Source organism: Onychomys torridus, chromosome 17, assembly GCF_903995425.1.
Source record: "Onychomys torridus chromosome 17, mOncTor1.1, whole genome shotgun sequence".
NCBI classification, from domain to species: domain Eukaryota; kingdom Metazoa; phylum Chordata; class Mammalia; order Rodentia; family Cricetidae; genus Onychomys; species Onychomys torridus.
The window spans coordinates 84,931-157,019 of record NC_050459.1 but is presented as its reverse complement, the minus strand read 5'-3'; the positions used below and the strand labels follow the sequence as shown (position 1 = coordinate 157,019).

The 72,089-nt window shown below is 38.9% G+C and overlaps 1 protein-coding gene across 1 annotated transcript; it reads left to right on the top strand.

Moving 5' to 3' along the window:
* The first annotated feature begins 26,091 nt into the window (after positions 1 to 26,091).
* On the top strand, positions 26,092 to 67,073 carry LOC118569131 (vomeronasal type-2 receptor 116-like). Its single transcript, XM_036166859.1, has 10 exons — positions 26,092 to 26,244; positions 30,446 to 30,461; positions 30,929 to 30,932; positions 32,787 to 32,808; positions 33,698 to 33,729; positions 39,286 to 39,571; positions 47,514 to 48,326; positions 50,495 to 50,722; positions 58,156 to 58,279; positions 66,160 to 67,073. The coding sequence occupies exons 1-10, from the start codon at positions 26,092 to 26,094 to the stop codon at positions 67,071 to 67,073; spliced, it is 2,592 nt and encodes an 863-aa protein (XP_036022752.1).
* Positions 67,074 to 72,089: the final 5,016 nt, after the last annotated feature.

Sequence of the window (72,089 nt, the reverse complement as noted above, 5' to 3'; positions counted from 1 at the left end):
GAGACTTCATAGGCATAGGGACAATCCACACCAGTTGGAAGAACAGACCCCACAGGCACAAGTGAAATCCACACCAGCCAGAAGAGAAGGACAATATGCTGGATCTAGACACCAAAACCCTCACAAACCTCAGCTAAGACAACCCTACTCGACCTGACAACCATCCAATCACCAGAACCCTTAGCTATTCAGGCCAAAAGACAATAAAGGAACAAAAGACCCACCTGACAAAGACCTCACAAGAAGCAATGCATGTATGTGTAACTATCCCAAACCCAGATGGGTAAACAGCAATGTAAGAATACATTCAACAGTCTCTGCTCCAGTTCCTGGCCAGCAGGGAAGACTCCTTCAGGCAGGATCCCCCACCAAACCCCTCCATCAGACCCTGCAATATACAAGACCCATGCCCTACTCCAAACATACCCCCCACTCTGTAGCCCCAGTGGCTTGCTGAGACATGGAATCCACCAGCTCTCAATGGATCAAGAGGCGAGTGACTCTTTTCCTACCCAGAGAGTCCTGCCTCTAGTACCTAGGCCCTGGCACACAACCAGTCCCTGGGAACCCGCACCCATCTCTGCTCCAGTTGGCTGGCCAGCAGGACAGACTCCTGCAGGCAGGCTCCCCAAACAAAACCCCTGATTGGAACCTGCAATCTACAAGACCCATGCCCTACTCCCAAACTGCCCACACCCCCTGTGACACCAGGGGTTTCCTGAGACAAAGAATCTGCCAGCTCTCATTGGACTAAAGCTCTCAGATGACCAAGAAGGCTTCCTGAGACAGAATCTGCCAGCTCTGATTGGACCAAGAGCCCTGGTAAGACCAAGAGCAGATCCTTGAGATACAGAATCAGCCAACTTGGATTGGACCAAGAGCAGCTCCCTGAGACAGATTCCACCAGCTCCAATTAGACCAAGAGCTAAGATTGGACCCAGAGAGACCCCCTGAGACACAGACACAGCAAGCACAGATTAGACCAAGAGCAGCTCACTCAGACACAGGTACCTCTTGCACCGATTGGAGGAAGAGATGGGTAGACACCAATGCAAAAATACATATACCAACATAAAAAGCAATCTGGCATCACTAGAACCTAGTGGTTCTACAACAGCAAGACCTGAACATCACAATGTAGAAGAAACTGAAGAAAGTAACCTTAAAAATAACTTTATAAAGATGACAGAGGCCTTTAAGGAGGAAATAAAAAAATTCCCTTAACAAATCAAGGAAAAGACAAACAAAAATTGGAAGAAATTGGCTGGAGAGATGACTCAGAGGTTAAGAGTACTGACTGCTCTTCCAGAGGTCCTGAGTTCAATTCCCAGCAACCACATGGTGACTCACAACCATCTGTAATGAGATCTGGTGCCCTCTTCTGGCCTGCAGTCAAACATGCTGTATACATAATAAAAATTGGAAGAAATCAACAAATCCAAAAGAAAGCCAAGAAAACCATGAAAAAGCAATTAAACATGTGAAAGAAACAGTTCAAGACCTGAAAATTTAAATAGAAACAATGAAGAAGACACAAAGAGAGGGAATGCTGGAAATAGAAAATCTGAGTAAATGAGCAGAAACTACAGATGCAAGCATAACCAACAGAATAGAAGAGATGGAAGGAGAGAATCTCTGGCACAGAGGATACTATAGAGAAAATAGATTAATCAGTCAAAGAAAACAGCAAAGCCAAAAAGTCCTAACACAAAATGTCCAGGAAATCTGGGACACCATGAAAAGGCCAAACCTAAGAATCGTAGGATAGAAGAAAGAGAAGAATACCAACTCAAAGTCACAGAAAATATATTCAAAAAAGTCATGAAAGAAAACTTTCCCAACTTAAAGAAGGAAATATCTATGAAGATACGAGAAGCTTATAAAACACCAAATAGACTAGAACCTACCCCCAAAAAACAAGTCCCCTTGCCATATAATAATTAAATCACCAAACATACAGAATAAAGAAAGAATATTAAGAGCAGCAAAGGAAAAGAGCAAGTAACTTTTAAAGGCAGACCCATCAGAATAACACCTGACATCTCAATGGACACTGGAAGCCAGGTCCTGGACAGATGTAATGCAGACACTAAGAGACAATGGATGCCAGCCTAGATTAATATACTCAGCAAAACTTTCAAGCAACATAGATAGACTGAACAAGACATTCCAAGTAAAAATCAGATTTAAATGATACATATCCACAAATCCAACCCTACAGAAAGCACTAGAAGGAAACTCCAACCTAAGGAAGTCAGATACACCCATGAAACCACAGGCAACAGATAACCCCACAGTAGTAAATCCAAAAGAAGGGAAATACACACACACTACAACCAAAAGATAACAGGAATTAACAATCACTGGTTATTAACATTCCTTAATCAATGGACTCAATTCAACAATAAAATACTCAGGCTAACAAAATGGATACAACATCAGGAACCATCCTTCTGCTGCATACAAGAAACATACCTAAACTTCAAAGACAGACACTATCTCAGAGTAAAAGACTGAGAAAAGACTTGCCAATCAAATGGACTTAAGAAGCAAGTTGGTATAGCTATCCTAATATCTAACAAAATAGACTTCAAACTAAAATCAGTCCAAAGAGATCTAGAAGAACACTACATATTCATCACAGGAAAGATACACCAAGATGAAATACTTATGCCCCAAATACAAAGGCACCCACATATGTAAAAGAAATATTATTAAAGCTTAAATCACACATCAAACTCCTCACACTAGTTGTGGGAGACTTCAACACCCCACTCCCACCAATGGACAGGTCTGTCAGACAGAAATATAACAGAGAAATAGGGGAACTAAAAATATTATGACTGAAATAGACTTAATAGATATCTACAGAACATTCCACCCTAACACAAAAGAATATATCTTCTTCTAAGCACCCCATGAAACCTTCTCTAAAACTGACCACATACACTGTCACAAAGCAAATCTCAATGAACACAAAAAATTGAAATAACTTCCTGTATTTTATCAAACCACCAGGGCTTAAAGTTAGATTTCAACAACAACAAAATTTACAGAAAGCCTACAATCTCATGGAAACTGAATAATGCTCAACTGAATCACCAATGGGTCAAAGAAGAAATAAAAAAAAAGAAATTAAAAACTTCCCTAGTATTCGATGAAAATTAATGTACTACATACCCAAACTTATGGAACACTATGAAAGCAGTGCTAAGAGGAAAATTTATAGCACTAAATGTCCACATAAAGAAGTTGGAGAAATCTCATACTAGCTACTTAACAGCATACCGGAAAGCTCTAGAACAAAAAGGAGCAAAGTCACCCAAGAGGAATAAATGCCAGGAAATAATAAAAATGAGAGCTGAAATCAATAAAATAGAAACAAAAAAAAGCAATACAAGGAATCAATGAAACAAAGAGTTGGTTCTTTGAGAAAATCAACAAGACAGACAAGCCCTTATCCAAGCTAACCAAAACACACACACACACACACACACACACACACACACACACACACACACACAGAGAGAGAGAGAGAGAGAGAGAGAGAGAGAGAGAGAGAGAGAGAGAGAATCCAAATTAACACAACAAAAAATGAAAAGGGAGACATAACAACAGACAATGAGGAAATCCAGAGAACCATCAGTTCATACTTCAAAAACATTTATTCCACAAAATTGGAAAATCTAAAAGAAATGGACAATTTTCTGGATAGGTACCACATTCCAAAGTTAAACCAAGACTAAATAGACCAATAACAACTAGGGAAATAAAACACTTTTATTTTTTATAGTCATTAAAAGTCTCTGAACCAAAAAAAGCACAGGACCAGATGGTTTGAGCACAGAATTGTACCAGATTTTTAAAGCTAATACCAATACTCTTCAAATTGTTCCACACAATAGGAACAGAAGAAACATTACCAAATTTCTTTTATGAGTCTACAGTTACTCTGGCACCCAAACCACACAAAGATGCAACAAAGAAAGAGAATTACAGACCAATCTACCTCATGAATATTGATGCAAAGATATTCAATAAAATATTGACAAACTGATTCTAAGAACATATCGAAGAAATTATCCACCATGACCAATTAAGCTTCAACCCAGGGCTTGTCTTTCTTGTTGAGTTTCTCAAAGAACCAACTCTTAGTTTCATTGATTCTTTGTATTGTTCTCCTTGTTTCTATTTTATTGATTATAACCCTTAATTTGATTATTTCCTGGCATCATCCCAGAGATGCAAGGATGGTTCAACACACAAAATTCTATTAATGGAATACACCATATAAACACACTGAAAGAAGAAAACCATATGATCATCTCATTAGATGCTGAAAAAGCCTTTGGCAAAATCTAACACCTCTTCATGATAAAGGTCTTGGAGAGATCAGTAATAGAAGGAACATACCTAAACATAATAAAGACAATTTATAGCAATCCAACAGCCAACATCAAATTAAATGGAGAGAAACTCAAAGCGATTCCACTAAAATCAGGAACAAGAAAAGACTGCCCACTCTCTCCATAACTATTCAATATAGTACTTGAAGATCTAGCCAGAGTAATAAGACAAAAAAAAAGGGAGATCAAGAGGATACAAATTGGAAATGAAGAAGTCAAACTTTCATTATTTGCAGATGATATGATACTGTATATAAGTGACTCCAAAAATTCTACAATGGAACTCATTCAGTAATGTGGCAGGATACAAGAGTAACTCAAAAAAGTCAGTAGCCCTCCTATATACAAATGATAAATGGGCTGAGAAAGAAATCAGAAAAACATCACCATTTCTAATAGCCACAAATAATATAAAATACCTTGGGGTAACTCTAACCAATCAAGTGAAGGACCTGTACAATTAGTACTTTAAGTCTCTGAAGAAGGAAATTGAAGAAGATATCAGAAATTGGGAAGATCTCCCACACTCAGGGATAGATAGGATTAATATAGTACAAATAGCAATCTTACCAAAAGCAATCTACAGATTCAATGCAATACCCATCAAAATCTTAACACAATTCTTCACAGAACTGGAAAGAACAATAATCAACTTCATTTGAAAAACAAAAAAAACCAGGATATCTAAAAGAATCCTGTACAATAAAACAACCTCTGGAGGCATCGCCATCCCTGACCTCTTGCTTTACTATAGAGCTATAGTAATAAAAATAGATTGGTACTGGCATAACAACCGACATTTGGACCAATGAAATTAATTGAAGACCATGACATTAATCCTCATGCCTATGAATGCCTCATTTTTGACAAAGAAGCCAAATCTGTACAATGGAAAAAAGAAAGCATCTTCAATAAATGGTGCTGGCATAACTGGATATCAATATGTAGAAGACTGCAAATAGATCCATATCTATCACCATGCACAAAACTCAAGTCCAAGTGGATCAAAGACCTCAATATAAAACCAGTTACACTGAACCTGATAGAAGAGAAAGTGGGAAGTATTCTTGAATGCATTAGCACAGGAGACCACTTCCTAAATATAATACCAGTAGCACAGACACTGAGAGCAACAATGAATAATAAATGGAACCTCCTGAAACTGAGAAGCTTCTGTAAGGCAAAGAACACAGTAATTAAGACAAAACAACAGTTTATATAGTGGGAAAAAATTTTCACCAACCCCACATTTGGCAGAGGGCTGATCTCCAAAATATATAAAGAACTCAAGAAGCTAGATGTCAAAATAATGAACATTCCAATTAAAAATGGGCTACAGAGCTAAAAAGAATTCTCAACAGAAGAATTTCAAATGCCTGAAAGATATTTAAGGAATTGCTCAACATCCTTAGTCATCAGGGAAATGGAAATCAAAATGACTCTGAAATACCATCTTACACCTGTCAGAATGGCTAAGATAAAAACACTGATGACAGCTTATGTTTGAGAGAATGTGGAGCAAGGGGAGCACTCCTCCACTGCTGGTGGGAGTGCAAACTTATACAGCCACTTTGGAATTCATTACCATGGTTTTTCAGAAAATTGGGACTCTATCTACCTCAAGACTCAGCTATACCACTCTTGGGCATATACCCAAGGAATGCTCAATCATACCACAGGGACACATACTCATCTATGTTCATAGCAGCATTATTCATAATAGCCAGAACCTGGAAACAACCTAGATGCCCCTCAAATGAAGAATGGATTAAGAAAATGTGGCACATATACACAATGAGTACTACTCAGCAGCAAAAAACAATGACATCATGAAGTTTGCAGGTAAATGAATGGAACTAGAGAATATCATCCTGAGTGAGGTAACCCAGACTCAGAAGTACAAACATGGTATGTACTCACTCATAGGTGGATATTATATGTAAAGCAAAGGATAACCAGATTGCAACCTACATCTCCAGAGAATCTAGCTAACAAAGAAGGCCCAAAGAGGGACACATGGATTGCCCTGGTAAGGGGCAATAGATGAGATCTCCATGAGTAAACTAGGGATGGGGCAGGGTGGGCAGTGGAGGATAGGGGATGGAGGATGAGATATGAGGGAATGGGATACTATGATAGAGGGAGACATCATGGAGATAGGTAGAAACCTGGTTCTAGGGAAGTTCCCAGGAATCCACAAGGATGACCCCAGCTAAGACTAATAGCAATAGTGGAGAGAGTGCCTGAACTAGCTTACCCCAGTAATCATATTGGTGAATATCCTAACTCTCATCATAGAACCTTCATCCAATAACTGATGGAAACAGATACAGAGATCCACAGCTAAGCACCAGGCTGAGCTCTGGGAGTCCAGTCGAAGAGAGGGAAGATGGATTATATGAGCCAGGGTGGGTCAAGATCATGATGGGGAAATCTATAGAGACATCTGAATCAAGTTTGTGGGAACTCACAAACTTAGACTGACAGCTATGGAGCCTGCAGAGGACTGGACTAGATCCTCTGCATGTGGCAGACTGTTGGGTATCTTGGTCTGTTTTAAGTGCTTATGGAAGTGGGATCAGGATCCATCCCTGGTGCATGAGATGACTTTTTGGAGCTTTTCCCTATGTTAGGATGCCTTGCGTACCCTTGATGTAGTAGAGAAGCACTTGGTTCTACATCATCTGAATGTACCAGGCTTTGCTGACTCCCCATGGGATGCATTTCCCTTTTGGAGAATGGCATGATGGGATCATGGGGGAAGTGGGAGGAGGGATGAGAGGGGGATCTGTGCTTGATATGTAAAATGAATAAAAAACTTATTAAATAAAAATAAAACAAAAACAATGATATCATGATATTTTTAGACAAATGGTTAGAATTAGAAAAAAATAATTCTGAGTGAGGTAACTCAGACCCAGAAAGACAAATAGGATATTTATTCACTTATAAGTGGATAGTAGATGTAAAGCAAAGTATAACCAGGCTACAATGCACAGCCTTAGAGAAACTAGGTAATGAGGAGGACACTAAGGAGAATATATGGATTGCCTTGAGAAGGGGAAATATATGAGATTTCTTGGGTAAAATGGGGGCAGGGGGAGAGTGGAGGGGATGAGTAAGGGTAACACGGGTGATTCAGATGGTCAAGTTGAGTGAGGGACAGAGAGGGAGAGTAAAATGAAAGAGATATCTTGATGGAGGGAGTCATTATGAGATTAGGGAGAAACCTGTTGCCAGGGACAATTTCAGGAATCGACAAGGATGACCCCAGCTAAGACTCCTAGCAATAGAGGAGAGAGTGCCTGAACTGGACTTCTTCTTTAATTATATTGGTGACTATCCTAATTTTCACCATAGAAACTTCATTCAGTAACTGATGGGAGCAGATGCAGGGGTCCACATCAAAGCATTGGGCCAAGCTCTGGGAGTCCTGGTGAAGAGAGGGAGGAGGCATTGTATAAGCAAGGCGGGGTCAAGATCATGAGGGAGAACCCCACACAGACAGCTGGCTAGAGTTCATGGGAGCTCATGGACTCTAGACTGAAAGCTAGGGAGCCTGCATGGGATTGAACCTAAGTCCTCTGCATGTGGGCAATAGTTCTGAAGCTTGGTCAGTTTGTGGCTCCTAGCAGTGGAACAAAGATCTGTCCCTGGTGCTTGAGCTGGCTGTTTGGAACCTATTCCCTATGGTGGGGTGTTTTGTTCAGCCTTGACACATGGGAGAGCTAGGTCCTGCCTCAACCTGGTATGTCATGCTTTGTTGACTCCCATGGGAGGCCTTGCCATTTTTGAGGAGTGGATTAGGGAATGTAGAAAGGAGGTGGGTGGACGGAGTGGAATGAGAGGAGGGAGGCTAATGTGTGGTAAATAAAAAAAATTAGAAAAGAAATTGTGATAAATTTATATAATGAAATATCAGCCATTTAAAGAAATGAAATCATAAATTTTGCAGATCAATGAATATTTGCAGGTAAACTAGGAAAAATCATTCTGAGTGTAAAACAGAATCTATGATGACAGGTGAGTGCCTGGGTCATAGTCAGAGAGGCAACTGCGCCTGGGTCCCACTGCTGGACACAGGCCACCCCGGGATGACCTGACCAACTTGGCTGGTGTTTCCTGCCAATTGGCGGGCCCTGCAGGAAGACTCCCCTTTTCCAGGACTGCAGGCAGACACTGCAGTCGCCACACTCTGCCCCCACACCCATTTGCCCAAGACCTGAGCCACTTCATGAGACTCAAGAGACCAGCCCCCAGCTTCCATCCTGCCCTGGAACTCCCATCTGGACCAGAGACCAGAGGAACTCCCATCTGGACAAGAGGAGCTCCCATCTGGACAAAATAAGGAGACCTCAGGGACTTCCTGAGACTCAGAGTCCAGCCCCCCAGCTCCTATTTGGACAGCACTCTCATCTAGACTAGCACTCCCATCTGGCCCAGAGCTCCCATCTGGCCCAGAGCTTCCATTTGGACCAGAGAGAGGCTCCCAAAATCTGTCAGCTCTCTCTGGACCAAGTACACTGATAAGACCAAGAACGAACACAAGAGGAGATGGGCAGACATCAAGGCAGAAGTACATACAACAGAATAAAGAGCAATACAGCATCACCAGAACCTAGCCCTTCTCCAACAGCTAGACCTGAACATCACAGAATGGAAGAAGAAGAAGAAAACAACCTTATAAGTAACATCATGAAGAGGCTAGAGCCTTATATAGAAGAAACCAAAAATAAAGTAGAGGAACAGACAAACAAAAAATGGGAAGAACGCTATAAAAAACTAGAGGAAAAGGACAATTAAAGCAGAAGAAAACAATAAATCCTTGAATGAAAATCATGAAAAAGCAAGGGAGACAATCCAAGACCTGAAGAGGGAAATAGAAAAAATGAAGAAGACACTAGCAGAAGGAATGTTGGAAATAGAAAATCTGAGTAAACAAGCAGGAACTTCAGATACAAGTATAACCAACAGAATGCAAGAGATGGAAGAGAGAACCTCTGGTGTGGAAGATATAGTAGAAGAAATAGATTCATCAGTCAAAGAAAACACTAAAACCAACAAAGTCATGACTCAAAATGTCCAAGAAATTTGGGACACCATGAAAAGACCAAACCTACAAATAATAGGGATAGAGGAAGGAGAAGAATACCAACTCAAAGGCACAGAAAATATATTTAACAAGATCATAGAAGAAAACGTTCCCAACTTAAAGAAGGAAATGCCTATGAAGATACAAGAAGCCTATAGAACACCAAACAGACTAGACCCCCCAAAAAAGTCCCCCTGCCACATAATAATTAAACAACTAAATGTACAGAATAAAGAAAGAATATTAAGGGCAGCAAAGGAAAAAGACCAAGTGACTTATAAAGGCAAACCCATCAGAATAACACCCGATTTCTCGATGGAGATTTTGAAAGCCAGAAGGACCTGGACAGATATAATGCAGACACTAAGAGACCATGGATGCCAGCCTAGATTAATATACCCAGCAAAACTTTCAATCATAATAGATGGAGTGAACAAGACCTTCCAAGACAAAACCAGATTTAAACAATACTTATCCACAAACCCAGCCCTACAGAAAGCACTAGAAGGAAAATTCCAACCTAAGGAAGGCAGATACACCCATGAAAACACAGGCAATAGATAACACCACAGCAGTAAACCCCAAAGAAGAGAAGTACACACACACTACCACCAAAAAATAAAAATAACAGCAGGAATGAACAATCACTGGTCACTAATATCCCTTAATATCAATGGACTTAATTCACCTATAAAAAGACACAGACTAACAGAATGGATATGAAAACAGAACCCATCTTTCTGCTGCATACAAGAAACACACCTAAAATTCAAAGATAGACACCTCCTAAGAATAAAAGGCTTGGAAAAGACTTTCCAATCAAATGGTCTTAAGAAGCAAGCTGGTTTAGCCATCCTAATAAACAGCAAAATAGACTTCAAACTAAAATCAATCAAAACAGATGATGAAGGACATTACATACTCATCGCAGGAAAGATCCACCAAGATGAAGTCTCAATTCTGAACATTTATGCCCCAAACACAAGGGCACCCACATATGTAAAAGAAACATTACTAAAGCTTAAATCGCATATAAAACCCAACACATTAATAGTGGGAGACTTCAAGACCCCACTTTCACCTCTGGACAGATCGGCCAAATTGAAACTTAACAGAGACATAATGGACTTAACTGATGTTATGGCTCAAATGGACTTAATCGATATCTACAGAACATTCCACCCAAACAAAAAAGAATATACCTTCTTCTCAGCACCCCATGGAACCTTCTCTAAAATCGACCACATACTTGGCCACAAAGTAAATCTCAACAGATACAAAACAATTGGAATAGCCTCCTGTGTTCTGTCAGACAACCAGGGTTTAAAGTTAGATTTCAACAACAGAAAAAAACTACAGAAATCCTACAATCTCATGGAAACTGAATAATGCTCACCTGAATCACCAATGGGTTAAGGAAGAAATAAAGAAAGAAATTAAAGATTTCCTAAAGATCAATGAAAATGAATACACCACATACCCAAACTTATGGGACACTATGAAAGCAGTGCTAAGAGGGAAATTCATAGCACTGAATGCTCACATAAAGAAGCTGGAGAAACCTCACACTAGTGACTTGACAGCACACCTGAAAGCCCTTGAACAGGAAGAAGCAAAGTCTCCCAGGAGGAACAGATGCCAGGAAATTATCAAATTGAGAGCTGAAATCAATAAAATAGAAAGAGAGAGAACAATACAAAGGATTAATGAAACAAAGAGTTGGTTCTTTGAGAACATCAACAAGATAGACAAGCCCTTATCCAAACTAACCAAAAGACAGAGAGAGAGCATCCAAATTAACAAAATCAGAAATGAAAAGGGGGACATAACAACAGACAATGAGGAAATCTAGAGAATCATCAGGTCATACTTCAAAAAGCTCTACTCCACAAAACTGGAAAATCTAAAAGAAATAGATAATTTTCTGGATAGGTACCACATACCAAAGTTAAATCAAGACCAGATAAACCAGTTAAATAGTCCAATAACCCCTAAGGAAATAGAATCAGTCATTAAAAGTCTCCCAACCAAAAGAAGCCGTGGACCTGGTGGTTTCACTGCAGAATTCTACCAGATCTTCAAAGAAGACTTAATACCAATACTCTTTAAATTGTTCCACACAATAGAAGCAGAAGGTATGTTACCAAACTCTTTCTATGAGGCTACAATTACCCTGATTCCTAAACCAAACAAAGATGCAACAAAGAAAGAGAACTACAGACCAATCTCCCTCATGAACATTGATGCAAAAATACTCAATAAAATTGTGGCGAACAGACTCCAAGAACACATCAAAACAATTATCCATCATGATCAAGTAGGCTTCATCCCAGGGATGCAAGGGTGGTTCAACATACCAAAATCCGTCAATGTAATATACCATATAAACAAACTCAAAGAAAAAAACCACATGATCATCTCACTAGATGCAGAAAAGACATTTGACAAAATCCAACACCCCTTCATGATAAAGGTCTTGGAGCGATCAGGAATACAGGGAACATACCTAAACATAATAAAGGCAATTTACAGAAAGCCAACAGCCAACATCAAATTAAATGGAGAGAAACTCAAAGCAATACCACTAAACTCAGGAACAAGGCAAGGCTGTCCCCTCTCCCCATACTTATTCAATATAGTACTTGAAGTTCTAGCCAGAGATATAAGACAACATAAAGACATTAAGGGGATACAAATTGGAAAGGAAGAAGTCAAGCTCTCCCTATAAGCAGATGGCATGATAGTATACATGAGTGACCCCAAAAATTCAACCAAGGAACTGATACAGCTAATAAAAACCTTCAGCAACATAGCAGGATACAAGATCAACTCAAAAATATCAGTAGCCCTCCTATAAACAATAGACAAACAGGCTGAGAAGGAAATCAGAGATACATCACCCTTTACAATAGCCACAAATGATATAAAATACCTTGGGGTAACTCTAACTAAGCAAGTGAATTGTCTATATGACAAGAACTTTAAGTCCCTGAGAAAAGAAATTGAAGAAGATGTCAGAAAATGGAAATATCTCCCATGCTCATGGACAGGCAGGATTAACATAGTAAAGGCGATTTTACCAAAAGCAATCTACAGATTCAATGCAATTCCCATCAAATTACCAACACAATTCTTCACAGATCTGGAAAGAATAATACTCAACTTCATATGGAAAAACAAAAACCCAGGATAGCCAAAAGAATCCTGTAATATAAAACAACCTCTGGAGTCATCACAATCCCAGACCTCAAGCTCTACTATAGAGCTACAGTAATAAAAACAGCTTGGTACTGGCATAAAAACCAACATGTGGATCAATGGAATCGAATTGAAGACCCTGACATTAACCCACACACCTATGAACATATCATTTTTGACAAAGAAGCCAAAAATGTACAATGGAAAAAGAAAGCATCTTCAACAAATGGTGCTGGCATAACTGGATGTCCATGTGTAGAAGGCTGCAAATAGATCCATATCTGTCACGGTGCACAAAACTTAAGTCCAAGTGGATCAAAGACCTCAACATAATTCCAGCTACTCTGAACCTGATAGTAGAGAAAGTAGGAAGTACTCTTGAACGCATTGGCACCAGAGATCACTTTTTAAATATAACACCAGTAGCACAGACACTGAGAGAAACAATTAATCAATGGGACCTGTTGAAACTGAGAATCTTTTGTAGATCAAAGGACAAGTCAACAAGACAAAGTGAGAGCCTACAGAATGGGAAAAAGTCTTCACCAACCCCACATCTGACAGAGGGCTGATATCAAGAGTATATAAAGAACTCAAGAAATTAAACATCAAAATGCCCAACAGTCCAATTAAGAAATGGGCTATAGAACTAAACAGAGAATTCTCCACAGAGGAAGTTCAAATGGCTGAAAGACATTTAAGGAATTGCTCAACATCCCTAATTATCCAGGAAATGCAAATCAAAACAACTCTGAGATACCACTTTATACCTGTCAGAATGGCTAAGATCAAAAGCACAGAAGACAGCTTATGCTGGAGAGGATGTGGAGCAAGGGGAACTCTCCTCCACTGCTGGTGGGAATGCAAGCTTGTACAGCCACTTTGGAAATCAATATGGTGCTTCCTTAGAAAATTGGGAATCCATCTCCCCCAAGACCCAGCTATAGCACTCTTGGGCATATACCCAAGGAATGCTCAATCATACCACAAGGGCATTTGCTCAGCTATGTTTGTATCAGCTTTGTTTGTAATAGCCAGAACCTGGAAACAACCTAGATGCCCTTCAACTGAAGAATGGATAAAGAAAATATGGTACATATACAGAATGGAGTACTACTCAGCAGAGAAAAACAATGACATCATGAGGTTTGCAGGCAAATGGATGGATCTAGAAAAAAATCATCCTGAGTGAGGTAACACAGACTCAGAAGGACAAACATGGTATGTAATCACTCATATGTACTCATACTAGATGTAAAACAAAGATGACTAGACTGCTACACAACTCCAGGGAGGCTACCTAGAAAATGGGACCCTAGGAAAGACCCAAGGATCACCCAATGACAGAGAAATGTATGAGATCTACATGAACAACCTGGAGGAGAGTGGGAGAAATGAAGGACAAGGTTTGAGGGAAAGAAAGCTTAGGGGAGCAGGAGATCCCAGCTGGATCAAGAACAGAAAGGGAGAACGAGGAATAACAGACCATGATAAATGAAGACCACATGAGAACAGGAATAGGCAGAGTGCTCGAGAGGTTCCCAGATATCCACAATGATACATCCTCTGTAGTCTGCTGGCAATGGTTGAGAGAAAGCCTGATTTGACCTAGTCTGGTGATCAGATGACTAAACACCCTAGCAGTTGTCTTGGAACTCTCATCCAATAACTGATGGAAGTGGATGCAGAGATCCTCAGCCAGGCCCCAGGTGGAGCTCCAGGTGTCCAACTATCGAGAAGGAGGAGGGTCTGCAAGAGCATGAATTGTTGAATCCAAGATTGCAAAAAGCACAGGGACAAATAGCCAAACAAATTGAAGCACATGAATTATGAACCAAAGGCTGTGGAGTCCCCAGCTTGATCAGGCCCTCTGGATAACTGAGACAATTGAATAGCTTGATCTGTTTGGGAGGCACCCATTCTGTGGGACCAGTATCTGTCCTTAGTGCATGAGCTGGCTGTTTGAAACCTTGGGCTTACACAGGGACACTTTGCTCAGTCCGGAAAGAGGGGACAGCACCTGCCTGTACTGAATCCACCAGGTTTAAATGAATCCCCAGGGGTGCCTTGATCCTGGAGGACATGGGAATGGAAGGGAGGGGCTGGGCAGAGGGTGGGGGTGGGTGCAGGAGTGGGGAGGACAGGGGAACCCATGGCTGATGTATAAAATTTAAAACACATAATAATAAAGAAAAAAATTAAAAAAAAGAATCTATGAATAATAGAAACAGAGGAAGAAGACAAGAGCCAGGTCAATGTCCCAGAAAATGTTTTCAACAAAATAATAGAAGAAACTGTCATCATCCTAAAAGAAGGAGGGCCTTTTAAAGTACAAATGGCATACAGAAAACCAAATATACTGAAGCAGAAAAGCAAATGCCTTCAACACTAATAATCAGACAATAAATGTGCAGAACAAGGGAGGAATATTAAAAGATATAAGGCAAAAGACCAGTAATATATAAAATTAGGCTCATTAGAATAACACCTGACCTCTCAAGGGGACTCTAAAGTCCAGAAGGACCTAGACAGATGTAATACAAACATTACAAGACACAGAATCCTATATCCAGGAGAACTTTCAATCAGAAAAGAAGTAGAAAGAAAAGTATTCCATAATCAAAACAAATTTAAACAGTATCTATCCAGCTCTACAGAGGGCAATAGAAGGAAAACTTCAAATTGAAGAGGTTAACCACACCTAGAGGAGAAAAAAGAGAATAAATATTACCAGAGAGGCAAATCAAAAGTGGTAGAAAAACCCACAGCACAGCAATGAAATAACAGGAATCATTAACTGTTGTTCATTGAAAACTCTCAGCTACAATGGTCTCACTTCCTTAATAAAAGGACACAGATTAACAGATTAGAAAACAAGATCCATCCTTTTTCTTTATCTACTAAACACACTTTACCATGAATAATAGACATCACTACTATATGAAAGTATGTAAGGTGACATTACAAGAAAGTGGAACATGAAAAAATTTAGAGGTTGTGGTGGATTGAAAGAAAATGGCCCCCAAAGGGATTGGCACTATTAGGGGCCATGGCTTTGTTGTAGTAGATGTGGCCTTATTGGAGGAAGTGTGTCACTGTAGAGACAGGCTTTGAGGTATTATATTCTCAAGATACTACCCAGTGTCTCAGAGCACTTCCTGTTGTCTGTGAGTCAAGATGTAGGGACACTCAGCTCTTGCTCTAGCACCATGTCTGCCTCCAAGCTCCCTACTTTTCACCATTATGATAATGGACTAAACCTCAGAATTGTAAGTGAGGCACCACAATTAAATGTTTTCCTTTACAATACTTGCTGTGGTCATGGTGTCTCTTTGCTGAAGCTAGAGTTTTCTCCAGTCCTGCCTGGCCCATGGTCTGAACAAATCTCTCTCGCCCGCCAGTCCCGAAGCCACTCAGACCCAACCAAGTAAACACACAGAGACTTATATTGCTTACAAACTGTATGGCCATGGCAGGCTTCTTATCTAGTTTTTCTATCTTAAATTAACCCATTTCTATTAATCAATATGTTGCCTCGTGGTTTGTGGCTTACCGGTATCTTAACATCTTCTCATGGCAGCATCTGGCTGCCTCAGCCTTCCACTACTCAGACATCTCCTCTCTCTTTCTCCCACCTATACTTCCTATGTGGCTACTGGCCAATCAGCATTTTATTTGTCAATAAATCATCCACAGCACTTCACAGAAATAGAAACTATAACTAAGACAGAAGTTGGTACCAGGGACTGAGGTAATGCTGTGATAGACCTGACCATGATTTTGTTTGATGGAATATGGACTTTGGAAGTGGATTAGAAAAGCAGTTGAGCCAGGTTGTGGTGGTGCATGCCTTTAATCCCAGCACTCAGGAGGCAGAGGCAGGTGGATCTCTGTGAGTTTGAGGCCAGACTAGTCTACAAAGTGAGATCCAGGAAAGGCACAAAGCTACACAGAAAAATCCTGTCTTGAAAAACCAAAAAAAAAAAAAAAAAAAAAAAAAAAGGAAAGAAAAAGAAAAAGAAAAAAAGGAAAGAAAAAGAAAAGAAAAGCAGTTGAAAACTTTAAGTTCTTCTTAATGGGCTATACTAATAGGAGTGTGGAACACAGTGGTGCTTAGTATGATTTAATGAACCTCTGGGGCCTTGTCAAAGAGGTTACAGAGTAAAAGAATATTAATATGTGGTCTAGAGATTATTCTTTTGATAGTTTGGCAAAGAATGTGCTTCATTTTTGCCCTTGTCAGAAGAGTCTTCCTGAGGCTAAAGTGAAGAGTTTTGAAATAATTTGGATTAATTCCACTGGCTGAGAAAATCTAAAAACAGCCTAGTATAGACTCTGTCCTGTGGTTATTAGTGGTAACTCTAATGAAGATTTATAATAAAAAGGAGCAAGCTGAGCGAAGAGATAAACAGATTTAGAAATGATATAAATGGTGTGGTGTCCTCAGGGCAAGATCACAACCAGCTAATTTTCCAACTTGTGAAAAGGAATTCAAGAAAAGTTTAGATCCAGGTGTGATGGTACATGCCTTTAACCCTAGCACCTGGAAGGAAGAGGCTAGCAAAACTCTCAGTTTGAGGCCAGCCTGGTCTAAAGAGCAAGTTTCAGTACACCCAATTTTAGGTGTGAAGGTACTCATTGAAAACAGAAAGTTGGTGTAGATGTATTTAAATGATGGGGTGCATGTTCCAGTCTCAGGAAGCAGCAGAAGTTGGCAGCTCCATCCATATGGTTCTGTAGTTAAGGATAGAAGAAAGGAGCAATAGAAATTGTCCATGTGACTAAGGAAAGCCACTGAGTCCAGACATGTGTCAGTGTTGTCCCTGACTGGAGGCCTAGAGAGGTCATTGTGTGAAGCTTTGAAGTTGAAGCCTGAATTGCCTTGGTGACTCCAAAATGTTGAGGATGCCAGAGCCCTGCAATATCTGCCTAGGGGAGCTGATAACACGGAGTGCAAATGGCCCAAGAGAAAGAAGTGTGTAGCAATCAACAAAGTTGAACACAGTTGGTGATCTGAAGAGCTTTTTGACATCAGATATGGAGATGCAGAGTTTGGAGTTTACTCAGCTGGTTTTTTGGTCTTGCTATGGTCCAATATTTCTTCACTGTGCTCCCTTCTCTACATTTTGGAATGTTAAAATATATCCTGTGCCATCATTACATGATGGAACTATATTATCTGATTTTGTATTTTGATTTTTACAGGTAATTAGAGTTAAGATATTAAATGAATCTCAGAAGAGACTGACTTCAGACTTTTAAATGGGTTTGGTAGTGTTATAGAATATGAAGACTTTTGAAATTGGACTGAAAGAACTTTTGCATTATATTGTTACAAGTTTTGGAGTCCAGGGAGCAGAATGTGATGGTTTAAAGGAAAACATCTCCCAAAGAAGGGGGGGGGGCGGTTTGTTGGAGCTCATTTTTAGGTTTCCTAGTGGCTTTACCCAGCAGGTCTGCATTGAGAGGATGACTGGACCACGGGCCTGAGTGCAGGTGTCTGAGATGGTCTGCACTGGGCTGTGCTGGTGCGAGGTCTTGTGCTCCACCCCTTGGCATTCCTTTAAATACTCTAGGTCAGAGACAGTCCAGGCCCAATGGATTAAGATCCAGGCCCTCGTGAAGCTATCCTGTATATCTCTCTGTTTTTCTCCCCTCTACCCTTCTAACTAATATTTCCTGCTACTCCTACTCAAGCGTACTCTGGGAGAAATGTGGGGGTGAGAGATGGACCCCCATAGATGGCACATTGAATAGGGATTAAGACAAATAGAAGAAATAATATCCAGAGTGCTTGGTGAAAGAAAGAGTTAGGCTCTGTGAGTTAAAGAAGGTCTGATCTGGTTTTGTAGTGAAAAAAGTTAAATGGGGCATGCTGTTTTTTCCTCAAGAGAAAAAAAAAATGGACTGCAAGCATGTCTAAGGCTGAAGCATAGAATCTTCTCTATCAAGATTTCTCTCTCTGTGTCTCTCTCTTAACTTCTATTTATACAAAATAAGGAAGGTAGAGTGTAGCAATATAGTGCAGGAAGAAACTCAGTGTAGAAAAAATTTAGAAAACTAGCATAAGGAAAACAGCATATATTAAGCTATAAGACAGAGAAACTAAGTTTTTAATTTTTCTAATTATAGGGCTATGAACACAAACTGGGAAGAAAAAAGCTCTTTTTTGAGCTTAAAAGGCAGAAAAAATTTATTTCTTGAGTTTGTAGGGCAGAAAAAGATTCCTGTAGGTAGGTGTTAGTCTCAAGTGGCAAAAGAAAGCAATTCTCCCTGAGGTAAAAATGTGGTTGAAGCCGGGTGGTGGTGGCACACGCCTTTAGTCCCAGCTCTTGGGAGGCAGAGGCAGGTGGATCTCTGTGAGTTTGAGGCCAGCCTGGGCAACAGAGTGAGTTCCAGGAAAGGCACAAAGCTACACAGAGAAACCCTGTCTCAAAAAAAAAAATGTGGTTGAAATAAACCAAAGTTTAGAAATCTTGGGAAAATTGGTCTCTCTCAAACAAAACTTTCTGGTAAAAAAGTTGGTGGTCTTTCTCTCAAGCTAAAAGCTTTCTTAAAAAACTTAATCTCTCTCCAAAAAGTAAAAAGCTTTCAGAATTTTCTGTTTCTATTTCTGTAAGAACAAAAAAATAAGAATCACTTGGAGATATTAGTGCAGGAATTCACCTGTGGTTCATTCTAAGAAAAAACAACAAACCCCTTAGAATAGAGCAAATCCTCTCTGCTAATGTTCTGTCTCAACTAGCCAGTAAAGCAGTCAAAAATCCCTACCCAATTAGAAACTAACAAAAGATTCTTGAGAAAGTACAGGGCAGCTTGAGGAAGCTCCTGGCTTGGAGACAGCAATAAAGCTGAGCCCTGTCATCATCATCATCATCATCATCATCATCATCATCATCAGAAACTCCATCTGGGGGGAAGAGGTAAGCCAGGACAGAATGAAGAACTATCCAGGAGTAAATCTCTTTTCTGTCAGAGAAAGGACCTTTCTGAGAAAAACTTTGTTTCAGGCACTTTTGGTTTCCCCCACTAACTCCTGGTAAGATGAGGGAGTGAAACCCCGAGGGGTTGTTGCCTCCAGGAATAAGCCACTGTCTGAGAGTGCACAGATGAACGTGGACCACTGGGGGACTAATCCAGATGAAAGGTCTGATTAGGGAAGTACACCTGTCCTAATGTGAGTTTAGGGATTACAAAAACCTCCCTTGATAAAAAAGCAGAAGCTTGATTTATGAATACAATCCACACAGACCCCGAAAACAGAAACAGAGAAAAGCTCCAGAGGCAGCTACCAGAGGAACAGAGCCACAGCCCGAGGCATCTGAAGCTCTGCTTCTGGGAGGAAGGAACAAGCAGGACTAGATAAAGATCCTCTCTGAAGGAGCTGAAGGGAAGCTCTGCTTTAAGTGCTTTTGTTCCTTTTCACTAACTGGCTGAGGCAAGTGAACAAGCCCTGAGAGAACTTTGGTGTTAGAGATCCTCCCCTCTGTGCATGCTAACAGGCAGGCGTGAATGTGATCTGGGGCCAGTATAAGCTGCTAGGGCAGCTCAGGGAGAACAGAAATCTCTTCATCTTCCGTGGTGAAAGAGCGGAAGAAGCAAAACAAAACAAAACAAGAAACTTGACTCAAACCTCCTAGGCTAAAAGCATGAAAACAAGCCTGGTAAATCTGGACCCAAAAAGATGTATGGGAAATGGAGTCTGAAACAGCTCATAACAGCAGGCTGATATAAGAGAAATGCATTGTGAGAAAGGTACTTTTTCCATTAAAGATGGCGACGCTGCCCAGAAACACTTTTTTTTCCCAACTCAAAATGAAGGTTCTTTTCTTAGCATTGCTAGAAAGCTTGGGGTTACTTCCCAAAAAGTTGAAAGCAAACAAATAGCTTGCCTCACAAGAGATAATAATAAAAAAAACAAAACAAAAAAACTTATGAGTTTGAGTTTTGTTTAAGATTACAGAGAAGCATTGATAACATTAAAAGATGCTCATAGTAAACCTAAAATACAACTTTTAAAAAATTAAGAGGGAGGAAAATGGTCTAGAAGTTTGTTGAATGTCAGCTCCTATGAAAAGCTCGAAGCTGTTCTGCCTTTGACCAGTAGCAGATCTGTCTGACATACAGGCTCCTCTGAGAAAATGCCTTATATTGCCTAATGGCTGCACAGGACATTTTTCATTAAGAGCTTTTCAGCAGTTCAATATGGCAATTTCACCTTCATCCCGAAGCCAAGCTTTTGGTAAAGCAAACCAAAAGTTCTGCTATAACAGAAACATTTGTCTGAATTATGGCACAGGGAGCTGTTATGAATTTGTGTAAAGGGACAGCCTCTAGTTAGAAACTGTTTACTGCTGAGCATATTCTCTGCCAGTTCAGGAAGAGCTGAGAGAGCCTGGTGAGAAAGATGACTAGGAAAAATAACTTTACACCAAGGATTACAGCCTTAACAATGTCATTATGTTGTTCAAAGAGCTAAGTCACTTAGATACATGATATGCCCCTTAGAAGGTATTTCCTCTCATTGTTTTTCTGAGTTTGAAAAATTACTCTCTGTCTTGTTGGAAGATAATGTAAATGTTAAGAAATCTTTTAGGTGTTTGCTAAGTTAGATATTTGCTAATGGTAGCCCTATAGAGAGTTTGCTTACTAGTTCTTATGAATATAAGTTTGTAAAATATATCTACAGAATTCCTTTAAGACATATAGTGAGAATATAAACTTGTATGGTAATCCTATAGAATTTATTTAAGAACATAAGCTTTACTAAGGTAGTCCTGTAGAGTTTCCTTAAGAACATAAGCTTGCAAGAACATAAATAACTATATGTTGATTGTGAGTTTGTTTAAAAAGTGTTAATGTTGAATGTGAGCCTATGCTTAATGTGTATGGTGAAGGAACCCGGGACACAGAAAACAGCATCCATAACAGACTGTTAGTTGTCAATCTGAATGGTTTAAGAAACTTCAGAAGCTGCTAAGAATGGCAGATGCCAGAGCCAGCACAATGGCCATGGCCAGGTATCCACAACTGAGACCTGCAGAACATCAACAAAGTATGGAAAAACCTGAACTAGCAGCAAAAACGTTGCAGTTTCTACTTGACAGCTAAAAGAAAGTCTCTTTTGAGAGGACTTTGCACCAACCAGCTCTTATGGAACTCATAGCTTTCACTCTGAAGGATAAACTGCCATAAAATGGTATTGTAACTAAAAATGTCTCTGGCCTGAGAGCAAGTGTTGCAGAGATGCTTGTTTGAACTAATTTTTTTTTTTTCTTTTCAAGACAGGGTTTCTCTATGTAGCTTTGCGCCTTTTCTGGAACTCGCTTTGGAGACCAGGTTGGCCTCAAACTCACAAAGATCCGTCTGGCTCTGCCTCCCGAGTGCTGGGATTAAAGGCGTGCGCCACCACCGCCCCACAAACGAAAATTGTTAACTGTAATATGTTTTTGACTGTAAAATGTTTTTTCATATTTGGAAGTGGAATTCTAGCACCAGAATTTATTTGAACTTTTTGAACTTACAAAAAAATGAGATAAAACTACAAAAGGTTTTGGTTATGGTTTCTTCATATTTGGAAGGCTGGTATCATAATTTATTATTTGAATTTTTTGACTTAAGAAATGAGTCGGACAGTAATGATTTCATTACAATGGGCAGTTTGAATTTATTTATGCATAAAGACTGTATCCATGGTGGTGACTTAAGAACAGTTTTATGGAATTATTTGTGTAAAAAATGGAACTGTGAAAATGGAGAAATTTTTTTAACTTAAGCTTAAGATGCAGTTTTGTGTATGCATAGATGCTTTACTAACTGGTGATTCATGAATTGTTTTGTGTTAAAAATGGAACTGTTTTATGGAACTGTTTATGTAAAAATGGAACTGCTTAAAAATGTAGCTATTTAAATAGAGAAGTTTGGATTTTTTTCTTTTTTCTAAAAAATTATAAAGAAAAGAGGGAGTGTTAACAGTCCTCAGACTATTTAATTAAAATATTTTATTGTTAGTTGAGTGAATTAATGTTATGTTTTGTATAGTTGTATTAAGAAATTGTTTTTGGCCAGGTGGTGGTGGCCCACGCCTTTAATCCCAGCAGAGGCAGGTGGATCTTTGTGAGTTCAAGGCCAGCCTGGTCTACAGAGTGAGTTCCAGGAAAGGTGCAAAGCTACACAGAGAAACCCTGTCTTGAAAAACTTAAAAAAAAAAAAGTTTTTGTATGTAGGTTTAAAAAAGTATTAATGGTTATATTGAGACTATTGCCTTTGAATGTATGTTTGTAGGAATTATAATGGTGTATAGTAATGTTTATGTTAACCTATTGATATTAATATACAATGTTTTTGTGAAGTTCAGGAAGTATTTAAGTTTGATGTGAATACACCAGAAGTTTATCCTATGTTTTGTTAGCAAGAAATTCAAATGGTTCTTTTAAGAGTTTGCTTTAAGATGTAAGATTGAGACTATTGTAACTATGTATAGCAATATTTATGTTAGAATAATGTTAATCTGTTAATGTCAATGATGAAGCTAAGGGAAGTTTTTAAGTCTGATGCAGTTGCATCAGTTTTTTTTTTTTTAAATTTTTATTTAAAGGTCTTGATGCAGCTTAGACTGCTTTAGTTACCTTAGACCCATTTCAAAAAAGAAATGCCATCTTTATCATCCTCTACTCCAATACTGGGAAGTGTAACAGCTATGGAGATTGCTGTGAACTCTTAACTGGGGGTTGTTTTTTGATATATTAAGAAAGGGGGACCTGTTGGCGCCCATTTTTAGGTTTCCTAGTGGCTTTATCCAGCACGTCTGCATTGAGAGGATGATTGAACCATGGGCCTGAGTGCAGGTGTCTGAGATGGTCTGCATTTGTCTGTGCTGGGGGAAGGCCTTTTGCTCCACCCCTTGGCATTCCTTTAAATACTGTAGGGCAGAGATAATTGAGGCCTGATGGATTAGGATCCAAGCCCTCTTGAGACTATCCTGCATTTTTCTCTTCTTCTCTCCCCTCTATCTTTCTAACTAATATTTCCTGCTGCTCCTACTCTGGGAGAAATGTGGGGGTGAGGGATGCCCCCCCCCCCACAGAGGGACACTATTAGGTGCTATGGTTTTGTTAGTATTGGTGTGGCCTTATTGGAGGAAGTGTGTCACTGTGGAGGCAGGCTTTGAGTTCTCATATATGCTCAAGTTCCCACTCAGTGAATCAGACTGCTTCATGTTGCTTCCAAGTCAAGATGTAGGGACTCTCTACTCTTGCTCTAGCACCATATCTGCCTGCATGTTGCCTTGCTTCCCATCATGATGATAATGAAGTAAACCTGTGAACTGTAAGAGAGCCACAAAAAATTAATGTTTTCCTTTATAAGAGTAATAGAAACCCTAACTAAGACAGAATTTAATATTATAGCCATCAGGGAAAATAACACAAAAATTCCTCAGTCAGTTAAAAATAGAGTATTCACTGTATACACTAAGTGAGTGATTCCACCATCATACATATGAAAACAACACATGACATGTGCTGGTCAAGGACACATCTCCACTCATGTTTACTGAAGCATAATTTAGAGTGCACACAATTAGAAATGACTTGACTGTCCTTCAACACATGAATGCAAGATACTGTATTATTCGATTTTTTTAATGCAGAGAAAACATTTTTCTTTTGGTTTTGAGACTGTAATGTAATCATGTCTGCTCTCATATCCCTTTCCTCCCTCCAAAATTTCCCATACAGCCCTCTATGAGCTCTCTGATTACAGGAATTTTATCATCAGTAACTGTTATTACATGCATCATGTCTATATGTATATGTATATACATATCTATTCCTTCATACACATAAGTACTATTCAACCTTCAAGAAAGGAAATCCTATTATTTTGAACATATAGACAAATGCAGAGATTATATTCAGGGACATGAGCTAGATACAAAAAAATCAAACAATGTCTGACTTCAGTCAAAACTGGATCCTAAACAGTCAATTTCCTGACATAAGTTTGAATGGTGACTATGAGAGGCTGAATATCAGGGTGTTGTGGAATTACTTGTCAAAGAACACATTTCAGTGACAAAAGAGGAATAATTTAAAGAAATACTTCAAGCTGTGTGCAGAACAGCTAATAAAAAAAAATAATAATAAATATGCATTGTTGAATTGAAAAGTACTTCATGTATATTTTAAGGATTCCAATAATCAAAATTTTGTAAGGTTATATATAAGAGACTTCCATCCATTTATTTATTTATTTATTGAATATAATTATATTATTTCTCCTTCAATTTATGTGCTCCAAAGTCTCCAGTTTACTCCCCATTGCTCCTTTGAAAATCCATGGCCTCTTTTTTTCATAAATTGTTGCTACCTATGTAACAAATACACATATATAAAAATTTGATTTGTCTTATACTCTATAATAATTATTCATAATATATAACAGTATATCAACTGTATTTCTGATGAATAGTATTACAGGAGAGAGGAAGAAGTTTAGAAATCAAGTATGATTCTATTTCATTGTGAATTTTTACAAAATGTAGAGTGGAAAGGAGGTACTATAGTGCACTAATAGTAGAACACAGATTACTGTTTGGGAATTTTAATATTTTGAATGGTTGAGGTGGGAAATGATTTTCTGTACTTCTCTAGAATGTCCTTACTCCTTTCTCCACCTTCATAATTATTTCTACAAGGAGGAAAGAGCAGACCAGGAAGTTAGGATAGATACAAGTTCACTGCACTTCTAAATGGCAGACACTAGAAACCAACATCACCACTTCACCTTCTCGTGAAATCACTGTATGGAATATTACAAATGCATGCTTTGTGGAGGCCAACTATGGCTTTTTCTCAGTGTTTATAATTTTTATCTGTGTCTTCCAAAACAGCAATCTAAATCAAACAATCTGGATTGATGACCCACAATTCTGTCTCAGACTATGGCGCTCTTCAAAGTCACTGTGGACCATTATGAAATCATAGAGGTGGGAGAAGAAGGAAAGAAACAAACATGTTTTCCACCAGCATAGAGGATGCAGGTGCAGAGCCCCAGGACTGTGAGATCCCCAGAGCACATGTATGAGAGGGGAATAGAAGCAAGAAAAGCCAGCACATTCAGGGCCACTCTAGTTACAGTTAGAGGAGAAGCTCAGAACTCTGACTTACCCTCAGTTGTCTGGACTTTGCTTCTGTCTGTGCCCTTGTCTGGCATGAGATCCATAGACTATGTGCAGCCTGAAAGCCTGATACAACATCAGGAACCAGCTGTAGCATACAGAGTCTTCCCTGACATTTTTGAGGTCTTGAGCCTGTTCCAGGACCTAAGCCAATCATCTCCTCCACAACTCAGCCTAGTTACAGGGCATTGTCTCTGTGTGGTGCAGACCCTGACATGTCCCTTCCTTTGCTTTGTCTCTTCCTACTCCTGCAATCTTTGTTTACATTAGGGGAAATGACTCACCCAAGATGCTTTGAGTACCTGAAGCCCAGCACCTACATGAAGGCTGACATAATCCTAGGTGCATTTATCCCAATTTACATCGCAGTAAGATTCGACAAAAGCCATATATTTTTTGAGATGAAACCAGATATATTTGAAATCTTTCTGTAAGTACTTGTGTGACTGTGCTAAGGGTTTTCTGGCTACATGACAGTGTGTGCTCTTCTGTGCATGTTATTACTTTGAGTATAATGAACTGTATAAACAGAAAAGTGAAACTTGGTTTCAAACTTTCCTCCTTCATTATGCATCTTACAGACCTTTTCTTTCCTCTTGTTTATTTTTGAGTCAGATAGAGATCAAAGAGGGAAAACAACTTTTATGTCTGTCCATTCTGTGAGTCCACAGACAGGCTTATATTGTTTTCATACATTGACTCTAATATGACAAGGAGAGGCTCCACCCTGTTCACATGTATTTGAGAATCTAAATGACTCCTGTTGGAATGTCTGTTTCTTTCTACAGACCTGGAGAGTTTCTGCTAAATCCCCATGTCTTTAGTACATATCTTAGCATCTTTTATCCCACAGGTTCTTGTATTGGTCTCTTTAAAGTATTTCAGAGTTTAGACACTGTGGTCATGTTTATTATTTATTAATTTCTTATTGATATTTTAAAACATTATTCTCAAATCACATCCTTCATGCCTGATATTCTGTCTTTTGCTTAGTCAGTTATGCTGGGGTCACTTTCCCCTGTGTTTTTATTGGAGATTTTGTGTTTTCCATTTCCAACATTTCTATCTGTTCTCCATCCCCTGGAAGAATCTCAATTTCCCTTTAGGATTTGTTTTTCTTAGTACTGAGTCTTTGATATATATAAATTGCTGTTTTACTTATCCCTAAACCTTTATCTCCTCTACAGTGTTGTATCTTGTCTCAATGCCCAGTTGGTTTCACTTGCTTATTTCTATCTTCTAGGTCATTCATCCTTTTCCTTCTTGAACTACCCATCTGGCACTTGATTTCTCTCAGTATCTTTGAGTTCACTTGTTTGTTTGTTATGATATTGTGAGGAGTTATTTGGCCTTGCTTTTTTATATTTCCTGTTGTTTTGTTTTCTATTGTTGCTATTGTCTGTACCTTTGTTCATTTGAACATCCATTCTAGATTAAGATTGTCTTCTACTGAGAAGTATCTTCTTGAATGTGCAATCCACGCACTGCTCTGTGAGCAAGAGACAGTCTTCCAAGCCTATAGTTCTGTTAGTTGTGGTATTATGGAGTATGTGAAACGAAAAATGCCAATATACATGTCTAATTTATTTAGCACTTAAAGTTCTCTTAGGAATGCTTTCACAGGATGGAATGACTGTAGTTCAGTATCCCACTACAGCAGGAAGTGGAGGGAGTCCAAAGACCAGGAGAAGGAGAGAGTCCATTCTCAGGGATAGGCAGTAGAGGGGAGAGCTGGAACTGATAACTGACAGGAGCTTTTTTTTTTGTGAGTCTGTTTGATTTGTCATAGGTGGACCCAAGTCACGACTGCCTGAATCTTACATTAATTTTTTTAAGTTTACTCATTGAGATAAAAGTTTTAGATATATTAGCATGAACACTGTAATCTGTGCTCAAATCCTCATTGTATAAAAGAACAAAACCAGTGTTTGTATACAGCTGGGGTAGACTTGTACTCTATAGCTTTAGTAAAGACTTTGGGACCCAAAGGATGGATCTCAGTTACAAATGTAAATACTTTTTCTTCTGGCCAAATTTTACACACACACACACACACACACACACACACACACACACACACACACACATGACATGGATGTTTTCAGCACAGTCATCAGCACTTTTAAGTCTATGTTTAGTAAACAATGAAAGGAAATTAAAATTTTGGCCTGTGACTGTGATAATAGTAGCCAGTGCTTTACCAAGGCTAGATTAATAGCTTATCAGAACTCCATATACTACTATCATAAAACTCTGAAACTTAGAAATCTTTAAGTCTTATTTTCACATACCTTGAGTCACTTCCTCAGACCTTTGCAACTTGTGTGTACATAATATATTCCTCCCTAAGATTCTCAAACTTACATCAATTTTAATCCTTTTTTTATCCAATCATTTACCAGAAGACATATATGGCTGATTAATGGGAAGAATGATTGAAAAACAAGTTCCTTTAATAAATTAATAGTAAAAAGTATTTTTTTTTTGCCGAGTAAAAAGAGCTTCAGTTTGGTTTTCATTTAAACCTAGTTTGTAAGGGTATCTTTTTCAGTGTGAAGTCTGTCAGCAAGATGACTCTGTTTGTGAGTCTGCCTTCTTTAGCAGATGATCTATTATCTTAAAAATAAACAGGATATAATAATTTTCACATATTATATGGACTGACCATGCTTCTGTGCCTTGTTGGGAGGAGCTGGGTAGGTCTGCTTGCTTCTGCTAAACTTATAAAACAACAACTTGTTAGCAACACCATCAGAAATCAGAGAGACAAATTTGAGCAGGAAGTATATATAATCAAAAGTGCCCCTGTATCAGTTAAAATAATATAGACTTATGTGATACCTAAGCTTCCATCTGGAATCCTCCATGGTGATCTCTATGACTCTTGGCTGGGAGCAGGGTTGTCACATTTTGGATGTCATACAAGACACTATTAAGACTTTGGATGCCACACAGGGATGCATCTGCCTTCAAACACCAGACTCATGAGGTCTGAGAGATGTTTCTGTGAAGGAGGAACGTGGGAAAACTGACCTACCTTGGCTAGGCAAATTAGAGCATTCAACTCAACAGTGTCCACATTTTGGTGGGGACCTGGTGGTGGGTGAATTGTGTGCCAGGTATAAGCCCGGTTGTCCACATTAGCACAACTGAGGAAAGATCAAGGTGGAGTATGTTCTCCCACCATATTTGTGAATAGTCTCAGAAGCTGATTCTAGAAGCTGGTATTTTTGTGTATCAGGGGAAGCTTTTTTTTTTGTTAAATAGTCTACATTCCATATTCAGCAGATTACTCTGAGTAGTATGAGAAACATCATCTAATTTATTAACTATACCTGATTTTAAACAAACTTTACTTATTTTCAGTTACTTGCTTCATGCTTGTCCTTGATAGCATGTACAGAAGGCTATGGCTTGCTCCTCTTTAAATGAATTACATTTATTTATACTCAGCATTACCAAAACCATAGTTTGGAGCACAGTAAAAAATTTGATCATTTGTAAAGTAACTGACTGCTGTTTAGATTCTAATGGCTCCCTTGGGGGAGGGGGTGAGAAAGTATGACATCAACAGCACAGACACCAAGAGTCTGTTGAAGGCAAATAACAAATACCCTCATTCAATAACAGGGACGGCCTTATATACCCTCCTTTCAGTACCCAGTCTGTATGGCCATTCCTAATTGGCTGGACACGATCAGGAACTCTGATATCGATCAGGAACTTAGACAGGGACTGCCGCTATGTCCTCAGGCAGACTCTACATGATCAGGAGCTCTGGCAGCAACCAAGACCTCTGACAGTGACCAGGAACTCTGATAGCTCCTGTTGCTCCCTCAGGCAGACTCCAGGTTGACTCTTAAGGAAGTACATTATGTGCATGCCTTGGCTACTGGTCTGAGTCAATTTTCTCAACCCTATGTCCTACTACAACTGACCATTAACTTGCATGTCTTAATTATCTTTTACAATTTATACCAAGTTCATAGTTTGTATAAGATTAGAATTTTACAGCTTTATCCCTGTCAATCAGAGCCTTAAAATTTTGAATTGAAGATTTAATTGAAGATCCTTTAGCATCAAAGTAAAACCTTAAACCACAAATTCAGTCCACATTGTACAGTTTTGGCTTCTTTATAAAAAATCAGATGTTCATAGGCATGTGGACTAATGTCTAGTCTTCAGTTTTATTCTGTTGGTCCACATATCTATTTTTATGCCAATACAAAGCTGTTTTTATTACTATAGCTCTATAGTAGAACTTGAGGTCAGGGATCATGATGCCTCCAGAGGTTGCTTTATTGTACAGGTTTGTTTTAGCTATTTTGGGTTTTTTGTTTTACCATGTGAAGTTGGGTATTGTTCTTTCTAGGTCTGTGAAGAATTGTGTTGGGATTTTGATGGAGACTGCACTGAATCTGTAGATTGCTTTTGGTAAGACTGTCATTTTTACTATATTAACCATACCTATTCATGGGAGTGAGAGATCTTTCCATTTTCTGATATCTCCTTGAGTTTCTTTCTTCAAAGACTTAAAGTTCTTATGATACAGGTCTTTCACTTGCTTAGTTAGAGTTACCTCAAGGTATTTTATATTATTTGTGACTATTATAGGGGATAATTCTCTGATTTCTTTCTCAGCCTATTTATCATTTGTATATAGGAGAGCTAAATTTTTTGAGTTAATCTTGTATCTTGCTACATTAATTAGAGTGTTTATCAGCTGCAGAAGTTCCCTAGTAGAATTTTTGGGGTCACTTATGTATACTATCATATCATCCAAAAATAGTGAAAATTGGACTTCTTACTTTCCAATTTGTATTCCCTTGATCTCCTTTTTTTTTGTTTTATTGCTCTGGCTAGAACTTCAAGTACTATATTTAATAGATATAGGGAGAGTGGATAGCCTTGTCTTGTTCCTGATTTTAGTGGAATCACTTTGAGTTTCTCTCCATTTAATTTGATGTTGGCTGTTGACTTGCTGTATCTTGCCTTAATTATGTGTAGGTATGCCCCTTGTATTGCTGATCTCTCCAAGACCTTATCATGAAGAGGTGTTAGATTTTGTCAAAGGCTTTTTCAGCATCTAATGAGATGTTTATGCAGTTTTTTCTTTCAGTTTTTTTATATGGTGTATCACATTTTGGAGCCCACTACATATGGTGGGACAGCTTGCACAGCCTTCATGAAGGGGGAGGGGCTTGGACCTGCCTCAACTGACTGTACCAGGCTCTGCTGACTCCCTGTGGGAGGACTTACCTCAGAGGAGGGAGTGTGAGATGGGTCGGAGAGGGGAAGAAGGGGGAACTGTGGTTGGTGTGTAAAAATGAATAAAAATTTTCCTAATAAAAAATGCAGCCCAAAGTAAGACCAGAAACATTTCTTCTGTGATCATTCATAGTGTATTTTTCCAAATGTCATTTTCTTATTTAACTTAGTTTATTTAAATAGCTAAAGATTAACAAAGTTAGAGAAGACAAAGAGGTATATGTTCACCTTCAAATCAGTTTCTGCTAGTCTGGATACTTTAGGAATTTATAAACTTTATTTATCAAACATATATTATCCATTAAAAGTGTTGTTCTTTGTCTAGATTTTCTAGATGCCTAGTGTTGAAAAGAGTTAGCAAAGACATAACTGATTAGAAAAACATCTCTAAGTCAGTTTCTGTTAACTGAATAGACTATTATAACATTAGGAATTTATTTATTATGACTTTTGGTTTTTTTATTAAGAAAAACTTTTCATTCATTTTACACACCTATCAAAGATCCCCCTCTTCCAGCTTCCTCCTCCCAAAGCACCCCTCTTTTTCCCCCCACAAGAAGGCAAGGCCTTCTATGGGGAGGCGCATCCATTAGAGGTAAGTCCAAGCCCTTCCCCCTGCCTCAAGGCTGCATGAGGTGTCCCATCAGAGGTAGTGGGCTCCAAAAACCCTGCTCCTGCACCAAGGATGGATTCTGATCTTACCGCCAGGGGCCCCCCAAGCAGATCAAGCTGCACAACTGTCTCACCACACAGAGGGCCTAGTCCAGTCTCATGTAGGCTCCACAGCCATTGGTCCAACTTTCATGAGTTCCTACTAGTTTGGTTTGCTTGTTTCTGCAGATTTCTCCATCATGATCCTAATGCACTTGCTCATAGAATCCCTCTTCTCTCTCTTTGACTGGATTCCTGGAGATCTACCTGGTGTTTGGCTGTGGATCTCTGCATCTGCTTCCATCAGTCATTGGAGAAAAGCTCTGTGATGACAGTTAGGGTATTCACCAGTCTGAACACTGGGGTAAGCCAGTTCAGTTTAGGCACTCTCTCCACTATTTCTAGTAGTCCAAATTGGGGTCATTGTTGGGGATTCCTGGCAATTTTCTTAGCACCGGGCTTCTCTCTATCCCCATGATCTCTCTCTCTATCATGGTATCTCTTTCATTACTCTCCCACTCCATCCCCTGTTTCCAGCTCAACTATCCCATTCCCCTATGTTTTCATTCCCTTATGTTTCATTTCCTTCTTTATGTTTGGAAAGTTTTCTTTCATGATTTTGTTGAATATATTTTCTGTGCCTTTGAGTTTGTATTCTTCTCCTTCTTCTATCCCTATTGTTCATAGGTTTGGCCTTTTCATGGTCTCCAAGATTTCCTGGACATTTTGTGTTATGACTTTGTTAGCTTTAATGTTTTCTTTGACTGAGGAATCTATTTCCTCTATTGTATCTTCTACACCAGAGATTCTCTCTTCCATCTCTTGTATTCTGTTAGTTATGCTTGCATCTTTTATTTCCTGTGGTGATATTGTGTTCCCCCAAATATTGTGCACCCTAATAAAGTTATCTGGGTTCAGAGAACAGAACAGCCACTAGATATAGAGGCCAGAAAATGGTGGCACACATGCCTTTAATCCTAGCATTCCAGAGGCAGAGATACATCTGGATCTCTGTGAGTTCAAAGCCACACTGGAAACAGCCAGGCGACTCACGCCTTTAATCATCCCAGGAGGTGATGGCAAAAAATAGAAAGGTATATAAGGCACGAAAACCAGGAACTAGATTTGGTTAAGTTTTTTAGGCTTTTCAGCTGAGATCCATCTGGATAAGAACTCAGAGGCTTCCAGTCTGAGGAACCAAGATCAGCTGAGGAATTGGCAAGGTGAGGTGGCTGTGGCTTGTTCTGCTTCTCTGATCTCTCAGCGTTCACCCCAATAACTGGCTCCAGGTTTGTTTTTATTAATAAGAACTTTTAAGAATCATGCTACAGTTTCCTGTTTCTTTACTCAGATTTTCTATTTCTAGCATTCTCTCTGTATCCTTTTCATTGTTTCTATTTCAATTTTCAAATCTTGAACTGTTTCATTCACATGTTTAATTGCTTTTTCATGGTTTCCTTGGCTTTCTTTAAGGAATTATTGATTTCTTCCATTTTTTGTTTGTCTTTCCCTCAATTTCTTTAAGGGAAACTTTTATTTCCTCTTTAAAGGCCTTTAGCATCTTTATGAAGTTATTTTAAAGCTCACCCTTTTCTGCTTATTCTACATTGTGATGTTCAGGTCTTGCTGTTGTAGAACTGCTAGGTTCTGGTGGTGCCATATTGCTCTTTATGTTTTTGTATGTATTTTGCATTGATTTCTGCCCATCTCTTCCTCCAATAGGAGCAAGAGGTGCCTGTGTCGAGTGAGTTGCCATTCGTTCACTCTGCTTGCTATGCCTTTGTCTCAGGGGGTACTCTGGGTCCAATCTTAGTTCTTGGTATAATTGGAGCTGGCAGATCCTGTATGTCAGGGAGCTGCTCTTGGTCCAGTCCAAGCTAGTTGATTCTGTGACTGAGGGAGCCTCTCTTGGTCTTATCAGCGCTTTTGTGCCAGTCAGAGCAGGCAGATTCTGTGTCTCAGGAAGCCACTGGTGTCCCTCTAGAGTGATGGATATTGGGGTAGGGTATGGGTCTTTTAGATTTCTGGGTCCTATGAGGGGTTTTGGAGCGGGGAGACTGCCCACAGGAATCTTACCTCCTGGCCAGCAACTCTTGGTCCAATGATAGCTGGTGATTTTGTCTATCAGGAAGTTACTGGGGTAGCAGGTAGATGGGTATTTTGGTAAGGCGTGGGTCCTGTAGAATATAGGGTCCCATGGGGGGGTTGCTGGAGGCACCTGCCCTCAGGGTTTTTCCTACTAGCTGGCAACTTGGGCAGAGTTGGGTGAGGGTTCTCATGAACAGGCTGTGTCCCAGGGCCTAGATCCTTGAGGTAGGACTCTTTGGGTGGGAGAAGAGTCACTCACCTCTTGGTCTAATGAAAGCTGGTGGATTCCTTGTTCTGGAAGTTACTGGAGTCACAGGAAGATGGGTATTGGGGTAGGGCATTGGTCTTGTAGATTGCAAGGTCCAATGGGGGATTTTGGTGGGGGAGCCTACCCACAGAAGATTTCCTTGCTGGTCAGCAACTGGGACAGAGTTGGGTTGGGGTTCTTGGGGAATGGCTGTGTCCCAGGGCCTGGGTCCTAGAGGCAGGACTCTCTGGGTGGGAGAAGAGTCACTCACCTCTTGGTCCAATGAGAGCTGGCGGACTCATCAAACATTTGCTGTAAATTCTGTTTTCCACAAACAGTAGTTGAATTAAAGTCACATATACAGTGTGCTGTGTCAGGCTGATCTTCCAGAACAAGAGTTAAATTAAAGTTACACAGAAGCATGACATAGATTTTTTTTTTTATCTCTCAATACTTATATTAAAGTAAATTTTTACTGGAATTTTTTGTTACAGATTTTACAGATTTTTAAGCCACATTGAACAAATTTACAAACCCTGAGATAGAGAAAGTTTACAGACTTGTCTTACAAACATAAAGATAAACTTTATACTTTAGTAAAAGTTTTAGGGATGTAAGAGAGGGGAGAAGATTAGCAGCCTTGACCTGTATCAGGAATAATTTACTTTTTAGCTGTTTTTAAACATGCAGCATTTTTTCCTGCGCTATTCTGTTTTCTCTCCTTCTCTTGTCACAGGTTGAGGTGACTCACCTGACACAGGACAGATTTGAATGAAACCCTTAAACAGAATGCTCAGGTCTGGAGGGGGAGAACTAAAACCCAATCCCACACTTTATTTATAGAATACAAGAGCTTGAAACAATTTTAATATTATCCATAACCAAAGATATGTGAATGTTTGTAAAACTGTATCCAGTGATGAGAGAAGGGACTGGGGCAAGCAGAGGGGAAAGAAATCTCTGAGATAACACAAGAGCAGGGAGCTAAGACCCAGAGACAAGAGATTTTTGAGAGGAGAGGAGAGGAGAGGAGGGAGAGGGGGGAATTTAGTTTGGGATCATATGCTTGTGATGACAGAAATTGTTACAGTCTGTGGGCATTTGGAAATCCAGTGTGCCATCTATGGCCACTGAGCTGTCCTGAGGCCAAGCCATTTGTAACAAGACAACAAGGATTAAAGGAATCTTTAAGTCTGAGAAGGAAAAGAGACTGGAGAAGGCACATGAGGAGTATGCAGACCAAGCTCCAGGAGCAAGGAGAGAACACACTGGGAGGGAGAGTAAGGGTGTGAGAGAGACAGATAAGTATCCCAGTGACAAGAATTTCAACAATGGGTGTCTCCAGGTGACCTAGAGATTGTCAGAAGGACAAATGTCTGAAACAACAAAGGAGCAGCATCCCCTTCTATGTGATGGCTGTAGTGGGTAGCCATTCCAGCCTTGGCCTGGTAGTTCCAACCCACATTGAGGCTTCGGTAATGGTCACGCCCACAAGGCGTGGCTGAGGGAGGACGCTGAAGACCCAGGATCAAGAGGAGAGGCTTCTCTTTGTTCCGGGACCCTGGACGCTGGAGGTAGACCAAGCAGAGTTCTCCAGAGAACACCGCTGGACTGCTTCATACCTTTGCCAGACCCTGCAACCTATCCCTTCATTTGTAAGTTACCCCACAAAATAAGCCTCCCTTTTAACTACGTGGAGTGGCCTTAATAATTACACCAGTATCAGCTCAGTCGGTAGAGCATGAGACTCTTAATCTCAGGGTCGTGAGTTCGAGCCCCACGTTAGGCACCAGATATTGGTGTAATTAAACCTACTGCACTGGACCTGCAGGAAAAGAAGCGAAACACATTAATGGGATAGAGGATCATGAATACCATTCTGCCTAAGGAGCCTTTGGCATTTGATAGCTTCCAGGAATGAAAAATACAGTTTTTCTTCAGGATGTGAACACAGAGAGGATTCCCATACTGCAGCAGAAGGCCTTACTACAATGTATATGTTGGCAAATGCAGAGTGGACTCTGTGGGGGAATTATAGACAATGCACTTGAATTTGGGTGGAGAAAGTGTCAGGAAGGATAAGGGAGGAAGACGTGGTAATGGGGGTGGTGCAGATTTGAACACATATTCTATGCATATAAGATATTCTCAAGTAATTGAGGCATATGTACTCTGCTAAATGAAGTGGAGAAAAATTGAATCAAGTATAAAAATAAAGAAAAGAAGATGAGGACAGGCGGGAACCAGCTGAACCAATTGTTTCATGTTGAGTATTGCTTTTGTGTCATAGGAAAAACCTCAGTCCTCAGATCAAACGGAAGAAGAGACAATTTATTCTAGAACCAAATTTGAGTGACTATGGCTGGTGAACCCAGATGTGGCTGACCCCAGATTCCATGTTCCAATGTGGGGGCAGTTTCATGAAGTTTTTGTAGGAAAATATAAGAGATTTGTAAATCAAATGATTAGTGGAAACAACATAGAGGAAGTCACAGACAAGATGGGAAAACGTATCCCACAGGCCCAAGATGCTACGCGATGTCATTTTTAGCTTTTAGGTTGTTGGAAGTCAGTTGTCTGATAAGTTAGTAGGTTTCAAAAGTATTTAATTAATTAGTTATAGGAGGTTAGCTCACCTGCAGACATGTCCAAGAAATGGCTGTTCAGAGTGCTACAGTTAGCTTGAAATAAGTTAATGTGCCTCTAGACCTACAACACTGTAACCTCTCCATATCACTGAAGTTCTATTCAGCCAGTCTGCTGACATGGCTCTTTCCAGGAATTCTCATGTATGCATTTATACACATGTATGTATTTATACACAGGTATGCAATTATATTAACATGTATGCATTTATAAACCTATATGTGTTTATACACATGCTTATACTTGTACACATGTGTATTTAAACACATGTATGTATTTGTACACATTTATATTTTTGTACACATGCATGCATTTGTAGAAATTCATACATTTATACCCAAGTATTTATTTATACACATACATGCATTTATACACATGTATTCTTTTATAAGCATTCATATACTATAGCATGCATATACATGTATATATTTATACATATGTATGCATTTATTACACCCATGCATACATTTATATACATATGCATTTTTACACATGAATACATTTATACACATCTATGCATTTTTACAATATATGCATTTATACACATACATACATTGATATACATATATTCATTGATACACATGCATACATTGATACACATGCATACATTGATACACATGCATACATTGATACACATGCATACATTGATACACATGAATACATTTATACACATCTATGCATTTTTACAATATATGTATTATACACATGCATACATTGATACACATGCATACACTGATACACATGCATACATTGATACACATGTACACACTTTTACTGCTGACTGTTTGGTATTGGATAATCCCTGGGGAAGAATAATTTCTCCCTCTCTCGATAGCTGCCAATTGCCAGGTTTTGAACAACAGATTCTCTCTTCACAGAGGATCTAGTTGTAGACCTCAAATTAGCACATTTTAAACAAACGACATTTCTTCCTGCTGCCTACAGGCCTCTAGGTAGATTCTGCTCTACAGAACCCAGGGGACTCGAGCCTCATGAATTCTCTTACTTGTCTCCAGTGGGACTAGCCAGGCTCCCATCTAACCCAGGTTTTGAAAGCAGCTCCTGGGGACTGCTCCCCAACCACTGGGAGGACATGTGTGAGACAGTTCAGCCCAACTTCCTGCTTCCAAAGTTTCCTTTCCTCTCATTTTGAGCACTCTTCACTGCCATCATGGATGTGGGAGCTTTTCCTCTTTCACATTCCATTTTCACGTACTTTGATTCTTTCCCTGGCTTACACAGGAGACTCACTCATTTAATCTGCAAGCTTAGAGAAGCTCTTTTCTTTCTTTACTAGTTTTTTTGATTTTCAATTTTTTAAATTTTATGTCTATGAGTGTTTTCCCTACATGTCTGTGTACCATGTGTACCTTCTGACTGAAGAGGCCAGAGAGGAACACATAACTTCCTAAAACTGGTGTTGCACACTATTGTAACCCAAAGAGTAGCTGCTTTGACCTGTTAGAGCGCTCCCCAAGAGCAGCAAGTAGTCTTAACCTCTCAGTCACTTCTCAAGCCCCAGAATCACTTCCAAAAAGGTTTATTTATTTTTATGTCAGGTTGTTGGGGCCTGACCCCCATTTTTTGGGTAGCTGTTGCCTTGCTTGCTGACCTTGATCAGATGTCCTCCCTATGCTAATTCCCTGCTGGTTTCCTTCTTCCTCAACAGCTAACCAGAGATTCTTTGTTTGTGTATCCTGCATATTGGTGTAAACAGCTAGGATGCAAGAATGTAAAACATCTCTAGCAAACTTCTCTCCAGGGTTCTCCCACTGTGCTGTAAAGGCCTCTTCCCTCTTCAATAAACAACATTCTACTGAGACTAATGACCTCTGTTTTAAACCTTAGTCCCTCACCATGGTGAACAGGTAGTAACATGGGCACTTCATTAGGTGCTTGAGTGCTTTCTTTATTATATATATGTGTATGCCACATGTGGGCCTGAGGCCCAATTATGCTACAAGAAGAGCTCCTGACTGGTTCTACAGTTGGTTTTGAGCCACTATGTAGGTTCTGAGAATTGTTGCAGGGTTTTCTACAAGAGGAGGCAGAATACCTAATGCCTAGCTATCTGTCTATCTCCATAAGAAACACTTTAACACTAGGCATGCATGCAAACAAAATTCTTACACTTTTCAAGAATGAGTATGGAATCAAATCATTATAAAATAAAAAGATATGAAGCTCACAACCCTAGAGAAAACATTAGTGACTCTTCCCTTACCCAATGCTTCCATGAATAGAAACATCATAAGCACCATGTACTCAGCAACCATAGGACACAGACAAGTGACACTAAATTCACATTAGACTCTTCAAGAAACCTAGTACTGAGACTTCATGAGTCATTCCATGATGTTTCTGAGCGGTCAGGGCCTCATTCCCACAAGCTTTATGTGTCAGTAAAGAAGTCAGGACTTAATAACCTCTAATTTCCTGAATTTGCTAAGGGGTTACTGAGAATAGTGGCCTGACTGCCCATCGTTCTGCCCCTCCTGTTTAGAGGGAGATGGAAAAACTATCAATATTTGCTGACCTTCTACTTTGCCATTGAGGAGATCAACAAGGATGCCCACCTGCTTCCCAATGTGACCCTGGGTTTCCATTTCTACAATGCCTTAAACTCTCACCGGAGAACCTTGGAGGGCCTTCTGATGTGGCTTTCTGGAAGGAGTGAGTTTATTCCTAACTATAAATGCAAAACTCAACACAATGCTCTTGGAATTATTGCAGGAACCAGGCCTGAATTTTCAGCTGCAATGGGAACACTTTTGGAGCTCTACAAAGTTCCACAGGTAAGTTGGTAAAGTTTTGGTGTCAATAATCACATAGGAAATCTGATCAAAAGAAAACGGAGAAGTTGTCTATGTTTCCTGTTGTTAATTTCAAATGTAAGTGAAAGAATTATGAAGATCCTGCTATGATCAACAGTGGAGCATAGTGAAAAACATGAGCAGTAAATACTATGGATTTATTTTTCTTTTTTCCCATGGGTTCCCCTGTCTAACACCTTCCTGCCCCAATTCCTGCCTTTCCCCCAACCCACCCCCATTCCCATCTTCTACAGGGCAAAGACTCCCCTGGGGATTCAGCTCAACCTGGTAGAATCAGTCCAGGCAGGTCCAGTCCCCTCCTCTCAGGCTGAGCAAAGTGTCCCTGCATAAGTCCCAGGATCCAAACAGCCAGCTCATGCACTAAGGACAGGTCCAGGTTCCACTGCCTAGGTGCCTCCCAAACAGTTCAAGCTATTCAACTGCCTCACTTATCCCAAGGGCCTGCTCCAGTTGGGGTCTTCTCAGCTTTTGGTTCATAGTTCATGGGTTTCCATTAGTTTGGCTATTTGTCCCTGTGTTTTGTCCAATCTTGGTCTCAACAATTCTCACACATACAATCCCTCCTTTCTCACCAGTTGGACTCCTGGAGCTCCACCTGGGGCCGGGCCGTGGAGCTCTGCATCCACTTCCATCAGTCATTGGATGAGAGTTCTAGCACGACAGGGTGTTTGGCCGTCCGATCACAGAGTAGGTCAGTTCGGGCTTTCTTTTGACCATTGCCAGTAGTCTACAGTGGAGGTATCTTTGTGGATTTCTGGGGACCTCTCTAGCACTTTGCTTCTTCCTATTCTCATGTGGTCTTCATTTATCATGGTCTGTTATTCCTTGTTCTCCCTCTCTGTTCTTGATGCAGTTGGGATCTCCCCTCCCCTAAGCTCTCTTTCCCTTGAACCTTACATTTCATTACCCCCACTCACGTCCAGGTTGTTCATGTAGATCTCATCCATTTCTCTGTCACTGGGCAATCCTTGTGTCTTTCTTAGGGTCCTGTTTTCAAGGTAGCCTCCCTGGAGTTGTGAGTAGCAGTCTAGTCATCTTTGTTTTACATCTAGTATCCTACTATGAGTGAGTACATACTATGTTTGTCTTTCTGAGTCTAGGATGATTTTTTTCTAGATCCATCCATTTGCCTTCAAACCTCATGATGTCATTGTTTTTCTCTGCTGAGTAGTACTCCATTCTGTATATGTACCACATCTTCTTTATTCATTCTTCAGTTGAAGGGCATCTAGGTTGTTTCCAGGTTCTGGCTATTACAAACAATGCTGATATGAACATAGCTGAGCAAATGCCCTTGTGGTATGATTGAGCATTCCTTGGGTATATGCCCAAGAGTGCTATAGCTGGGTCTTGGGGGAGATGGATTCCCAATTTTCTAAGAAAGCGCCTTATTGATTTCCAAAGTGGCTTTACAAGCTTACATGCCTACCAGCTATGGAGGAGAGTTCCCCTTTCTCCACATCATCTCCAGCATAAGCTGTCTTCAGTGTTTTTGATCTTAGCCATTCTGATGGGTATAAGGTAGTATCTCAGAGTCATTTTGATTTGCATTTCCCAGATAATTATGGATGTTGAGCAATTCCTTAAATGTCCTTCAGTCATTTCCGCTTCCTCTGTTGAGAATTCTGTTTAGTTCTATAGCCCGTTTCTTAATTGGACTGTTGGGCATTTTGATGTCTCATTTCTTGAGTACTTTATATATTTTGGATATCAGACCTCTGTCAGATGTGGGGTTGGTGAAGAAGTTTTCCCATTCTGTAGGCTGTTGCTTTGTCCTGTTGACTGTGTCCTTTGCTCTACAAAAGCTTTTCAGTTTCAACAGGGCCTATTGATTGATTGTTTCTCTCAGTGTCTGTGCTACTGGTGTTATATTTAGGAAGTGATCTCCTTTGCCTATGCATTCAAGACTACTTCCTACTTTTTCTTCTATCAGGTTCAGAGTAACTGGATTTATGTTAAGGTCTCTGATCCACTTGAACTTAAGTTTTGTGCATGGTGACAGATATGGATCTATTTGAAGCCTTCTACATGTTGACATCCAGTTATGCCAGCACCACTTGTTGAAGATCCTTTCTTTTTTCCATTGTACATTTTTGGCTTCTTTGTCAAAAATTATATGTTCATAGGTGTGCAGATTAATGTCAGGGTCTTCAATTCGATTCCATTGATCCACATGTCGGTTTTTATGCCAGTACTAAGCTGTTTTTTATTACTGTAGCTCTATAGTAGAGCTTGAGGTAGGGTATCATGATGCCTCCATAGGTTGTTTTATATTACAGGATTCTTTTGGCTATCCTGGGTTTTTTGTTTTTCCATATGAAGTTGAGTATTATTCTCTACAGGTCTATGAAGAATTGTGTTGGTATTTTGATGGGGATTGCATTGAATCTGTAGATTGCTTTTGGTAAGATCGCCATTTTTACTGTGTTAATCCTGCCTATCCAGGAGCATGGGAGGTATTTCCATTTTCTGACATCTTCAATTTCTTTTTTCAGGGACTTAAAGTTCTTGTCATATAGGCAATTCACTTGCTTAGTTACAGTTACCCCAAGGTATTTTATATCATTTGTGGCTATTGTAAAGGGTGATGTATCTCTGATTTCCTTCTCAGCCTGTTTGTCTATTGTATATAGGAGGGCTACTGATTTTTATGAGTTGAAATTATATCCATAGGAGGGCTACTGATTTTTATGAGTTGAAATTGTATCCTCCTATGTTGCTGAAGGTGTTTATAAGCTGTATCAGTTCCTTGGTTGAGTTTTTGGGGCCACTCATGCATACTGTCATGTCATCTGCAAGTAGGGCAAGCTTGACTTCTTCCTTTCCAATTTGTATCCCCTTAATCTCCTTATGTTGTCTTATTTTCTGGCTAGAACTTCAAGTACTATATTGAATAAGTATGGGGAGAGCAGCCAGCCTTGCCTTGTTCCTGATTTTAGTGGAATCACTTTGAGTTTCTCTCCATTTAATTTGATGTTGGCTGTTGGCTTGCTGTAGATTGCCTTTATTTTGTTTAGGTATGTTCCCTGTATTCTTGATCACTCCAAGACCTTTATCATGAAGGGGTGTTGGATTTTGTCAAATTCCTTTTCTGCATCTAGTGAGATGATCATGTGGTTTTTTTCTTTGAATTTGTTTGTATGGTGTATTACATTGACGGACTTTCATATGTTGAACCACCCTTGCATCCCTGGGTTGAAGCCTACTTGATCATGATGGATAATTGTTTTGATATGTTCTTGGAGTCTGTTCGCCAGTATTTTATTGGTCTTTAGTTCTCTTTCTTTGGTTTAGGATTCAGGGTAATTGTAGCCTCATAGAAGGAATTTGGTAAGAGTATTGGTATTAACTCTTCATTGAAGATCTGGTAGAATTTTGTGCTGAAACCATCTGGTTCTGGGCTTTTTTTTGGTTTGGAGACTTTCAATGACTAATTCTACTTCCTTAGAGGTTATTGGACTATTTAAATGGTTTATCTGGTCTTGATCTAACTTAGCTATGTGGTTCCTATCCAGAAAATTATCCATTTCTTTTAGATTTTCCAGTTTTGTGGAGTAGAGGTTTTTGAATGATTTTCTGGATTTCCTCATTGTCTGTTGTTATGTACCCCTTTTCATTTCTGATTTTGTTAATTTGGATGCTCTCTCTCTGTCTTTTGGTTAGTTTGGATAAGGGCTTGTCTATCTTGTTGATCTTCTCAAAGAACCAACTCTTTGTTTCATTAATCCTTTGTATTGTTCTCTCTCTTTCTATTTTATTGATTTCAGCTCTCAATTTGATAATTTCCTGGCATCTGTTCCTCCTGGGAGACTTTGCTTCTTCTTGTTCAAGGGCTTTCAGGTGTGCTGTCAAGTCACTAGCGTGAGATTTCTCCAGCTTCTTTATGTGAGCATTCAGTGCTATGAATTTCCCTCTTAGCACTGCTTTCATAGTATCCCATAAGTTTTGGTATGTGGTGTATTCATTTTCATTGATCTTTAGGAAGTCTTTAATTTCTTTCTTTATTTCTTCCTTAACTCATTGGTGATTCAGTTGAGCATTATTCAGTTTCCATGAGATTTTAGGATTTCTGCAGTTTTTTTCTGTTGTTGAAATCTAACTTTAAACCATGGTGGTCTGATAGAACACAGGAGGTTATTCCAATTGTTTTGTATCTGTTGAGATTTGCTTTGTGGCCGAGTATGTGGTCGATTTTAGAGAAGGTTCCATGGGGTGCTGAGAAGAAGGTATATTCTTTTTTGTTCAGATGGAATGTTCTGTAGATATTGATTAATTCCATTTGAGTCATAACATCAGTTAAGTTCTTTATTTCTCTGTTAAGTTTCAATTTGACCAATCTGTCCATTGGTGAAAGTGGGGTATTGAAGTCTCCCACTATTAATGTGTGGGGTTTTATATGTGATTTAAGCTTTAGTAATGTTTCTTTTACATATGTGGGTGCCCTTGTGTTTGGGGCATAAATGTTCAGAATTGAAACTTCATCTTGGTGGATCTTTCCTGTGATGAGTATGTAATATCCTTCTTGATCTCTTTTGAATGATTTTTTTTGAAGTCTATTTTGCTGGATATTAAGATAGCTACACCAGCTTGCTTCTTAAGACCATTTGATTGGATATTCCTTTCCCAACCTTTTATTCTTTTTTTCTTTTTTTGGTTTTTTCAAGACAGGGTTTCTCTGTGTAGCTTTGGGCCTTTCCTGGATCTTGCTCTGTAGAGAAGGCTGGCCTCAAACTCACAAAGATCTGCCTGGCTCTGCCTCCAAGTGCTGGGAATTAAAGGTGTGCGCCACTACTGCCTGGCTCCAGCTTTTTATTCTTAGGTAGTGTCTATCTTTGAATTTGAGGTGTGTTTCTTGTATGCAGCAGAAAGATTGGTCCTGATTTTGTATCCATTCTCTTAGCCTGTTTGCTTTTATAAGTGAATTAATTCCATTGATATTAAAGGATATTAATTACCAGTGATTGTTAGTTCCAGTTATCTTTTGGTGGTAGTGTGTATGTACTTTTCTTTGGGGTTTACTGCTGTGATGTTATCTATTTCCTCTGTTTTAGAGGGTGTATCTGACTTCCTTCTAGTGCTTTCTGTAGGGCTGGGTTTGTGGATAACTATTGTTTAAATCTGGCTTTGTCTTGGAATGTTTTGTTCACTCCATCTATGATGAAAGTTGAAAGTTTTGCTGGGTATATTAGTCTAGGCTGGCATCCATTGTCTCTTAGTGTCTGCATTACATCTGTCCTGGTCCTTCTGGCTTTCAAAGTCTCCATTGAGAAACTGGGTGTTATTCTTATGGGTTTGTCTTTATAAGTCACTTGGCCTTTTTCCTTTGCTGCCCTTAATATTCTTTCTTTATTCTGTACATTTTGTTGTTTAATTATTATGTGGTGAGGGGAATTTTTTGGGGGGGTCTAGTCTGTTTGGTGTTCTATAGACTTCTTGTATCTTCATAGGCATTTACTTCCTTAAGTTGGGAAAGTTTTCTTCTATGATCTTGTTAAATATATTTTCTGTGCCTTTGAGTTGGTATTCTTCTCCTTCCTCTATCCCTATTATTTGTAGGTTTGGTCTTTTCATGGTGTCCCAAATTTCTTGGACATTTGGGTCATGACTTTGTTGACTTTAGTGTTTTCTCTGACTGATGAATCTGTTTCTTCTACTGTATCTTCAACACCAGAGATCCTCTCTTCCATCTCTTGCATTCTGTTGGTTATACTTGCACCTGAATTTCCTGTTCATTTATTCAGATTTTCTATTTCCAGCATTCCTTCTGCTTGTGTCTTCTTCATTTTTTCCATTTCCCTTTTCCAGTCTTGGACTGTTTCCCTCGTCTGTTTCATTGCTTTCTCATGATTTTCTTTCAGGCATTTATTGTTTTCTTCTGCTTTATTTGTCCTTTCCTCTAGTTTTTCATAGTGTTCTTCCCATTTTTTGTGTGTCTGTTCCTCCACTTTATTTTTGATTTTTTCTGTATAAGCTTCTAGCATCTTCATGATGTTATTCATAAGGTTGTTTTCTTCTGCTCCTTCCATTTTGTGATGTTCAGGTCTAGCTGTTGGAGGAGGGCTAGGTTCTGGTGATGCTGTATTACTCTTTATTTTGTTGTATGTACTTCTGCCTTGACGTCTAACCATCTCCTTGTGATTTGTTCTGGTCTTACCAGTGCTCTTGGTCCATTCAGAGCTGACAGATTCAGGAAGCCTCTCTCTGGTCCAGATGGGAATACTGGCTGGATAGGAGCTGGGGGCTGGTCTCTGAGTCTCTGGAAGTGGCTGGGGTGTCTGGCAGATGGGTGTGGGGGCAGGGTGTGGAGATTGCAGGGTCTTCCAGGGGTCTTGGAGAAGAGGAATCCTCCTGGTGGGGGATAGGGGGTCCTGCCCGATGGCCAGAACCTGGGGCCAAGTTGAGCAGGTCTTTCTGGAATGGCTGGTGCCCAGGGATGGGACCTTGGGGTAGGCCTCTCAGGGTATGACCCCAGGCACTCACCTCTTGTCCAGATTGGAGCTCCTGTGCAGAATGGGAGCTGGGGGCTGCTTTTTAAGTCTTAGGAAGTGGCTGGGGTCTCAAGCAGATGGGTGTGGGGGCAAGGTGTGGACATTGCAGGATCTGCCTGGGGTCTTGGAAAAGGGGAACCTTCCTGTGGGGCCTGCCAGATGGCCAGAAACTGGGGCCAAGTTGGGCAGGTCTTCCCTGGTATGTCTGGTGCCCAGGGATGGGACCTAGGGGCAGGCCTCTCTGGGTGTGACCCCAGGCACTCACCTCTGGTCCAGATGGAAGTTCTGGGCTGGATGGGAGCTGGGGGCTGGTCTAATACTATGGATTTCTAAGAAGATCACTTAGTACTATTCATGATTCTATCTCCAGTAATTGGCAAGATGTACTGTGGCAGCTCATAGCTGAGTGTTGTTCATAAGTCAAACATACCATACAGATAATTAACTGCCCAAGCTGGGGTATAAACATCTTATAGTTAATCCTGTGGTCAATGACTGACAGAGGAATAGTAAGTTTAGGACATGTAAACAAATCTGGGACAATCCTTGCACCATCACAAATGATAATGTTCCAGGGAGTTTGTTTTCATATTCTGGAAAGTAGATCTCAGAGTACCACTCAATGAGAACATCCACTTAGATACATCCCAACAAGTGGCTCTTGCCAGGCACTACTGAAGCAAAACAACCATCAGTAGCATCACAGCAAATAGATAAAATATTTGGTGAGTGCCTTACTCATGGATAATCAAAATTAGAAAACCAGACAGTGTAAAACTGATTATTATCACTCAGTGAAATAATTCATACATTTATTGTATCCTAAAGCAAGAAAAAATTATATACACAGAAATTTCCATCTATCTCAGAGATTTGCATTTTACATTAGCTTCTGGGTAATGACTTTGTCAAATCTCTCATTTGGGAAGTATGCAACAATGCTTGGTGAAGTTCCCCCAGATACTTATGATTTGCTCTTTTCTAAGGCAGGAGCAAAATCTGTGAAAAAATGTGTTATTTAATCCCTGAAGGTAGAGGTTTTAGGGAAAGTGATGTCATGTGGTCAGAGTAAAACACTCGGTAATGCTTCTGCAGTCTATCTCTACACCTGATACTCTGTTCCATTGTTATTGGAATAAGGGTAATCTATGGTGCCTTTAAAATATAACATGAACAGAATATTGTTCACTTACTTGCTTCAGAACTCTTAGTAACTTTGGAGCCCATAGTACTCGACAAAGACCATATTCCATCACAAAATGAGACAGAGAAACTAATATCACAGAAGACAGTCTCCTTACCAACATTCAGTTTCCTGGTCCCCTTATGCAAATAATGAACTCACTCCCTCTCTAAGGTGATGACTCCAAATACCTAGAAACTCAAAATCACCTTTTTTCTGTTTGCTTCTGCAGGTCACATATGGAACTTTTGATTCTATGCTAAGTGACAAAGATACATTGCCATCCCTTTACCAGATGTCTCCTAAAGACACAGCTCTAACTCAAGGGGTGATCTCTTTACTGCTGCACTTTGGTTGGAAGTGGGTGGGGCTCATCTTGTCTGATGATCTGAAAGGAGAGGAGTTCCTCTCTGACCTGAAAGTAGAGATGCTATCGGAAGAGATCTGTGTTGCTTTTACAGAAAAACTCCAGACTAATTGGAGTTTTCAGTCAATGTCTGGAGTTGGGTTTGTGAATTTGATCCAACATGCACAAGCAAATGTGTATATATTCTATGGTGATATAGATGACTTAGTATTTTTCTGCATGGAAAATGAAATCATGAAAGCCAGAAAGAAGGTGTGGATCATGGTAAAGCCCCACTTAGTTTACTTAGAGTCTGTATTCTATGAAAAAAATGACCTGATAGACTTTTTTGAAGGAAGCTTCTCATTTTCAAAGAAGATAAACATCCCTGGCTTCAATCCCTTTCTAGAGGCACTTACACCCTCCCGGTACCCAGAAGATATTTACTTTCATAAATTCTGGATTGACAATTTTTATTGCTCACCTCCTCCTCTGCTATGTGGAAATCATAAACCCTGCCCACTGAACACATCCCTAAAGACAAAGCAGGAAAGAAATGTGATGGTCACTTCTGAGCCCAGCTTTTCCATATGGAATGCAGTATATGCGGTGGCCCACACCCTCCATAAAATGCTTTTGAGGACAACAGAAATAGGATCTCATGAAGACACAAACCACAACAGGCTTCTACCCTGGCAGGTAAGCCTATCTCAAAAGCAAGGGAAAGCACTGGGAACTTATTAGTAGCTGAGTCACTGAGGTCAAACGCGCAACACATTTTCATTTTATTAAAAAATAAAAGGGAAAATGGAAAGAGTTCCCTCACAGTGGGTGTGTATGAGTCTGTAATTATGGTGCATGATATGGTAGCTTTGATTTTAAGACAGGGAATTTGTACATATTTCAACAAATATTTTCCTCATATGAGATGAAATTCTGTTAAAATATCCAAAATCAATTATTGTCAAAATTAGCAAGTTCAATAATAAAAATTTACACAATTTTATGGAATATGTCTGATGCCATCAGATAGAGACAAAGTGACCATATTTAACAGCAGCTATTTCACATAAAATAAAATATATATTTAACCACCCAAGACCATAGGGAGAAACTTTTATGGAAAATAAAAACCGGCTGCCATAACCTCAAAAGTAACTGAGAAAGAAATTGCTTTTTACAGATTATTTACTCTTATAAGGTAAAATTAAGGAGGAACCAAAGACTATGCTTCCATTATTAAATGTTAGAATACAGATGGTGCTCATGAGCCTAGGCCTTATCTCCTTCTTATAGTTACAAGTGGATATGTTTAGGCTTAAACCATCCTGACATAAACTTAGGCCTCAATTATACATATGAGCCTTGATGTTCCCCTTTAAATAGGTAATCATCAAGAAGTGGTTGAACAAACTTTTTGTTTTTATTTCATTTTCATTCAGTCAAAGGTAGGCAAATAGAAAATGAACTCTGAAGGTTTAGTGTACTATGCAGTTTTTATTATTATGCATAACAATAATATTTGACATAGACATTGACACAATTTGTGAACATGGCATCCAGAGATGTGATATTAGGTAAGTTAGTATGTCTTTTGTACAGATAACTGAATATCTAAAAATGGTTCTTTACAAAACAAGTTGTCAATTAGTTAACACAATAGTGAATCTCAGAACATGAATTATTAACCCATTATATTAATTTAAATACATAATAAAATCAAGCTGGAGGAATTGCTCAGCAATTAGGGGCACTTGATGTTCTTGCAGAGGACTGGAGTTTGGCTGTTAACACCAACATGGCAGCTCACAGTTGTCTGTAACTCCAGTTCTAAGGAATGTGACACACTCTTCTGCTCTCCTAAGGCATCAGGAATACAGCTGTGCACATACATACTTATAGACAATACACAGAATTAAAAACAATACATATCTAGGGGCCAGAACAGCTCTGAAGTCAGATGTAAATGCTGCTCTTGACAAGATGCAGGTTCAGTTCCTAGTGTCTACATAGTAGCTTACAAATGTGTATAACTCCACTTCCACTGGATCTAGCACTCTCTTATGGTCTTCCTAGGCACTAGGAACATGTGTAGTGCACATACATGTGTCCAGGAAGGAAATTCATAACAAAATGAATTAATATAAAGATATAAGAAATCTTTTAAAAAATCTAGCTTAATCACAGAACATTTGGGTTTTAATTTTGACTCCACTATTATTCTTATCAAAGTTGAAAGACAAAAATTTTGACCCAAACCAAATTAAGGAGTGGAGGCAGGCAATAGGTCTCTTTCCTATTTTTTGAAGTACAAATGGCATACCAAATTTTTGCATATTTAATATATATTTTCAAGAATTTTGAATTTTGCATAAACTCCTGCTAATATTATCAAGTCCAGACACTCTCTATATCTACATGTATACCTCTCTACCTACCTAACCATACACACATAGGTTCATGGTGTGCCATAAAGAACGTAAATATCTTAACACCTAATAAACCCATAGATATTGTGTTGCTTCCATTTTGCTCCAGATTCACTCTGAAAACATCTATATTTTTTAATAAGAGACACCTTTCTCTTGCTGGGGAGAGAAACAGGGCCTTGTTCCCACTAAAATGTGGTCCACACTGCACTATGTTCCACCCCTTAGACAACATTTTTCTCTGTGTTCAGCTACTTCTACATTAATTTCATAGGGAGAAAAGTTCACCTCACTGGAACAACTGAGGGAGAAAATTGCTCAAATGAAGCCTCTTCAAAAAGAAAGCCAGAGTAGGGAGAGAGAAAGAGGATTGCTCTTAGGGACTATATGTGAGAGATTTGTATGAACTACTCATATCCAATTGATGTCTCTCTCTAGCTTCATCCTTTTCTGAGAAAAATTCAATTTACAAATGCTGCTGGAGACCAAATATGCTTTGATGAGAACAAGAAACACGTGGAAAAGTATGATATACAAAACTTTATGGGACATACAAATCATTATTCATTTCTAGTTAAAGTAGGAGAGTTTGTCTCCAAGAGTCCACAAGATCAAGGCTTGTTCATCAATGAAGTCATGATCAAATGGCCAAGCAACTTCAATCAGGTATGGCTGAATTTCAACATTTAATATTTCAACAAATATCTGCAAAGATTTATGAGAACTGATTGTGTGATGTCTATTTGAAATTTTAAATTATTTTTATACTCTAATTTCTTTTTTTGTTTTTTGAGACAGGGTTTCTCTGTGTAGCTTTTCGCCTTTCCTAGAACTCACTTGGTAGCCCAGGCTGGCCTCAAACTCACAGAAATCCGCCTGCCTCTGCCTCCTGAGTGCTGGGATCAAAGGTGTGTGCCACCACCACCTGGCATACTTTAATTTCTTAGCTTCTGTTGTGAGCTTGTGAATTCTCATGCACGTAACTGCCTGTGCTCGTTGAGGCCACAGTCAGCACTCATTATCTTCCTCAGGTTTTCCCAATTTTATTTTAAGCATGGTCTCTCTCTGAACCCCTTGCTTTCTGATTTAGCTGTACTCAACTGGACAGTGACACCCCGTCTCCATGACTGCCATATTGGGAATATAGGAATACAGTTCTACACCTCGCTTTTCTATACTTCCTTTCTGCATGATCAAATTCAGGACTTCATGCTTATATTGCAAGTATGTTAAGTAATGAGTCATCTCCTTAGTTCTGTTTGATATCTTCAATTTAGAAATAAGTCAATATTTTGACTTTGATATATGTATAGATATACATATACATATGCAAGTACATATACATATACACACAAGCACACACATATTGATGGATAATGCTGGTAGATAGAATTAGTTTAAATTGAAATTCAATTTGGGTGGGTTCATTCATGCTGCAGTGAATGAATAAATCAGCATTCATGATTGTATATATGAGTGTATGTTTCTGTGAGTATTCACATACATGCACACAGTCATGTGTATACATATATAAATATTATCCTTATATATGCATGCTGATGCTTAATTTTCTCTCAATTTAAGACAACTCATACTCAAATATGCCCACAGATTTTATAAAGAAGAAATAAATTACCGACTTTTATGCAATTTCTCATTATAACTGGTGTTTGTGAGCTGCCTGATTTATATACTGGGACCTAACTCAGGTTTCTCTGTGAGAGCAGCATACATGCTGAACTGCTGAGCCAGTTCTCCAGCCCCATGTACTTATTAATATGTAGATAATTTTTTTGTTTCATCATACCCATTATTATTATTATTATTATTATTATTATTATTATTATTATTATTGTTTTAATTTTACATCAGCCATGGGTTCCCCTGTCCTCACCCCTCCTGCACCCATCCCCACCTTACCCCCAGCCCCTCCCCTCCATTCCCATCTCCTGCAGGGCCAAGACTCCCCTAGGGATTCAATTCAACCTGGTGGATTCAGTACAGTCAGGTCCAGTCCCCTCCTTCCAGGCTGAGCAAAGTGTCGCTGTGTAAGCCCAAGGTTCCAAACAGCCAGTTTATGCACCAAGGACAGGTCCCCGTCCCACAGCCTGGGAGCCTCCCAAACAGATCAAGCTATTCAATTGTCTCACTTATCCAGAGGGCCTGATCCAGCTGGGGGCTCCACAGCCTTTGGTTCATAATTCATGTGCTTCCATTTGATTGGCTATTTGTCCCTGTGCTTTTTGCAATCTTGGATTCAACAATTCACCTCTTATAGTCCCTCCTCCTTCTCAACAGTTGGACACCTGGAGCTCCACCTGGGGCCTGGCTGAGGATCTCTGCATCCACTTCCATCAGTTATTGGATGAGAGTTCCAAGATGACTGCTAGGGTGGTTAGTCATCTGATCACCAGCCTAGGTCAGATCAGGCCCTCCCTTGACCATTGCCAGCAGTCTACAGAGGATATATCATTGTGGATTTCTGGGGACCTCTTGAGCACTCTGCCTATTCCTGTTCTCATGTGGTCTTCATTTATCATGGTCTGTTATTCCTCATTCTCCCTTTCTGTTCTTGATCCAGCTGGAATCTCCTGCTCCCCTTAGATTTCTTTCCCTCAAACCTTGCCCTTCATTACTCCCACTGTCATCCAGGTTGTTCATGTAGATCTCATCCATTTCTCTGTCACTGAGTGATCCCTGTGTCTTTCCTAGGGTCCTGTTTTCTAGGTAGCCTCCCTGGAGTTGTGTAGCAGTCTAGTCATCTTTGTTTTACATCTAGTATCCTTCTATGAGTGAGTACATACCATGTTTGTCCTTCTGAGTCTGGGTTACCTCACTCAGGATGATTTTTCTAGATCCATCCATTTGCCTGCAAACCTCATGATGTCATTGTTTTTCTCTACTGAGTAGTACTCCATTCTGTATATGTACCATATTTTCTTTATCCATTCTTCAGTTGAAGGGCATCTAGGTTGTTTCCAGGTTCTGGCTATTACAAACAATGCTGATATGAACATAGCTGAGCAAATGCCCTTGTGGTATGATTGAGCATTCCTTGGGTATATGCCCAAGAGTACTATAGCTGGGTCTTGGGGGAGATGGATTCCCAATTTTCTAAGGAAGCGTCATATTGATTTCCAAAGTGGCTGTACAAGCTTGCATTCCCACCAGCAGTGGAGGAGAGTTCCCCTAGCTCCATATCCTCTCCAGCACAAGCTGTCTTCTGTGTTTTTGATCTTAGCAACTCTGACACGTGTAAGGTGGTATCTCAGAGTCATTTTGATTTGCATTTCCTAGATAATCAGGGATGCTGAGCAATTCCTTAAATGTCTTTCAGCCATTTGAACTTCCTCTGTGGAGAATTCTCTGTTTATTTCTATAGCCCATTTCTTAATTGGACTGTTGGGCATTTTGATGTCTAATTTCTTGAGTTCTTTATATATTCTGGATATTAGCCCTCTGTCAGATGTGGGTTTGGTGAAGACCTTTTCCCATTCTGTAGGCTGTCGCTTTGTCTTGTTGACCGTGTCCTTTGCTCTACAAAAGCTTCTCAGTTTCAACAGGTCCCATTGATTGATTGTTTCTCTCAGTGTCTGTGCTACTGGTGTTATATTTAGAAGGTCATCTCCTTTGCCAATGCATTCTAGACTACTTTCTACTTTCTCTTCTATCAGGTTCAGAATAACTGGATTTATGTTGAGGCCTTTGATCCACTTGGACTTAAGTTTTGTGCATGGTGACAGATATGGATCTATTTGCAGCCTTCTACACATTGACATCCAGTTATGCCAGCACCCATTGTTGAAGACACTTTCTTTTTTCCATTGTACATTTTTGGCTTCTTTGTCAAAAATGATATGTTCATAGGTGTGCGGGTCAATGTCAGGGTCTTCAATTTGATTCCATTGATCCACATGTTGGTTTTTATGCCAGTACCAAGCTGTTTTTATTACTGTAGCTCTATAGTAGAGCTTGAGGTCTGGGATTGTGATGACTCCAGAGGTTGTTTTATATTACAGGATTCTTTTGGCTATCCTGGTTTTTTTGTTTTTCCATATGAAGTTGAGTATTAGTCTTTCCAGATCTGTGAAGAATTGTGTTGGTAATTTGATGGGGATTGCATTGAGTTTTCCAATATTTTATTGAGTATTTTTTCATCAATCTTCATTAGGAAGATTGGTCTATAATTATCTTTCTTTTTTGCATCTTTGGGTAGTTGAGGTATTAGGCTAACTGTAGCCTCATAAAAGGAGTTTGGTAATGTTCTTTTTGTTTATATCATGTGGAATGATTTGAAGAGTATTGGTATTAGCTCTTCTTTGAAAATCTTGTAAAGTTCTCTGTTGACACCATCTGGTCCTAGACTTTTATTTTTTTGGTTGGGAGACTTTTTTTTGAGATTTCTCTGTGTAGCTTTGGAGCCTGTCCTAGAACTCACTCTGTAGTTCAGGCTGGCCTCAAACTTCAGAGATCTGCTTGCCTCTGCCTCCCAAGTTTTGGGGTTAAAGGCAAATGCCATCATATCTGGCCAGGTTGGGAGACTTTCAATGGCTGTTTCTATATCCTTAGGGTTTATAGATGTATTTATATTATTTGTATGGTCTTGATTTAACTTTGGTATATGGTGTCTATCTAGAAAGTTGTCCATTTCTTTCAGATTTTCCAATTTTGTGGAGTACAAGTTTTTGAAGTATGTCCTTGTGATTCTCTGGATTTCCTCATTGTCTGTTGTTATGTCTCCCTTTTCATTTTTGTTAATTTGGATTCTCTCTCTCTCTCTCTCTCTCTCTCTCTCTCTCTGTCTTTTGGCTAGTCTGGATGAGGGTTTGTCTATCTTCTTGATTTTCTCAAAGAATCAACTCTTTGTTTCACTGATTCTTTGTATTGTTTTCTTTGTTTCTATTTCATTGATTTCAGCTCTCAAATTGGTTATTTCCTGGCATCTATTCCTCCTGGGTGTGTTTACTTCTTTTTGCTCTAGTGCTTTCTGGTGTTAAGTCACTAATTTGAGATATCTTTATTTTCTTTATGTGGGCATTTAGTGCTATGAATTTTCCTCTTAGCACTGCTTTCATGGTGTCTCATAAGCTTTGGTATGTAGTATATTAATTTTCATTGAATTCTAGGAAGTCTTTAATTTCTTTTCTATTTCTTCCTTGACCCAGTGGTGATTCAGTTGGACATTATTCAGTTTCCAATAAATTGTAGGCTTTCTGTAAGTTTTGTTGATGTTGAAATCTAGCTTTAAGCCATGGTGGTCTGAGGAAATATAGGAGGTTATTCTAATTTTTTTGTGTCTATGGAGATTTGCTTTGTGACCAAGCATGTGGTTAATTTTAGAGAAGGTTTCATAGTGTGCTGAGAAGAAAGTATATTTTTTAGTGTTAGGGTGAAATGTTCTATAGAGATCTGTTGAGTCATAATATCTGTTAATTCCCTTATTTCTCTGGTGAGTTTCGGTCTGGCAGACCTGTCCATTGGTGAGAGTGCCATGTTGCTGTCTCCCATTACTAGAGTGTCGGGTTTGATATGCAATTTAAAGATAAATTTTTAAAAATAAATGTGTGTGCTCTTGTATTTGGGGGCATAAATGTTCAGAATTGAGACTTCATCTTGGTATATTTTTCCTGAGATAAATATGGAGTGTCTTTCCTGCTCTCTTTTGATTGATTTTAGTTTGAAGTCTATTTTATTAGATATCCGGAAAGCTCCACACCTTGCTTCTTAAGTCCATTTGATTGGAAAGTCTTTTCCCAGCCTTTTATTTTATTTATTATTCTGAAATAGTGTCTGTCTTTGAAGTTGAGGTGTGTTTCTTCATGCAGTAGAAGGATAGTTCCTGATTTCATATCCATTGTGTTATCCTGTGTCTTTATATAGGTGAATTAAGTCCATTGATATTAAGGAGTATTAATGACCAATGATTGTTAATTCCTGTTATCTTTTGGTGGTAGTTTGTGTGTATTTCTCTTATTTGGGATTTACTGCTGCAGGGTTAACTATTTCCTGTGTTTTTGTGGGTATATCTGACTTCCTTAGATTGGCATTTTCCTTCTAGTGATTTCTGTAGAGCTGGATTTGTAGATAGGTATTGTTTAAATCTGGTTTTGTCTTCGAATGCTTTATTCACACCATCTATGGTGATTGAAAGTTTTGCTGGGTATATAATTCTAGGCTGGTATCTATGGTCTCAGTGTCTGCATTACATCTGTCCAGGACCTTCTGGCTTTCAAAGGCTCCATTGAGAAGTCAGGTGTTATTCTGATGGTCTGCCTTTATAAGTCACTTGGCCTTTTTCCTTTGCTGCTCTTAATATTCTTTCTCTGTTATGTATGTTTAGTGGTTTAATTATTATGTATTGAGGGGATTTTTGGTGGGTCTAGTATGTTTGGTGTTCTATAAGCTTCTTGTATCTTCTTAGGTATTTCCTTCTTTATGTTGGAAAAGTTTCCTTTCATGATTTTGTTGAATATATTTTCTGTGCCTTTAAGTTGGTATTCTTCTCCATCTCCTATCCCTATTATTCTTAGGTTTGGTCTTTTCATGGTGTTGAAGATTTCCTGGACATTTTTGTGTTATGACTTTGTTGGCTTTAGTATTTTCTTTGACTGAGGAATCTATTTCCTTTATCATATCTTCAATGCCAGAGATTCTTTCTTCCATCTCTTGTATTCTGTTTTTTATGCTTGCTTCTTTGTTTCCTGTTCATTTACTCAGATTTTCTATTTCCAGCATTCCCTCAGTTTGTATCTTCTTTATTGTCTTTATTTCAGCTTTCAAATCTTGAATTATTTCCTTCACCTGTTTAATTGTTTTTATTTGTTTTCTCTAAGGGATTTATTGATTCCTTCCAATTTTTTGTTTGTCTTTCCTCGATTTCTTCAAGGGAGTTTTCATTTCCTCTTTAAAGACCTCTGTTATCTTCTTAAAATCATTTTTAAGGTCAATTTATTCTTTTTCTTCTGCACTTGGATGTTTAGGTTTTGATGATGTAGAACCACTAGGTTCTGGTATTACCAGATTGGTCTTTATATTGTTGACTGTATTTTTGCACTGGTGTCTACTCATCTCTTCCTCTACTTGGTGCAAGTGCTGTCTGTGTCTGAGGGAGCCTCTCTTGATTCAATTGATACTCTTGGTCCAATAGTAACTCTTGTTCTAAGCTCTTGGTCCAGTTGGTGCTGATGGACTCTGTGTCTCAGGCAACAGCTATGGTCTCAAATGGTGAGTGGGTTTAGGAGGTGGGGTGGGGCTTTTACTTACAGAGAACAGTGGGGGATCATAGTAGTCTGACCTGCCTGCAAGAGACTTGCCTGCTAGCCTCAAACTGGAACTGCAATGGATGGTGGTGTGGGGGCTCAGGGATGTGACCCTGGGCCCAAAGCCTATAGGCTGGGGTGATTGGCTATGAGAACAAAGACTCACTTCTTAGTCTAATCTGCACTGGTAGACTCTCAGAAGTATAGTTGCTAAGTGATTAACTAAGAAGGCATTTGATAAAAATTCTAAGTGATGATGTCCCTAATGTTTGGAAGAAATACACAGCACTATTCTGAATATGGGGAATCAAGAATAAAAGTCACAGTAATGGATCATAATTCAGCATCTATGGACTATCAACATATGATGGTGTCAGGAGAAGCTGTGGCCATCCACCAATGGCCATATGCTCTTTCATGAGAAATCTAAATCATGGTTGTGACTACAAGCTGGGAAGGTAAATGTAGAAATGAATAGAGAAGTCTGACTGGGTTTATGTCTGACAACTCAGCTGTTCCATAATTCATACAAGGAAGGATTTCTGGCATGCTGTTTCACAGGAGAGAATATACAGATGTCCTACACATGTCCTTCACAAAAGCTAGCAGAATTTAGTCACAGTTGGGACACCATAAAGAAATTTTGAACTTTTAGCATCAGAAAGTGTGATAATTTCAACTCTACCTTCTACACTACCATATGGAGATACCACAGTGACTCATAAATATGTACAATTTTCAGAGTCTGCTTGCAGTTTAAGTAGTTTAGCTTAAAAATATTTTAAGGATGTGACTGATGTGCAAAATTATGATGATTTTTTTTTTCTGCGTTGCCCGCAGACTCCTCAATCTGTATGTTCACAGACCTGTGGACCAGGTTTCTGGAAAATTCTAGAAGACAAAAAACTGATCTGCTGTTTTTCTTGTGTGCTTTGTCCAGAGAGTTACATTTCCAACCAGACAGGTAAAGAATTAATGTTTTCCTCAACCTGCTTGTGAATGCAGAATGAGAAAACTAAGACATGGTGTTGTGATGTAGCACTGTTCTCCATATCTTTTTCACTTATCCCCATATTCATTAGTAATCACTGCTGATGCCACACAATGTGTGAACATTTGAGTAGCAGCCCTCATGTTATTGTATCATCTGCATTCCTATTTCCCCAAACTGCCTTTCATTACATGATATTTTCATCTCAGCTCTTGCATTGATCCATGCTATGTACTGCCAGGCAATATGAGGTATGCAAGTGTCCAGGCTGCATGTGTATTCCTTGCATAAATGAATCCAATGATTCTTTCCTGAAAATAAGTCCTGGACAAGTGCATGTGGGGCTGTTTCCTAAATGTATCATACATAGAATTAAGTTTTCAACACTTAACAGTTTTTATTTGGAATATCAAACATAGTATACAAAAACAAGTCTTTGTAAAGGAAGGTACAGCTGCCTATAGATCTTTGTCTGGAATGGTGGTCAGCCCCGAGATCATATATACAGCTAATATTATACAGACATAATAGGTGGTATTTAGCAATACATGCATGTGCGCACACACACAAATCAACAATTAATAGAAAAAGAGGAATAAATTTAATTGAAAACAAGACTATGTGGAGTCCAAGAGAGGGATTAGAGGAAAAATGAGAAGAGAGGTAATGAGGTAATTATATTACAATTTAAATAATGAAAGATAACATAAAGAAAAGTTTGTGAAAGTAAAATATGAAATTCTAATAATGATGACAATCTATTATTTAACTACTGGCTTCAATAAAACCAACACTTAAGCAACTGTATAACAAATGGAATATGTTATCACAACAAATGAGAGTCAGGGAGATTAATTAAATAGAATTTAGTTTTCTAAAAGCTAATGTTACCATAGGTTAAATTATTGGCAGAGTGCTATGTGATTGTCATTGTCATAAGGGCAGGATAACTGGAAATAGCTAATTCCTTAGTGGATGTCTTCAGGTAAAGAAAAAGTTATTAAACTAACTCTTTCTGATTATTTTCATGTGTGTGTGCATGTGTGCATGCATGTATGTGCCATAGCTCACATATGGAGGACAGACGGCATCTTTGTGGGGCTGGGGCATTTTCCTTGACTTCGACATGTGTTTAGAGTTCAAACTCAGGTTATCAAGTTTGCATAGTAAGCCCTTTTCTCTGCAGAGTTATATATTATACTAACACCTACCCTTATACTTAGATCATTTGCTACATCAAGCATTTGTTTTTTGTTTCCTTTTTTGATTTTGAAATTGTAAAGAAATGGTGTTATTTCTCTTTCCTTTTCCTTGATGTGAAATGTGTCATGTGTGCCTCTGCACCTCACTGCTCTCTTTCACCTAACAGCCTTTTTTTCATTGATTGGGTTACAATCATAATGTATACATATGAATTACTAATATAACTGGATTGTTCTGTATGACATTACTTGCATATATGTTCTTAGGGCTGACCATTTTGTATTTAATGACAAACTGTGCTCTTTCCTGGGAAAGACCATTTTTCCCCCTCTCAACATTTTGTAGTTGCATCCTGTTCTTTGGGTAGAGTTGGGGCATTGTGGTCATTCTCCTGAATGCTTTGGCATGTCCGTTGCTGTTGTCCCTGGTCAGTTCCACCTATCTAGGTGGTCATGTTGGTAGGACTTATGGGTTTAGCTTATGATGTTACTAGGAGACACAATCTCATGAAAACCCCTGAACTTTCAGTTCTTATGATCTTTCCTCACACTAATCTGAAATGTTCTGTGAGCCTTAGGGTTAGGAATGGTATTGGAGATTTATCCACTGGAGGTGCCCTCCACAACTCTGCATTTGATTGGTCCACAATGGTCTCATCTGTTGTGAAGAGAAAATTTCTTTCTTTCTCTGTGTGTGTGTGTGTGTGTGTGTGTGTGTGTGTGCGCGCGCACGCACACACACACACATGTGCGGTGAAGACTACAATTATCTGTGGGTATCAGGACAAACATTTGCAGATTGTTGTTACAGATTATGCTGGTTTAGTAAATTAGTAATAATCATGACTTCACTAGTACTGAGTACTTATGTTTCAGGCATAGGAATGGTTTCTTTATTGTTGAGTGGGTCTTAAGTCCTATTTAAAGAGCTGGTGATTACTGTCAAGGCACTACTGTACTCTTAGGGTTTTGGTCATTGATATGGTTCTTAGTGGACATAGCAGGCTAGGACTGTTGGTTGCCTCCATCATTTGGAAGCTTGCATGATGTCTTCTGGTATTGTGAAAGCCAGTCCTCAGGGAAAGGGCATTCATATAAGTTCCACCTCAAGGGTCTCTGGGCTCTGTTTCTGAAGTACATGGTGTCATCAGTAGTAGGGACTCACTTTTCAACTGCAGGATGAACAAGGGCAACAGCAATAGGCAGTATGCTTTGGGAAGCCCTTCACCAACCCTGGCCAACAAGTCCAAAGGAAGCTTCTCATGTCTGGTGTTGGGCTTGTGTTCATAGTCTTGGTCTTGGAGGGAGGAGCATCAGCTCAGAGGAGAAAGGTTTATTAAAGCTATATGTATCAATATAGAGAGAATTAATTGTATTGTAGGGTTTTTCTAGTTATAGTAATATTATGAGTCTTTGTGGCTTTTCAGACACCCTTACTGGTATTTTACCACTTCCCTTCCTCTTGCCTAAAGTTACTCCATCCCATTTTTCCTTTTTGATCACATCACTTATTCCGGATATCCTTATTTCAGTCTCTTCCCTCCCTCACCTGTATTTATCTCCGTCTTACCTCCATGATTAGTGTCTCCCTCTTTTGCATTTCCCCTTTCTGGTCATTTCTTCTCTGCTATTCCATTCTGTTATTCCCCAGCTCCCGCAATGGTCCTGTTCAGTTTCCTGTCTTCTGCAGTTTCTCCAGGACATAAAGGTTTGGAGCTAGGATGAGATGAGAAAGAACATGTGACATCTGTCTTGGTGGGTCAGGTTTTTTTGACTCAATATGATCTTTCTTAGTTCCACCCACATATCCACAATGTTTATGATTTCATTTTTCTTTATACTCAAATGGTTTCCATGGATTATGTGCATCACAGTTTTATTTTCCACTAGTCAGTTCTAGATTATTTAGATGTTTTTCTGTTTCCTAACTGCTGTAAACAAAGCAGCATTGCACATGCAGAGCAGATACCTCTGGAGCAGGATGTGGAGTCCTAGGGACGTAAGACAAGGAGTGATACTGTTGGGTCATATGGCAGGATTGCTTTTATCCTTTGGAGAATTCCCCGTGCTGATTTCCACAGTGGCCGCCCCAGTTACAGCCCCACAATAGACGAACGAGGACTTCCTTTTTCTCTGTGTCACTCAAGCATTTGTCGGTGGTTCTGTGGATCTTCACATTCTGCCTGGAGTAACATGAAGTCTAAAGTTTTCACTTATGTTTCCATAATTGCTAAGAATGACAAACTCTTATGAATTATTTCTTCTTCTTATTTTTTTTTTATTTTTATTTTTTTTTACAACTGAAACTCTCTTTTCAGACCCCAGGATCATTTCTTATAGAATAGGTCATTTGTTTTTTAAGACTTTCTCTTTTTTCCCACTTCTTTATATATCCTGGATATCAATTCACTGTCAGATAAATACCTGGCAAAGATTCTATCCCATTCTGTCAGCTTCATTCCCACTCAGTTGATTGCTTCTTTGGATGTAAAGAGGCATTTTATTTAATGAAGTCCTACTTTTCAATGGTTAGCCTTAATTCGTGGGCAAATGGAATTCTATTAAGAAAGTCTTTTCCTAAACCTGGATCATGGAGACTTCTAACAATTTCAGCGTTCCTGAAGTTAGATTTTGCAAAGGTGCTAGATACGGTTGTAATTTCATTTTTCTACTTGTGGTACTCCAGTATTTTGATGAACATGTCTTCATGATGCTTTCAATTCTCAATCTTGTTTTTAGTGTCTTTATTGAATATTAAATGACTAATCTAACATGTGCTCAAGTTTGGGTTTGGGATTTTTGTATTGGTCTACAGGTATATTTTTCTGCCAGTGCTGTATTATTTTGTGGTTATTTTGGTGTTTTTTTGTTTTGTTTTTCTTTTTTGTTTTTTACTATGTCTCTGTAATATATCATAAAATTCAGAATGGTAATCCTTCTATCATAGTTATTTTTTATTCAGTATTATTTTGGTCTTCTTGGTGTGTTGAATTTTGGTACAGTTTTTTTTCTATCTGTAGCAAATGAGATCAAGATTTCAATTGGGTTTGCATTGAATTTATAAATAGCTTTCAGTAGAATGTTCATTTTCATAAAGTTAATTCTACTAATCAGTGATTATAGGATGGGATGTCTTTTCATTTTCTACTGTCTTTCCTGGTTTAAAGTACTTCTGTCAAACTCCTTTGCACCCTTGCTTAGATTTATTCCTAAATAATTTATTTTCGCTAGGAGAATTGTGAATGGGAGTCTGTCCATACTCTCCTTTCTATGTTTGTTGTTAGTGTATAAAAAAGGACATGGATTTGTGCAAAGTGATTCTGTATCCTGTCACATAGTTGTATTTGTTAATCATTTCAAGAATTTTTGTGGTATATTTTGGGGGGATCTCTAGTATATAATACCATATCACCTGCAAATAGGGATAGTTTGCACGTGTATGCATTCAATACTGGGGAAGCTAATTTTATAAAAATTGTACTATTGTATTTAGTGACACAGTAGCAACAACCTACAAATAGTATGTGAATTCAAAAGCCCACTTTCTCCAACAGACAGGGCATCTGGAAAAAATAAAGAGAAATATATCAGAATTAAGTTACATCACAAATCTCCTGGACTCAACAGATATCTACATAGTATCCCCCACAAACTGCAAAGAAAAAAAATTCTACTCTTTAAAACATGGGATCTCTTCAAAAATAACCAAAATCATGGAACATAAAACAGGTATTTACAAATTCACAAAGATTGAAATACCTGTTCTGTCTTATTCCAATACAACAAAACTTAAAATTGACAGCAAATACACAGACTCCTTGGAGATTAAACAACTCAGTACTTAATTATGAATGAGTCAAATAAGAAATCAAGACAGAAATAAAAAATTTCCTGGAACTAAAGGAAAATGAAAACACAAAACAACAAAACTTCTGGGATACATTGAAAGGTGTTTTACAGGGAAAATTTACAGCTCTAAGTGCCTACATTAAAATATCAGATGGAACACAAGTAGATGGCTTAATCATGCAACCTAAAAATTGGAAAACAAAAAAATGCAAGCACAAACCAAAATAATGGCAAGAAATAATAAAATCAGAGCAGAAATCAATGAAATAGAAACTAAGAAAACAATACAAAGAAGCAACCAATATAAGAACTGACTCTTTGAGGAGATAAACAATAAGGACAGACACTTGGTTCAAGTAACCCAAAGAAAGAGATAGAGGAGTCAAATTAAGAAATCAAAAATGACAGGGAAATATTATAATAAACACCAAGAAGCATAGACTATTGTAAGGGACTATCATAAAAACAAAAGAAAATCTGTATTCCAGTATTATTGAAAACCTATATGAAATAGATAAGTTTCTAGATTTTTGCCAAACCATAAAAAATTCAAAACACCAAGTCAACAAGCTAAACAAACACATAATACACAGCAGATTGAAATACCAATAAATGCCTTCCAGCTTTAAAAATATCCAGTTCAGATAAACTCAGAAGAATTCCACCAGACATTCAAAGAAGATGTACAGTCAGACCTTCTTAAAATATTTAAAAAATAGAAGAGAAGAATCATTTCCAAGCTCCTTTAGAAAGCCATTTTCATTCTAACACCAAAACTAGGGAATGCCAAAACAAAAACAAGGAAACCACATGCCATTATCCCTGATAAACATAGACTCATAAAATGTTTACAAATAGAATACAGACTCACATCAAAACTTTGTGGGTAGGTATTGTTTAAATTTGACTTTTGGTTTTTCTATCTATGGTGATTGAAAGTTTCACTGGGTGTATTAGTCTGGGCTGTCATCTGTTATCTCTTAAAGTCTACAAGACTTTTTATGCCCTTCTGTGGTTTGAAATCTCTGTTGAGAAGTCGTGTGTGCTTGTTACAGGTCAGCCTTTTTTCCCTTGCTTTTAGTAGTCTTCCTTTGTTCTGTACATGTAGTGTTTTGACATGGGGACTTTCTTTTCTGATCTAATCTATTTGTTGTGTGTTTTCTCTAAGCTACTTATAACTTTAGAGGTGTGTCCTTCTTTAAGTAATGAAAAATTTCTTCTATGATTTTGTTAAATGTATTTTCTGGGTTTTTATGTTGAGATTCTTCTCCTTTTTCTTTTCTGATTATTGCAAGATTTGGTCATTTCACAGTGTCCCAGATTTCCTTGATGTTTTGTGTTAGAAGTTTTTTAGATTGAGTATTTTCTTTGCCCAATTAAACTACTTCTATTGCATTCAACACCTGCATCTCTTGTGTTCTGTTGGTGCTGCTTCTATCTGTAGTTCATATTTGCTCACCCAGATTGTCCTTTTCTTGAAATTATTAAGTTTGTGTTTTTTCTATTGCTTCTATTTCAATTTTCATGCCATCGATACTTTTCTCCACCTGCTTTTATTATTCTTGGATTTCTTGACATTCTTTAAGGGATTTGTTCATTTCATCTTATTCTTCGGTTTTCTTTTTATCAATTTATTTAAAGGAGTTTTTCATTTCTTCCTTAAGGATGTCTATCATATTCAATAAAGTTGTTTCAAGGTCATTTTCTTTTGCTTTGGCAATGTTGAAACAGTCAGGTCTTGGTGTCACAGGATGGATGGGCTCTTGTGGGGTCATATTGTTTTAGCTGTTGTTTATTGTAATTTTACACTGGCATTTAAGCGTCTGGGTTTGGAATGATTAGTTCTAGTCCCTGAATTCTGAGTTACTCTTCATTGGTTGGGTGTTTTCTTTCTCTGTTTCTGTTTCCTCTTTAGTTTTCCACTCTTTGTGGCTTGGATTTCTGGCAGCTAGTCTGACCTCTGGACTAGTTGGGAATCCCTGTTCACATTGGAAGTTGTCCTTCTGGCTTCTAGCTTGGCCTTTGGTGTAGTAGGGGATCACTGTTCTTCTGACTGGTTTGGCCTGCATCTGTGATGGGGAATATCTTTCTGCATGCTGTGAACGTGTTGCTCTGATTGGTCGATAAATAAAATCCTGACTGGCAAGTAGCCAGGCAGAAAGTATAGGTGGGATAAACTGACAAGAAGAATTCTGGGAAGAGGAAGGCTGAGTCAACAGAAGCCAGCCTACATACAGGAAGCAGCATGTAATGGCACACAGGTAAAGCCACGGAACATGTGGCAACATATAGATTAACAAGAATGGGCTGAGTTTAAGTGTAAGAGCTAGTCAGTGATAGGCCTGAGCTCATGGCCATACAGTTATAATTACTATAAGCCTCTGTGTGTTTACTTGGAGGACACGAGTGGGAAAGATTTGTCCCTACCAGTGGAGGCTAGGGCACACACAAAAAAATGTTCTGACTACACACCTGAGCAGCAGAAGTCTGATCAAGCTGGTGTGTCTTAAGTTTATAATTCTTTAAAGGATTACTTGACAGTTTTACTTCAATTGAACAAGTAGATTACAATTTTATTTGCATTGCCTTAGACAAACAAGAATAAACTTGTCAGCACATGGCTTATCATGACATATTCATGGCAGACAGTAGGAAGGGGATGTCTAAAGAGTTAGTGTCATTCTTGACATGATAGTAAGGCAGAATAAACAAGGCTACACACAACCTCATTGCTCTTCAATGCTGAAGTACAAAATGTAAATAATTGTAGAATCTTAAATGTTGATTCATTTCCTCCCATAGATCAGCAGGAGTGTATCCCTTGCCCACTTCAAGAGTATTCAAATCCTGAAAGAAACAATTGCATTCCCAAGTCAGTGACATTCCTGTCCTTTGAGGATTATCTGGGCATGGCTCTGTCCTGCACAGCTCTGTGCTTCTCTGTCAGCACAGCTGTAGTTTTGGGGATCTTTCTCAAACACCAAGACTCACCCATTGTTAAGGCCAATAACCGGATGCTCAGCTTCATCCTGCTCATCTCCCTCCTCCTCTGCTTTCTATGCTCCCTTCTCTTCATTGGCTGCCCAAGCACAGCCTCCTGCATATTGCAGCAAATTACATTTGCACTTGTGTTCACTCTGGCTCTTTCCACTGTTTTGGCCAAAACTATAACTGTAATTCTGGCCTTTAGAGCCCTGGAACCAGGGAAAACAATGAGAAGACTGCTTGTCTCAGGCATCCATATCTCAGTCATCCCCATCTGTGTCCTGATCCAGCTTATTCTTCTTGGAGTCTGGCTGGGAACATCACCTCCCTATATTGAAGCAGATGCACACTCTGAACATAGTTACATCATCATTTTGTGCAACAAGGGCTCACTTACTGCTTTTTACTGTGTGCTGGGATACTTGGGGATCCTTGCCCTTGGGAGCTTCTCTCTGGCTTTCCTGGCCAGGAACCTGCCTGACACATTCAATGAAGCCAAGTTCCTGACATTCAGCATGCTGGTGTTCTTTAGTGTCTGGGTCACCTTCCTCCTTGTCTACCACAGCACCAAGGACAAGGCCATGGTGGCTGTGGAGGTCTTCTCCATCTTGGCCTCCAGTGCAGGGCTGCTAGGATGCATCTTTTTCCCAAAGTGCTATATTATTCTTGTTAAACCCGATGAGAACTCCTTGAAATATTTTAAGAACAAAACACAATCTAGAAAAAATTGATTGTTTTGATGAATGGAGTCTTTCTCATAAAATCCTTTAATTTAGTATAGTAAAAATTGAGCTTGCTTAACTTTTCAGTAAGATTTTCTGAAATATATATTTAAACAAAATAGAAGAGCCCCTCACTGTTTCTCACATATGGACAATCTATTTCCAAATAGAAGCTAATGCTGAAAATTCACTTTATTTAGCTATTCTTGTTACTTATAAATTTGTGGGCATTACACTTATTCAATTATGGCCAAGAGAACAGTCCCCTGCAACACTAGTGAAAACCAGAGCCACAAGCCTACCTTGTACCAACTGGGAACTGGTAAGGTCTCATCTCTGGACTGGGCAGACCAGGTCTTTAGTTCCAAGCCCTGGGGGAAAAACCCTGTGCCCCTTCCCTGAGCCATTGGAGCCCCAGGGACTAGTCAGCTGCCCCTTACCTCACCTCTTTGCCAAGAAAACAGCCCCCTGTGACAAACCAGAGTCATAAGCCCATTCTGCACCAATTGGGAACAGAAAACAGGTCCCACCTTGAAACCATTGGGAATATCTGCTCCCTGAGACAGAGATCACTGGCTCCATTGTACTAAGATCTGCTCCCTGAGACACATAATCCATCAGCACAGATTGTACCAAGAGCCTGGATTAGACCAAGAGCTCCCATTAGACCAAAAGTATCAGTAGAATCAAAAGAGTTTACCTCAGAAACAGACTGAACTTTCATGGAATTGATGGGTAGATGCTAGTGCAAAAATACAGTCAACAACATAAAGACCAATATGGCACTATCAGAACCTAGTGGCACTATATCAGCAAGACCTGAACATCCCAAAGCAGAAGAAGCAGAAGAAATAGACCTTTAAAATGACTCTTAGAAGATGATAGAGGCCTTTAAAGAGGAAATGAAAACTCTCCTTAAAGAATTTGAAGAAAAGACAAACAAATAATTGGAAGAAATCAGTAAATCCCTTAAAGAAAGCCAAGAAAAAGCAATTAAACAGGTGAATGAAAAAGTCCAAGATTTGAAAACTGAAATAGAAGCAATAAAGAAGACATAAAGGCTGGGGAAATGGAAAATCTGAGTAAACAAACAGGAACTACAGATGCAAACATAACTAACAGAATACAGGAGATGGAAGACAGAATCTCTGGCATTGAAGATACAATAGAGGCAATAGATTCATCAGTCAAAGAAAACACTAAAGTAAAAAAAGTCATAACATAAAACATTAAGGAAATCTTCAACACCATGGAAAGATCAAACCTAAGAATAACAGGGATAGAAGAAGGAGAAGAATACCAACTCAAAGGCATAGAAAATATATTAAACAACGTCACAGAAGAAAACTTTCCCAACTTAAAGAAGGAAATGTCTATGAAGGTACAAGAAGCTTACAGAACATCAAATAGCTTGGATCTAAAAAAAGATCCCTTGCCACATAATAATCAAACCATTAAACATATTGAATAAAGAAAAGTTATTAAGCTCTGCAAAGGAAAAAGGCCAAGTAACATATAAAGGCAGACTCATCAGAATAACACCTGGCTTCTCAACGAAGACTCTAAAAGCCAGAAGGTCCTAGACAGACCTTATGCAGACACTAAGAGACCATGGATTCCAACCCAGACTATTATATATAGCAAAACTCTCAATCACTATAGAATGACCAAACAAAATATTCCATGATAAAACCAGATTTAAACAATACCTATCCACATATCCAGTCCTACAGAAAGCACTAGAAGGAAAAATCCAACCTAAGGAAGTTAGATACAACCATGAAAATACAGGCAATAGATAATCCCATGCCAACAAATACCAAAGAAGAGAAACACACAACAATTAACAACAAAAGATAACAGGAATTAACAATCAGTGTTATTAATATCCATTAATATCAATGGTCTCAATTTGCCTATAAAAATACACAGGCTGACAGAATGGATACAAAAACAGTATCCATCCTTCTGCTGTGTACAAGAAACATGGCCCAACTTTAAAGACATACACTGCTTCAGAGTAAAAAACTGGGAAAAGACTTTCTAATCAAATGGACTTAAGAAGCAAGCTGGTGTAGCTATCCTAATATCTAAGAAAATAGACTTCAAACTAAAATCAATCAAAAGAGATCAGGAAGGACATTACATACTTATCACAGGGAAAAAATCCATCAAGATGAAGTCTTAATTCTGAATATTTATGCCCCAAATACAAGAGTACCCACATATGTAAAAGAAACATTACTAAAGCTTAAATCACACATCAAGCCCCACTCATTCATAGTGGGAGATTTCAACACCCCAACCCACCACTGAGTGAATCTGCCAGACTGAAACTTAACAGAGAAATAAGGGACCTAACAGAAGTTATGGCTCAAATGGACTTAAAAGAAATATACAGAACATTTCAATGAAACACAAAAGAATATACCTTCATCTCAGCACCCCATGGAACTGTCTCTAAAATCAACCACATGCTTGATCACAAAGCAAATCTCAATGGATAAAAAAAATGGAATAGCCTCCTGTATCCTATTGGACTACCATGGCTTAAAGTTAGATTTCAACAACAAATTTTACAGAAAGCCTCGTGAAAACTGGACAATGCCCAAATGAATCACCAATGAGTCAATGAAGAAATAAAGGAAGAAATTAATTTCCTAGAATTCAATGAAAACAAAAGTACAACATACCCAAACTTATGGGACACTATGAAAGCGGTGCTAAGAGGAAAATTCATAGCACTAAATACCGACATGAAGAAGATGGAGAAATCTAACACTCATGACTTAACAGCACACTTGAAAGCTCTAGAACAAAAAGAAGTAAAACTCACTCAGAAGGCATTGATGCCAGGAAATAATAAAATAGGGCTAAAATCAATGAAATAGAAACATAGAGAAAAATACAAACAATAAATAAAACAAAGAGTCGGTTCTTTGAAAAAAATCAACAATATATAAGATAACCAAAAGGCAGAGAGAGACCATCCATATCAACAAAATCAGAAATGAAAAGGGAGACACAACAACAGACAATGAGGAAATCGAGAGAATCATCAGGTCATACTTCAAAAACCTGTACTTCACAAAATTAGAAAATCTGAAAGAAATGGAAGGTTTTCTGGATAGGTACCGTATACCAAAGTTATATCAAGACCAGGTAAATAATAAATGGGCCAATAACTTCTAAGGAAATAGAAACAGTCATTAAAGTCTCCCAACCAGGTTGGTGATTTAGCTCAGTGGTAGAATGCTTGCTTAGCAAGCCCAAGGCCCTGGGTTTGATCCTCAGTTAAAAAAAAAAAGTCTCCCAACCAAACACAGTCCAGGACCAGATCATTTCAGCACAGAATCCTAACAGAATTTCAAAGAAGAGCTAATTCCAATACTCTTCAAATGGTTCCACACAATAGAAACAGAATGAACATTACCAAACTCTTTTTATGAGACTACAGTTACACTGATACCCAAACCACACTAAGATGCAACAAAGAAAGAGAATTACAAACCAATCTCCTTCATGAACATTGATGCAAAAATACTGAATAAAATATTGGCAAACAGAATCCAAGAACATATCAAAAAAATATCCACCATGATTAAGTAGGCTTCACCCCAGGGATGCAAGGATGATTCAACATACAAAAATCTGTCCATGTAATACACCATATAAACAAACTGAAATAAAAAAATCCCATATGATCATCTCAGATGCCGAAAAAGCCTTTGACAAAATCTAACACCCCTTCATGATAAAGGTCCTGGAGAGATCAGGAATACAAGGAACATTCCTAAACATAATAAAGGCAATTTACAGCAAGCCAACAGACACCATCAAATTAAATGGAGGGAAACTCAAAGTGATTCCACTAAAATCAGGAACAAGACAAGGCTGTGCACTCTCCCCATATTTATTCAATATAGTACTTGAAGTTCTAGCTATAGTAATAGAACAACAAAGGAGATCAAAGGGATAGAAATTGGAAAGGAAGAAATCAAACTTTCACTATATGCAGGTGATATGATAGTGTACATAAATGACCCCCAAAATTCTACCAGGGAACTCCTACAGCTCATAAACTCCTGCAGCAATGTGGCAGGATACAAGATTAACTAAAAAATATCAGTAGCCCTCATATATACAAATGATAAAAGGGCTGAGAAAGAAATCAGAGAAACATCACCCTTTACAATAGCCACAAATAATATAAAATACCTTGAGGTTACTCTAACTAAGCAAGTGAAGGACCTGTATGACAAGAACTTTGTGTCCCTGAAAAAAGAAATTGAAGAAGATATCAGAAATTGGAAAGATCTCTCATGCTCTTGGAGAGGTAGGATTAACATAGTAAAAATGGCAATCTTACCAAAAGCAATTTACAGATTCAATGCAATCCCTATCAAAATACCAACACAATTCTTCCCAGACCTGGAAAGAACAATACTCAGCTTCATATGGAAAAACAAAAAACCCAGGATAGCTAAAAGAATCCTGTACAATAAAGCAACCTCTGAAGGCAACATGATCCCTGACTTCAAGCTCTATTATAGAGCTACAGTAACAAAAACAGCTTGGTATTGTCATAAAAACTAACATGTGGACAAATGAAATCAAACTGAGTACCCTGTCATTAATCCACACATGTACAAATACCTAATTTTTACAAAGAAGCCAAAACTGTACCATGGGAATAAAAAGCATCTTCAACAAATGGTGCTAGCATAACTGGATGTCAATGTGTAGAAGGCTACAAATAGATCCATATCTGTCACCATGCATAAAACTTAAGTCCAAGTGGATCAAAGACCTCAACATAAAAATCCAGTTACTCTGAACCTGACAGAAGAGAAGTAGGAAGTAGTCTTGAATGCTTTGGCACAGAAGACCACTTCCTAAATATAACACCAGTAACACAGACACTGAGAGCAACAATTAATGAATGGGATCTCTTGAAACTGAGAAGCTTTTGTAGGGCAAAGGACATGGTCAATAAGACAAAATGATAGCCTACAGAATGGAAAA

Excerpts from the sequence above, each read along its gene's own strand:
- LOC118569131 (XM_036166859.1), top strand. The coding sequence starts at position 26,092 with ATGTCCCTTCCTTTGCTTTGTCTCTTCCTACTCCTGCAATCTTTGTTT. Across the intron at positions 48,327-50,494 it reads ACAGGCTTCTACCCTGGCAG|CTTCATCCTTTTCTGAGAAA; the intron begins GTAAGCCTATCT and ends GTCTCTCTCTAG. Across the intron at positions 58,280-66,159 it reads TTACATTTCCAACCAGACAG|ATCAGCAGGAGTGTATCCCT; the intron begins GTAAAGAATTAA and ends TTCCTCCCATAG.